The 65,090-nt window shown below is 40.7% G+C and overlaps 1 protein-coding gene across 3 annotated transcripts; it reads right to left on the bottom strand.

Annotated features, from left to right (window-relative positions):
• Window positions 1-13,820: 13,820 nt before the first annotated feature.
• Window positions 13,821-63,833, bottom strand: fgfr1.L (fibroblast growth factor receptor 1 L homeolog). 3 transcript variants are annotated; one of them, NM_001090864.1, is given in 18 exon segments: window positions 13,821-15,214; window positions 15,349-15,454; window positions 16,020-16,157; window positions 17,365-17,435; window positions 17,702-17,824; window positions 18,454-18,644; window positions 19,267-19,377; window positions 19,764-19,885; window positions 19,978-20,123; window positions 21,129-21,331; window positions 24,204-24,348; window positions 27,609-27,799; window positions 30,197-30,320; window positions 32,343-32,509; window positions 35,416-35,502; window positions 38,795-39,058; window positions 55,267-55,433; window positions 63,228-63,287. In NM_001090864.1, coding segments are annotated over 17 exon segments (2,445 nt in total). In that variant the 5' UTR covers window positions 55,358-55,433; window positions 63,228-63,287; the 3' UTR covers window positions 13,821-15,049.
• Window positions 63,834-65,090: the final 1,257 nt, after the last annotated feature.

Raw genomic sequence — 65,090 nt, 5'->3', positions numbered from 1 at the left:
GGGCAGTTGAGAGGACAATGCTGGGCATAAGGAGGAGAAATCAGAGAGGAGGTGGGATGAGAGAAAAAATGGTGAAAGGATGAGGGAGTATTTGTCAGACCTTAAAGGGATCCTGTCATCAAAACACATCAGTTAATAGTGCTACTCCAGCAGAATTCTGCACTGAAATCCATTTCTCAAAAGAGCAAACAGATTTTTTATATTCAATTTTGAAATCTGACATGGGGCTAGACATTTTGTCAATTTCCCAGCTGTCCCTGGTCATGTGACTTGTGCCTGCACTTTAGGAGAGAAATGCTTTCTAGCAGGCTGCTGTTTTTCCTTCTCAATGTAACTGAATGTGTCTCAGTGGGACATGGGTTTTTACTATTGAGTGCTGTTCTTAGATCTACCAGGCAGCTGTTATCTTGTGTTAGGGAGCTGCTATCTGGTTACCTTCCCATTGTTCTTTTGTTTGGCTGCTGGGGGGAAAAGGGAGGGGGGTGATATCACTCTAACTTGCAGTACAGCAGTAAAGAGTGATTGAAGTTTATCAGAGCTTAAATCACATGACTTGGGGCAGCTGGGAAATTGACAATATGTCTAGCCCCATGTCAGATTTCAAAATTGAATATAAAAAAATCTGTTTGCTCTTTTGAGAGTGCAGAATTCTGCTGGAGCAGCACTATTAACTGATTCATTTTGAAATTTTTTTTCCCCATGACAGTATCCCTTTAAAAATCATGGAGGATGGCGAAGGATGACATTACATGGAGAAGGGACGAGGATGTATGAGGCATCAGGGATCTGCCAGCTAAATGCAAGGATGGATGGCACACCGAAGAACTGTGGTGGGGGAGGCACAATTAGTGTTGGACTGGGTGTCCAGGCCTCACCAGGTCTGCAACCACAAGGCCTCCCCCAGACATCAAGGGCCCCCTCTCCCAACATCTGCCCTACAACTTGTCCCCTGATGTTACACCGAGCAGGATGCATACATTTTCCCTAAACTTGTGGCTGGAGGGAGCGGCAGGGGAGCTTCCACAGTGCCACAGGGAGTGGAACTGGGCTGGTGGGGCCCATGAAGACACGGGACAACCAGGTTTTTTTTGTGGTGTCCTGCCAGTCCAACCCAGGGCACAATAAAGAACTGCTAGGAAGACGTCGATTTTAGAGAGGGGAAGAGAGCAGGTGGTACTCATTTTTAGGATCACATATATGTTTTTAAAATAAAACTTTGTGCCCCAAAGCTGTGCATGCTACACTACTAATTTTTCAAGAGTCATGTGACAGAAATGACATCAATAAAATCCGATTATAACCAATGGCATCACTAAGCATTGTTTATAAGGATATAATTTACAGGATTTTCTTGGCTCTTGTGTATTATAGAGAGAGAGAGAGAGAGAATCCGCACTCATAGGTCTTTTGTGAAGAAAAAAATGGGTTTATTCAACGTTTCGGCTCTTAGACTCGAGCCGTCATCAAGGGGGGGGGGGATAATGTACCCCCTACTGTAATTTATAAAGTGAATAAAGTACCCCCTCTTGTAAAATATAAGGATATTATAAGTTACCGAGGAGTTTAATGACCATATAAAAACAAGAGGCCTAAGGCCAAGTGTTTTTATACGGGTCATGGAACTCCAAGGTAACTTCTAATATCCTTATATTTTACAAGACTGGGTACTTTATTTATTATAATACACAAATTTCAGTAAGTCATGTTTATAACTGATGACATCTGAACTCACCGTTTATAAGTACTGTATATAATTTACGAGATATTCATAGCTTTTGTGTATTATAAAGATATTAAGTCACCGAGGAGTTATGTGACCATATAAAAGCGCAAGGCCGAATTATGCATTATAATCTACATTTTGTGTGAAATGTCGGGAGGGGGGTTGGAGTCCAATTTTTGTCGCCGGTGTCCAATTTGAACGTGGCAGCGGCAAATTCGGACGCGCGCCATCAAATTCGGTATCGATGCGGCAAATTCGGTGGACATGGACCACTGTAATAAACGGCGCATTCTGCCATCAGAATGTGCCATTTATAAGGATATAATTTACAGTCTGGTCCCATAGGGAAATGACCAGACTGTAGATTTTATATATATATATATATATATATATATATATATATATATATATATATATATATATATATATATATATACATAGAGTTCTATGGAGATCTTGGCCATGTTGGGGACCACATTTGTTTTAAGAGGCTTTCAGTTGGATAGCCCTGATCTAGAGGAAGAAGATGTAAAATGTTATGAACTTCCCAAGCCTCCTCTTTTGATCTAAAATGCCTCTCAGTGTGCACTGATATTCTAGTAATACAAAAAACTGATGTGCTCACAAATAGGCATCTTCATGAGACAGTTACATGATCATATATAAAAATGTGAAATTTTTTTTTGTCCGTGAAAATATATTTTAAACCATAAGATGTACTGTGCAGGGTCCTCTTTAGACTATAGGTGGATTTTAGTATGTAGTCTAAGGGGGTGATTTATCAGTGCTAGGCATGCACCGAATCCAGGATTCGGTTCGGGATTTGGCCTTTTTCAGCAGGATTCGGATTCGGCCAAATCCTTCTGCCTGGCCAAACCAAATCCTAATTTGCATATGTAAATTACTGGCGGGGAGGGAAATCGCGTGACTTTTTGTAACAAAACATGGAAGTAAAAAATTTTATCCCCATCCCACTCCTAATTTGCATATGCAAATTATAGTTCGAATTTGGTTCGTTATGTGGCCGAATCTTTCAAGAAGGATTCAGGGGTTCGGCCGAATTCAAAATAGTGGATTCAACGCATTCCTAATCAACGCTCAAATTCAAATTTTTGCCTCATTTTTTGAATGTTTTGAGTTAACACTCCTATAGTCCAAATTATGCTTTCAAAAACTCGAATGTAAAATATTTATTAAGCACAAAAAAATTGTAAACTTGCATGTAAAAACACTTAAAGACTGCCGACTTCATGTAGTAGGCAATGGGAGCTGTCTAAGGCAAATTTAGAGTTCTTCTATTTTTCCAACCCATTGACATTATAGAGTACAAATTTCATTCATACCCAAATTTTATTCAATTGAGTGTTTTTATTTTCAGATTTTTTTTTTTAAAAAAAAGCAAACATTTGTGTGTTGTTATTTAAAACAACAAGTTTATTAGAAGTAGAAGAAGACCTCTAACGTTATACAAATTAGGAATGTGATAAATAGGCTGCTATATGTTTGATATCTGCACCCATTGATGTATGCAGCATATGTGTTGCCACTGAGTGTGCCAATCTAACGGCTATTAGATTACCAGGAAGAACAGAACCTATTGTTAGGAGATATGATGGGCAGGATTCAGGATTTTCAGGTTGAGAGGGTTTTAGTGAAGACATTTCATCTACCAAAGGGCACAGAAGGCTCAGAGGGAGACTAGTATTTATGCCAACATGTATTATATTCATTCTGCAGCACATTTAGTGATGTTTGAGTGGCCTTATTGGATTTGAGAAGAGGTATCAGATAACATTACACGGCCACCATCTTGAAAGCTTTATGGTTCCCGGAAAAAACTGAGCGCGAAGCTGAGAAAGGAGATGCTATCGTTCCTTAGCACAGACCGCCAATGCTATTAGGACTTCAGATTTCTCAGTTAAGGCAATCAATGATCTGTGATGTTGATGCGCCTCCTGGGAGCCCAGTTTAACTGCTGCACGCCAGAATCCTCCAACATTATTTATTTAGGGAACATGAAATACAGTGCAAGGCACCGGTCCATCGCTTGAGCAGGTGACTGAGTAATGAGCTCCAGTACTTTTCATAAATTAGCCAAACTGTTTGAGGGAAGAATGAACAGGCCCAGTGGAGCAGTCTGTTCATTATATCTCAATTAAGCACATTTAGCTTGAAAAGATGCTTCATTCCAGTCTGGGAACTGCTGGTTTCTCTGCTAAATCTTTGTCCAGAGCAGAGATTTCAGGCTCTTTGGCTTAAAGCGTCCCTTTTCTGAACCACAAATTGCCCCTGTAGTCCTTAAAGGGATCCTGTCATCGGAAAACATGTTTTTTTTTCAAAACGCACCAGATAATAGTGCTACTCCAGCAGAATTCTGCTCTGAAATCCATTTCTCAAAAGAGAAGAGGCAGCTGTTATCTTGTGTTAGGGAGCTGCTATCTGGTTACCTTCCCATTGTTCTTTTGTTTGGCTGCTGGGGGGAAAAGGGAGGGGGGTGATATCACTCCAACTTGCAGTACAGCAGTAAAGAGTGATTGAAGTTTATCAGAGCACAAGTCACATGACTTGGGGCAGCTGGGAAATTGACAAAATGTCTAGCCCCATGTCAGATTTCAAAATTGAATATAAAAAAATCTGTTTGCTCTTTTGAGAAATGGATTTCAGTGCAGAATTCTGCTGGAGCAGCACTATTAACTGATTCATTTTGAATTTTTTTTTTCCCATGACAGTATCTCTTAAACTAATAGCAAGGTTAGATAGAAATATGGAAACACTGGTGTAAGGATAGGTACCCACATATGTTTAAATATGCCCTTGCCTAATTTCACTCTTCCCAAGATCCGGTAACCACAGGAGAAGATGCCAACACTAAACATAGGACCAGATGGTCTTCAACTATTCTAGGTGTCCACTTCTGCTGAGACCCACAGGGCAGAAAGAAATCAGTTATGTCCTGGCATTCGGTGTGTTATCCAGTTGTCAATTACCAATACACCAGTTCTGTGACTGGAGGAGCCCCACAAGGTACCCTCTTCGGTGCCTTTCCCCTGCCTCCTGCTTCCACCAGTGCTTCTCAGGGCATGCACTTGCCGGTATTGTGGGTAAAGGGGATGTGGATGGTATTGATGTGCTGGAATCTGCGGGATCCGTTGGTTTACCTGTGGGTCGGGTGGGTTCGGGCCAGCTCCTGCACAAAATCTTCAGGTCACTGGCGGGTCGGACACAGGTCTATAAATAGAGGGGGATCGGCGTGCCGGCCAGATACGGGTTGGGAGGTGACGGGTTAGGGTCTGGTGTTGGTCGAGAATTTCCCGACACGCACACCACTAGTGGATGGGGACCCACAAATGTTATTTTGCATGGGGAACCTGGGAAGTTACCTTATTCTACTACACTATTAGTTTCTATTAATGTAAATGAGGCTCTAGGCACAAAGGACAATGTGCGGAGGCACCTGCCATAGAGCAGATGAATTAGAAAGGGCTTTGTTTGTCCATTCTGCCTGTGCACAATAAGGGGGTGATTTATCGAAGTTTGGATTCAAATTTTTGCCACGATTTGTGGTTTTTTTGCACAAAAACTCACAAATTTGAGTTATATTTACGAAAACTCGAATGTTTGGTATTTATTAAGCACAAAGAAATCGAATGTAATACTCCAGGATCTAAAAGCTGACGAGTTTGTGTACAAGTGAATGGGAGTTGTCCTAGGCAAAATTCAAGCCATTTTTGAGCTTGTAAACTTTTTTCAGCCTAGAAACTTGACAAATTCAAGGTTTTCAGTTATTCAATCAAGTTTTTTACATTAAGATTTTTTAATAAATGAGCAAACATTCAAGTTTTTTTTAAAATTGAAAAAACCCTTTAAAACCTCAGAAAATCTAATTTAGATAAATAGGCCTCACAATGTTACCTCTATGGAGAAGCCTAATTGTTTGCAGAGAACATTCCATCACTGAATATCTATACTAATAGATAAAGAGTGTGACCATAAGGAAGGAGTACCCATACTTTACTAATGTGAGATCTACTTTAATTGATGTTGTCCCATTATGATCTATATCCATAAAAGCATTGTTAGCATTCTGCTCCATGGAAAATATTACTTAAATATTGATTTATGGGGAAAATATGTTTTGCTATATTTAACAAACAACTTTTTCTTATGTAACCGTAACATAATAAATGTCTGAATGAAAAGCATAAAACAGGAGGGTGATTTAGACAAGCTGACAGTATCTTGAGATCTTCTGATCACCAGCTAAGGACAGAGACACACGTTCAGATTCGGGGAGATTAGTCGCCCGTGGACAAATCTCCTCTTCTTCGGGGCGACTAATTTCCCCAAACTGCCTTTCCGCCGCCAGCTAGAATGTAAATCGCCGGCGGGATGACACTTGGATTGCTTAGTTTTTCTGAAGTTGCCCGAAGTTGCCTGAAGTTGCCTCATGAGAAATTTCAGGGCGTATTTTGTAAAACGAAGTGTTCCAAGTGCCATCCCACCGCCAATTTATATTCAAGCCGACAGGAAGGAAGTTCGGGGAGATTAGTCGCCCCGAAGAAGAGGAGATTTGTCGCCGGGTCGACTAATCTCCCCGAATCTGAGCGTGTCTCTGCCCTAAAGGTCTACTGGTAGATCCCGATCTACCTTTTGGGCACTCCTGCCGTAGGGTTTGCTTAAGGAGAAGCTAGAACTCAGCATGAGGCCAACCATCAGAAGTTAAACCAGTCCTGATATTCTGAAACCCTACTAATCTTTCAAATAACATTATAAGTAATCCAACCCCACACCAAAGAAAAATAAATGTAAAATCGATTACATCGATTGATCAAATACCTCTGGTAACTTTAAGAGATGCATTTCCATCTTCTCAAGTGGCAGCAGCCCCTGAAATACTGCTGCATAGCCACCAATCAGATCTTTGCTTTTGTTTTCTAATTTGTAGTGATGGTTACTTTAAAGGTTGATGAAGGAAGGAAAACATTCTGATGTTGCTGTGCTCAGGAAGGAGGTGGAAAATGGCATCTGAGGCTTCGGATCTCTTTCTTGAGCTGAGCAACATCAGAACACTTCTCTGTCTTCCTTCTGAACGTATCTTTGACTGTACAGTTACAGAAACTGACCAGCAGGTGGTGCTATTGCCGCAAAATTCATTATATTGGCAACTAATAGAAGCTTAAATAGCTCTGAAACTGAAAAAAAATAACTCATGTAAATTGCAAAAGTGCTTAGAAAAGCAACATGAACAATTTAATTTTTTTTACATTTACTTATCCTTTACAGCTATAGATCTATGTACATGACAAGTTCATCACAATGCAGTGTGTTTTGTCCTAAATTGGCAACATGCTAATTATTTTTGGATTCAGTATTCAGCTGAATCTTTGGTGGTGGATTCGGTACGTGGCCATAAATCCAAAAACGATGGACAGGATGTGTCCTCAAGTTGTTAAAGATAGAATCTTCATAATCCAGAACTGACTAATTGGGTTACTATTATATTAATATATTTATATATCCAGATATCTTTGTATCCACAATCTTTTATAATGAGAGCAAAGGCCTACTCAGGTCATGAATTCCTATGTGACAAAAATGTGGGGACTTGATGAAATCATTCTTGGTGCCATCTTCGGCAGGTATAATTGCTCCTCCTATTTTTTTTTTTTCTTAAAGGGATCCTGTCATCGGAGAAAACGTTTTTTTCAAAACACATCAGTTAATAGTGCTACTCCAGCAGAATTCTGCACTGAAATCCATTTCTCAAAAGAGATTTTTTTTATATTTTTTTATATTCAATTTTGAAATGTGACATGGGACAAGACATTTTGTCAATTTCCCAGCTGCCCCTGGTCATGTGACTTGTGCCTGCACTTAAGAAGAGAAATGCTTTCTGGCAGGCTGCTGTTTTTCCTTCTCAATGTAACTGAATGTGTCTCAGTGGGACATGGGTTTTTACTATTGAGTGTTGTTCTTAGATCTACCAGGCAGCTGTTATCTGGTGTTAGGGAGCTGTTATCTGGTTACCTTCCAATTGTTCTTTTGTTTGGCTACTGGGGGGGAAAAGGGAGGGGGGTGATATCACTCCAACTTGCAGTACAGCAGTAAAGAGTGATTGAAGTTTATCAGAGCACAAGTCACATGACTTGGGGCAGCTGGGAAATTGACAAAATGTCTAGCCCCATGTCAGATTTCAAAATTGAATATAAAAAAATCTGTTTGCTCTTTTGAGAAATGGATTTCAGTGCAGGATTCTGCTGGAGCAGCACTATTAACTGATTCATTTTGAAAAAAAATTTATTTTCCCATGACAGCATTAACAGGGGGTGCCTAACATATTGGCACCCCATACTTTCTGTGTCCTTTAATATGTTTGCAGCAAAAACTAGGGATGCACCGAATCCAGGATTTGGTTTGGAATTCGGCCAGGATTCTGCCTTTTACAGCAGTATTCAGATTCGGCCAAATCCTTCTGCCCAGCCAAACCGAATCTGCATATTAAAAATTAAAGTTTAGAGCGCTCTAAGAGGAAGCCTATTCGTGGAAAGGCGTCAGCGGTGATGAAGGTGGAAGGAATTTGGCACATGCACAACCAGATCTGAGGAACGTCACGGACATCCCAACACACAGAGCGGAGTGCCCGCATACAGGGGAAAAGAACCGCGGAGATCTCAATATTGCAGGAAGCTCCGGCTCTTATGAGAGGAACATTGCGCATTGGTTTTAAAAGGGAAAATTCTGTAAGTGCAATAAATTCTTATTAAAGTATTTTAAAACGCTCCGCACATGCCACTCTTATTGTTGTCCAAAGGGAAGGACTCGAGGAGCAACTGATAATCTCGATATGTGAATTTAATTCTGATCATCTGAGTATTATCGACTTCCAGAAACGGGGTCTTAAGCCGTGTGGGTACCCACCTATTGTCTAAGAGAACTCTTTTCTTCACGTACTGGCTTAATCGCACTTTAATTTGATGGTGTTTTAATTGTGTACGAGTAACTTCACCTGAACTAATTTTAGGTCAGGTTAATACACTGAGGGGCAGATTTATCAAGGGTCAAAGTGAATTCGAGGGAATTTTCAAAGTTAAAAAATCTGAAATTCAAAGTAATTTTTTGGATACTTCGACCATCGAATAGGATACTACAACTTCGATTCGAAGTAAAATAGTTTGAATATTCGATAATCAAAGTACTGTCTCTTTAAAAAAAAAAGATTGGACTTCAATACTTCGCCAAATTAAACCTGCCGAAGTGCTATGTTAGCCTATGGCGACCTTCTAGAGCATTTTTTCTAAGAAGTAAAATCGTTTCATCAATCGCTGAAAGGATTTAGTCGTTCGATCGAACGATTTTACTCCGACCGCAGGATACCCAAATTCGATGAAAAAAACTTTGACTTCGAAATTCGAAGTCGAAGTATTTAAATTCGATGGTCGAATTTCGAAGTATTTTTAACTTCGTAATTCCACAAAGTAAAATTGTTTGAATGGTCGCTGAAAGGATTTAGTCGTTCGATCGAACGATTTTACTTCGACCGCAGGATACCCAAATTCGATGAAAAAAACTTCGACGTCGAAGTATTTCAATTCGATGGTCGAATTTCGAAGTATTTTTAACTTCGAAATTCGACACTTGATAAATCTGCCCCTGAATGTGTGAATGCCTTTACTCTGAGGCGTAATCTTATTCAAGAACGCTACACTATATATTTTTCTTCATTTTTCCTTATTTCTGAGGTGAGATCGGCAGCACTCTTTTGGAATTTTGAATCCGCATATACAAATTAGTGGTGGGGAGGGAAATCGCATGATTTTTTGTCACAAAGCAAGGAAGTAAAAAATGTTTTCCGCTTCCCACCCCTAATTTGCATTTGCTAATAAGCATTCACATTCAGCCAAATCTTTCGCGAAGGCATTCAGGGGTTCAAAAATAGTGGATTCGGTGTATCCCTAGCAAAAACAATGTATCCCTCATTCCACGCCGTTTCGAGAATGGCTGTTGGTCTTGGAGATCACTCTTATAAGAGCTACAGTGGGGGGATCAACCTTTGAGACTAATGCTTTGGTAAGGAGCGCCATCAGGGGCCCACACCCACCCATGACCCACTGCCACCCCCACCAGCACATACCTTCATATCCTTATTCAACGCTGGGGGAGGTTAGGATTAGCACACAATGTAACCGAATCAGGCAGCTGTGGGGAGCTCACTGGATTTTTCCCCAGTGTCCCAATAAATGCAACTATGAAGGGATGTGCCAGCCTATGAAAAATACGACCAGAGGTAAATAGTTAGGGCTAGTGATGGGTGAATCTGACCTGTTTCGACGAAGTCTATGGGCAACAACATTTTTTGGACAAGCGACAATTTTTTATTTGAAGAGCAACCGTTTTTTTCTCCCATGGGAGTCATTTTCACAGCAAAACTTGGCAAAAAATTTGGCTCATCAATATTAGGGACCAGTAATATTACCTTGACATGGTATGGTAGCCTAGCAATTTTAGAATCATAACCATGTCACTAAAACTTGGTTTTTAAAAATGTCTGAACTTGCACAGATACTACATCACTAAACAAGGGACCAGGTAATGCGCATTGATCAATCCCCTCTCTTTGGTGCGTTACTACATAATTATTACACAATTATATTTGTTTGACATAACCTGTCCGTCATAAAGCCACGCTGATTATCACTTATAATGGCATTCTGCAGAACATAATCATGAATGTGATCTCAAAACAAACTTCAAATAACTTCCCCATCACAGATGTCAAACTTACAAGCCTGTAATTACCAGGCTGAGATCATAATCCTTTTTTTTTTTTTTTTTAATTCTGAAATGACATACAATTACATCCTCCGATTTATTGGTACCATACCACATGAAAGAGTCTTAAAAAAAATGAAAAGACAGAAACAGAAAGAAAAAGTGGCCTGACTAAAACTGAAACTACGGTTTCTAAGTAATCAAGGGTGGATTGCATCAGGCCCCAAAAGGATGGTTACAATTTACTTTGTTACTCTATATTTAATATATATTTAAAGGGGTTTGAGTTAAATTTTAGTATAATGTAGACAGTGATATTCTGAGACAATTAGGTTTTCATTTCTTATAATTTGTGGTTTTGATTTATTTACCTTTTTATTCAGCAGCTCTCCAGTTTGCAGTTTCAGCAGTTTGGTTGCCAAATTACCCTAGCAACCATACATTGATTTGAATAAGAGACTGGAATAGGAGAGGATCTGAATAGAAAGATGAGTAATAAAAAGTAGCAATAACAATAAATGTGTAGCCTTATAGAGCATTTGTTTTTTAGACGGAGTGAATGAAAACTGGAGTCAGAAGAAGGAAAATAAATCAAAAACTTAAAAAAAAGACACAATGTTGCTTAGAATCAGCCATTCCATAAAATACTAAGGGGCAGATTCACTAAGGGTCGAATTTCGAAGTTAAAAATACTTCGAAATTCGACCCTCGAATTGAAATCCTTCGACTTCGAATATCGAAGTCGAAGGATTTAGCGCTAAACGTTCGATCGAACGATCGAAGGATTTTTCGTTCGATCGAACGATTAAATCCTTCGAATCGAACGATTCGAAGGATTTTAATCAAACGATCGAATGAATATCCTTCGATCAAAAAAAGTTTAGCAAGCCTATGGGGACCTTCCCCATAGGCTAACATTGACTTCGGTAGGTTTTATCTGCCGAAGTAGGGGGTCGAAGTTTTTTTTAAAGGGAAAGTACTTCGACTATCGAATGGTCGAATAGTCGAACGATTTTTACTTCGAATCGTTAGATTTCGTTCGAATTCGAACGAATTTAACCAATTCGATGGTCGAAGTACCCAAAAAATACTTCGAATTTTTTTCATTCGAATCCTTCACTCGAAGTTAGTGAATCTGCCCCTAAGAGTTAACTCTGGCTCCTCTGTTAAACTACAGGGTATTTAACATGTTTAATGGAGCTAAACTCTCTATCTACAGTATCTTTCTATCATCTATCTCTCTATCACCTATCTATCTTTCTCTCTATCATCTATCTCTTTTTCTCTCTCTACATACTTAAATTAATTGGGATTAGTGTTTGCAAATTAAGTTCTTCGTTTTGTCTTCTTCTTATAGTGTTTGTAGGTCCCACAAGCTGTTTGTCCTCTCTGCCCCCATTCTGTCTGTTTAACTAACATCCCAGTCTATGAATTGATGTGATGACCTTAAAATGCAAACATTTGTTTTCCTAAAAGTTTTTGTTGCATCAATACTATCACTGTTCCCCAGGACTTCTGCTACTTGCACATTTGCATTATATTCTAGATCAGGGATCCCCAATTTTTTTTTTTACCCATGAGCCACATTCAGCTCTAAAAAGAGTTGGGGAGCAACACAAGCATGAACAAGCTACATACAGGCTGTGATTGGCTATTTGGTATCTTCAATATGGACTGGCAGCCTACAGGAGTCTCTATTTGGGAGTTCAAAAATAAGCACCTGCTCTGAGGCCACTGGGAGCAACATCCAATGGGTTGGTGAGTAACATGTTGCTCATGAGCCACTGGTTGGGGATCACTGCTCTAGATGCTTAGAGACCACTAGATCCAGTGTAGTGTAATTTTCTGTTTGCACCTCCACAACCTGTATTATGACATTTTTATTCAGTTGCTTCTATTAAAATCCTGGCAATACAGTTGCTTATGTCAATATATGGGTAATTAACAACCCCCCCCCATTTTTTAGGCTTGCCCAAAACCTACTTACACAGGGGGTGTAGAACTGTATAAAATACCCAAGAGACATGAATATCCTGTAAATGATATCATCTATTGTGGAAAAACCGTCTCCCATAGACTCCATTTTAGCCAAATCAACATTTTTAAAACAGATTTCCTTTTCTCTGTAATAATAATTAAACAGTAGGTTGTACTTGATCCCAACTAAGATATAATTAACCCTTATTGGAGACAAACCCAGCCTATTGGGTTTATTTAATGTTTACATGATTTTTTTACATGAATTAAGGTATGAAGATCCAAATTATGGAAAGATTTGTTGTCCAGAAAACCCCAGGTCCCGAGCATTCTGGATAAAAGGTCCCATACCTGTACACTATAAGCATGGATAACCTATAAAACATACCCTTATAAACAATGCTAAGTGATTTCATTGGTTACAATCAGTGATTAGCGGTGTCATAGGATTCAATGAAATTTGTGGATTATAAAATGAATGTAACCCCCCTCCTACTTTCGTACAGTCCATTGCCTGTCTTTTTAGGATTTGGGTGTCAGAATGATCCAATAAATCTTATAGGGGGGCTCCCTTTCCTAGCAGATGCATTAGAGCTCGCTCAAATAACTGATTCCAGTACAAACAAAATAACACAAATTCTGCATGTAGAGAGACATGATGTCTGGTGATTTCAATTGAGTGAGCTCTAATACATCTTCTAGGCAAAATGAGCCCCCCTATAAAATATATTGGATCATTCGTCTGACACCCAACTCCTGAATGAAGACAGAATGAAGAGAAACAGATGCCGAGAGAGGAATAGTAAAGATAAACTTGATTATTTCAGAAACGGTACAGAATATTTGATTGATTGTATTTAGAAAGTTTCTTATTTCAGTATGCTGAAGCTTATATAACATTTTTTTTTTTGGGATAGTTCCCCTTTAAGAAAACAAAAGGATTCGATAGTAGAATAATAGTCTGCAGTTGCTTAAAGCAACAATGATTTAGTCAAGGACCACTGCTCATTAGTAATGTGTGTGTTGAGAATTTCCTGACCTGCCCCCTCTTGACCCAGACCCAGGTATAAAAAGGAAGCTGACATCCTAAACTCAACCTTGATGATGTCACAGATGATGGGGGGCAAACTTTGGGCAATATTAACCCACCACACATGCAGAAAGGGACGAGGGTCGCAGCATACAATTCTAACAGGTAAAAGGTGCTGTGGTGGGTTAAGTCCTTTAAACCTAAATTCTTTGTTTTTTTTGTCCTTATCCTAGATTACTCTGTATGGCATCCATTTAATAGTGAAGTAGATCTGCCTGCACCCACAGGCAACAACACTTACAAGCATACAGAAAAGTTACGTCAACTGAAGCCAATTCTCTTTATTTAGGGACTTGTACCGGGAATAAGAAAGTTTTAGAACATAATTTAAAAAAATACAAACTGAAAACATAGCAAAATATAAGATATTTTTTTATAGCAACTGTCAACTACCAGCCACTTTACTACTGACCTGGTATATATTTTGTAACTTTTTTTTTCTTAAAAAGACATGTAAATATATAATTCATATTTATACATTTTCTAGCTATATACAAAAGGAAAGCGTTATTGGATTCCCCGCCCGGCCCATTTTTTATTAGGATAAAATCTGACTATTTACCATGTTTTCTGGACAATCTAACATGGTCCTTAGGGTTGAGATAAAGCCTCAAGCTGACTTTATATGGGGCTTTCACTGAAACACATGCCTTCAGTCAAACCTCTAGTAAACACGTTGCAGGTCAACTGCCATATTGATCGTACCATTAACTGACCACAAAAATTCCTGAATAAAATCACTTTGCACAATGGCACAGTCCATATCTTGTGCCTTTATTCAGGTTCTTGCTCAATTAAGACTTATGAGAATCCACCTTGTACATAATAAACATTCAGGAAGCAGAGATGTTATGTAGCTTATAATGAGGTCTTCCTTCAGTTCAAGCAACAGCACCTCTTGCATTGGAATATGGAGAAGTATCGGCTTCTTCGGAGAAAGCAGAAAGCCTAACCTAGCTACAAGGAGTTGTAGGAAGGAGGTGTTGTCCATGAATATTTTCCACCAAAAGCTGATATTACGTCTTAAGCTCAGACAGTGCAGACAAAGCCAAAATAAAAGTGGAAAAAGTGTCTTAAAAAGGTAGTCTGGAGTGTTCGAGAAGGTTATGGACACAAGTCACGTGTTGATACTTCGATGAGGTCAAGAAAATAAAATCTCATAAAATTGAGGAATATCAAAAGAGTTGGCATCCTTTCTACTTCATAAGTTCCCATGACATTGCCAACATCACATGGCGCAGATCTTGACACTTGTTGAGTTTTAGAAAGTGCACTGGCTGCGGGTCAACGTTAGGAAGATTGGTTTTGGTTTCAACCACAACCAAAAAAAAGTACCTCCTATAAAAGGCATGTGGTAAGGAATAAGGCTGAAGATGTAGGAGTGGAATTGTACCGTGCTTCTGAGGAACTTGTGGCATTTCTGGAATGCTTGAAACAAAATGTCCTTCAAATGGAATTTATGGAGAAGAACCCCAAAAGAACCCCCAAGGTCAGCGTTTTTTTAGTCCACCATTGGAGTATTTGGGAAGGCAGGGCTCATCGGGGAGGGGGTCGTGAGAGAACACGGAGTCCTCGCCTGAAGAACACGTGGAACTTCGAGTGTCTGGGAAACATGGAGAATACTGATTGACTGGCATGGAAAGATCAAGATACTCCTGAAGAGAGAAAGAGGAGACAATTACCCTACAGAAAATTGTAAGTGACCATAACATCTGGGCAACATACAGCAGTGTTCAGTAAAATTAGAAGAATATACTATAGTATTTATTCTTGCATAGTAAAAACGTACCTGATTGGAACTCAGAGCAAGAATTCGGTCAAGATCCTCAACCAGCTGATTGAATGTTGGTCTTTGAGATGGCATGGCATGCCAACAGTCCTTCATCATCATATACCTGCAGAAAAAGAGCTTAAATTAAATTTCATTGGACACTAGAGCAACGTTGTCGGAGAACATTATAAGGAGGCACAAGCAGTGGTTATTAGGATACAAGCTAAAAAGCATTAAAGGGGTCTTTCCCCTTTGAGTTAACTTTTAGTATGAAGTAGAGAGTGATATTCTGAGACAATTTGCAATTGGTTTTCATGTTTTATTATTTGTGGCTTTTGAGTTATTTACATTTTTATTCAGCAGCTCTCCAGTTTGCAGTTTTAGCAATCTGGTTGCTAAGGGGCCAAATTACCCTAACAACCCTGCATTGATTCAAATAAAAAAAATGGAATATGAAAGGAGAGGACCCAAATAGAAAGGAGAGTAATAAAAAGTAGCAATAACAATAAATGTGTAGCCTTACAGAGGGTTTGGTTTTTAGATGGGGTCAGTGACCCTCATTTGAAAGCTGAAAAAAGAAATAATAAAAAAAATTCTAAAAGAAATATTGAAGACCAACTGAAAAATTCCTTAGAACAGGTGATTATATAACATTCTAATAGTTCACTTTAACATTAATCAGTACTTACAACTCGTTGGTGCAGTTAGTGGGTTTATCCATTCTGTGCCCTTCCTTAAGTAACTTAAAGAGCTCTTCCATAGGGACACCAGGGTACGGAGAGCCCCCAAGTGTGAAAATCTCCCACAGCAGCACGCCAAACGACCAGCTGAAATACAAAAGGCAGAGGTTAAGAGGGCACAACTGCAGTCGTCCTACCAAAACGATTAGAAGAACAAAAGCCATCTTTTTAGCTTTCTAGCTCAGGGCCATCCAACTGGGAGGCCGGCGAACCAGATGTGGTTTTTGAAAAGAATTTTATGGCCCACATACTCTGCTGACCACTTTGGATGTCACCAACATTTTATTATAAAGTGCTTCCAAACAGAGAATACTTGTCCCACTATATGAAAACAGTTTGTCAGCTCGTTACTTCCCAAAACGGGGAATATGGGGTGCCACACTAGACACGCACAAAAACGGACATCTCTGACACATTTTTGAAGGAATTAATACATTCTTCAAATCTTTTATTTACTTCAATACATTAAATGCACAGAACCAATGCCGACGTGCTTTTAACAACTACTGACGTGTTTCGTGCTCCCATTTCCTGGTACTTCCTCAGAGTATGCGGGCACGAAACGCGTCAGTAGTTGTTTAAATGCACTGTGCCAATGCGGATATACTTTTATGCATTTAAGTAAATAAAACACGTTCTTTCCTGGAAAGAACTTGCAAAGATGTTTGTTTTTGTAAGTGTGTAAAAGTATCCATTGCCAGGAGGTGGGACTAATGATCCAATCAGTGAGCTCCACACTAGCAAGGAAATAATACTGGGACCAATAATAATTGGGACCTGCCCCACAGGTTAAGAACTACCATTATATTTATAAAGGTTTGCATCACAAAAATAAAGGTTTGAAAGGCAACAGCGTATGTGGTACCACTGTGGATTGAAGTTGAAGAGCCTAAAAAACCCTTGGCTGGACACTCTCCTACAAGTACTTTGCATATTTCAATATAATTCCATCCGAGCTGTGCAATCTCTGGTGTGTGTTTTACACCAACAAATAAAATAGAGTACTCCAGCACACGTAATCTGCTCAAGGGTTATTACCCGTGTTTAATGTCAAACCAAACAGGCTTGACATTAAACACGGGTAATAACCCTTGAGCAGATTACGTGTGCTGGAGTACTCTATTTTGTTTCACTTGCTGGAGGTGCCGTCCTCCTATGCCCCATGCACCGTGAACGTTAAAAAAGGGACCAGGTGTACATCTGCACTTCGTTGACTGAATTACACCAACAAACACAATCCATTTTGGCCAATCAGTCTCAGGCACATAGAAAACACATATTTAATGATACTCACACATCACTCTGATGAGTGTAAATCCGGTCAAACAGGGCTTCCGGGGCCATCCATTTTACAGGCAGTCGACCCTAAAAGAAATTCATTGTCATCATTTGAGAAAAATCACAGTTTCTTTAAATTCCTGTCATACAGGAGCTCCTAAGTGATCCCCGGCAGGATTCAACCAGCAATTCTGCCCCCCGATCTGATTGGGTGATGCACCTCATGGTGGATACAAAAATCTGTACCTACTAGATATTGGGGACCCTAGCCACTCCCAAGGCAGCGGATAAATTCATTTGACTGCTTCTCATACCTGCACTAGGTAGGACTGTGGTTTCTGTCAAGTACTCACATTTGTGGTCTTCTTGTAATAGTCAATGTGATGGATATCACGGGCTAAGCCGAAATCGGCAATCTTCATTACGTTGTCTTCCGTTACTAAAACATTCCTTGCAGCCAGGTCTCTGTGGATGCACTGTGGGGGGGAAGGCCATTCAATAATTAGGGCTATGTTGGGGGGGATTTTCAAATTAAAACTTAAACGAGTCATAAGAAGAATGATTTTGTGAATTACTAAAATCTCTGATCTGTACAGAAATATTTTTTGAAGGTGACGAGAGGGCACCCATTGCCATTAGAAGGAAGGAGGTTGCGTCTTAATATTGGGAAGGTGTTTTTTCTACAGTGAGAGATGTGAACATGTAAAATTCTCTCCCTGAATCAGTGGTACAGGCTGATACATTAGATAGCTTTAAGAAAGAGTTGGATAGTGTTTAGCAAGTGAGGGAATACAGGGTTATGGAAGATAGCTCATAGTACTAGTTGATCCAGGGACTGGTCCCATTGCCATCTTCGAGTCAGGAAGGAATTTTTTCCCCTCTGAGGCAAATTGGAGAGGCTTCAAATGTTTTTTTTGCCTTCCTCTGGATCAACTGGCAGTTAGACAGGTTATATATAGACGTAAGAGGTTGAACTTGATGGACGTGTGTCTTTTTTCAACCTAACTTACTATGTTACAGAATAGCGAGAATAGGATGTTCATAATATTGCTGACGTTTTTATTTCAGGTCTTTAGAGAAGAGGCTACAGCAGAAGAACCAATACCTTTTTAGAGGCGAGGTATTCCATCCCACGTGCTACCTGGTAAGCACACGACACCAGATCTTTGAAGGAAAGCAGCTGATCGGGGGCACACATAGGGTTGTAGCAGTACTCCATGCCCGGCGGGCGTCTGGCCCGTAAGTACTCTCTCAGGTTCCCCTTGGAAGCATATTCGACAATTACATAGAGTGGACCTGAACAGAGACGGAGATTGTAATTAGTGAATATAATGATAATTCCTCTATAGCAATATGTACATTTAAGATTCCTAGTGAACCATGTGCAAAAAAAAAAAAAGGAAACCACCAAAACGCTTTGGATTTTTTGGGAGAATTTCTGGGAAAAAACAAGCAATATCAAATATGAGAAGTTTGCTTTAAAGGGACATAATACAATGATATAAAAGCAGGGTGAATGGACTTTTGATTATTCCATGAATGCAAAGTAAAATTTCTTAGTATAGGATATTCTGCCCAGGAATTTATATTTACCTCTGTAATGTGTTTATTTTTATAAAAGTGAGCAGCCATATTTGTAAGTATAGGTTTCATTTTATCCATAAGCGCTAATGTAAAACAGTGGCCTCTAGTGGTCAAAACAGTTAAAGTCATATAATTTGTATTAGGCTTTACCAAACTGTCATTTTTAAAGTGAACATGCCAAACACAATACTTCTCGAAAATCATAAATTGTTCAACTGGCTGATGTAGTTCAGTGTAAAACTAGTGTAATAGGTAACTGACCGTACCCTGGTAGAAGTAGTGCTCTGGGAACAGCTATTGTAATAACTAGTTTATGCAATCTGAAGGAACTCACCGTCCTGGGTGCAGGCACCAAGTAAATTAATGATATTTTTGTGTTTTCCAATCATTTTCATCATTTCCATCTCGGAAATCAGATCAGACAGGTCCTTTTCATTTGCATCAGCTAAATGGAGATAAATAACAACATTATGTAATGATAACTATACTTATCTTAAAGATTCACCATCTTAAACCCCTCAAGTCACTCCAGTCTTCTACCTCCCCATGTACTGACACAACAATCTCATCTGTACTATTCACTCCATATTGTCCCAGCCTTGCACATTGGCTTTTACTTAGCAAGACTGGTATTGGATTGGATTTATTGTCTTTTAAAAGAACACGGGAAGCCTTGAGAAGCCATTAAAGATTAAATGTGATATGCAGTCAAATTAGTACACTGGTAAAACCAATATGTATAAACAAGATTTCCAAAACAACCCCTTTTAAAAAAGTATATTAAGAAACAAATTAGTTAGCATCCGTTCACTTTTCATAAAGGCAACTCACACTTCAGCATCTTCAAGGCGACTTTTGTTACTCGGTTAGGCTTCTCCTTGTCCAGGCCTATAGCCTCCGCCATTACTACCTGCCCAAAGCAGCCTTCTCCGAGAGGTTTCCCAAGGATCAGCCTATGTAGAGACACAACATTGGTTATCAGTACTTGAGTCTTTGCTTAGATGAAGTTGGGTCTAAAACGTGACATTGTGTGCAGTCCCCTCACCTGTCCCTTGCCACTTCCCATCGTGGATCTTCCGGAAGCTCATATTCCGAGACTCCAGACAACATGGGTGTCCCACTGGAAGAAAGGCGCGAAGGCCTAACCAATATCACTCCAGAGTGCATTGATGAGTTGGAGTCCCCTGAAACCTGTTCCAGAAGTAAGAGGTGGGTTACCTTATGAACACAAACGCAGAGCAGCTTTGACTATGCTCTGAGAGGATGTATTCAGGGGGGCATCTACCTGCTGGGTGTTTAGTGGATCATTCCTCAAACTACTAAATTATCTTTAGTGAAATATCATCGGTGTGGCCATGTTTTGTGGATAAGGATGAATGCGCTCTCGTTCTGTAGTTTTGGCTTTTCAACAGTTATGTAAAAAAACAAAGAGCATTCCTTTGGCTGCCATGTTGCTTGTAATAAGCAAGGTGATCTCCATAACACATTAAGTTCATCAATGTTTGGCCACTCTTCTGGAGAACAGAAGCCACCCACCAGTCAGCTGTCACCAACAGGTGAGAATTCTGAAACGATCAGTAATTTGCACGTTTATCCAAAATCACAAGTAGCTGAAAAACAGCTGGTTCTGTGGGCACAGAACCCCCAATTTTGCCTTGTAAGCCATAAAATGAGAGGGTATAAACAATGGGTGCTGCAGATCACGTGTCTGCCAGCACTGTAGGAGGTCTAGTGTGGTCCTAGCTGATGCACAATATCAATGTTTGTGAAATTTGTCATCTGCCCCATTGTATATAGGGGAAAGATAGCAATGAAGGGAGCTAGGAGGGCATATTTACATGCCTTCATGTGCATAGGTATGCGACAAGGGCACAGCTATTAAATAGAGCCATATTATAGATATATATATTATGGATTCCAAAAAAACAAATTGTCAGATAAATGCTTTATGGCAGAGATTGTCCCTATCTTTAGCACAGATAGATCCTAACTGAAAAACACTGTTTACATCACTATGGGATTTTGAAACCCTTAATAGGATTAACCAACTGAGCAGATAAAAAATGTACAGCATGTTGTTTTATCAGAAGTGGATTTTTATTTTAGAAAAGAGAGATTAAAAAAATAAAAAAAGTTGCCAATTAACATCCTCTCTAAAACGCGCAAGTAGGAAATGGAAACCCCCTAAATACTTTCTGTTACCTGTCTGCGCAGCGGGATGCTCTTGGCGAGCTTGTGCACAGCCAGCTGGCTGTTGAAGTCCGACTTCTTCGACGGGTGCTTCATTTTAAAGATAATGATGGTGACCACCATGGCGGACACAAAGGCAGCCCCCGTGCAGTAGATGATAATCTCCAGTTGTAAAGGGGAGGCCAGAAGTGCGGGTTTATCGTCCTCAACTGCACTCGTGTACACGAGAAAGTGAAGGTTAATAAAACAATATGTACGAAGTGCAGTTATATTTTGTCATATACACATGTATGTGGCCACCAGTGCATAAGTAGTAATACACACTCACAGCATTATATACGCATGCAAATAGCTAATGCACTCGTTCATAAATCCATAATAATAGTATACACAATAATATACAACAAACGTGACTATTGGGATGCATTTGATATAAAAAGAGCAAATAAAGGCATAAAGCACACATTTAATAATCTCCTCCCTCCCAAAACTGCGAAATCCTCAGAGTCAAAATTGTTCAAAAGCTATGTTTTTGAACAGAAAAAGTTACAAATAATTGCCAAAGGTGTTTTGCCATATACACAAACACACCCCTAAATTGGCAATTATCAAGAAGACTACAGGAAAACAAATATATGGCTACAGAGAGAACATAACTTGCCATATATTTACGTTACAGTACCTACTCGCACACACACACCCACAAAAACGAAAGGTCGTGTGCAAAAAGAAAAGCCCAGATACCCCAGCAAGGAAGAAAAAAAAAAAAGAACAGATACATTTCCGGTGCTCTGGCCAAATACTGAAAGGGAAATTTTACAAGAAAAAATAAATATATATATAAAAATGTTCCCTTCAATTGGGAAATAGGAGCTGACGTTTCATATGTTGTAGAAAGTATGAACCTAAGTTATGACAAATGTTGAACTGGGGCATTATGGGAGTGCTCTGCACATTGTAGAGAAAGGCAAGCATTAAGCACAGTGAAAGCTTCAATGGAACAGATTTGGCATGAAGGAATGAGGGAACACCATGATATTCCCCAATATCCCAACAGGCCTGACAGGCCCTGCCTACTATGGAATAGTTTGATTTTTCTTTTGCTTTAGTTTCCTAGAGTTTTTATAAAGGTGTTACTGGCTCAGTGTGCAGTTGTATCCAAGTAGCCATGGTCTCACTTAATGGTTTCATTACCATAAAGCTGGCCAAAGACGCTAAGATTTGATCGTATGAGTCTCAAATGATTTTCGGGCCGTGTGTGGAGTGTCCCAACATTTTTTGTGAGATGGCGATCGGTCGTTCAGTTGATCAGTCAGGTTAGACAATTTCTGTCGGTTACCGATAATATCTCTGCATGTATTGCTGATCTGACAATATCAGTGAGAGACTGTCTCCAGCTTTTGTCGAACATAACTTTCTTACGATTGCTGTCAGGGGCAGAACATCGTCTGATCTGTTCTTTTACTACTTTATTTGATCTGAAAGGTTAGTGTCAGGTCGGGAGATGGCACCGAAAGATCCTTCGTCGGATATGAAGGTAAATCTGCACGTCTATGGCCACCTTAAGGCTACCAGATCTTCTGAAGAACCAGGCACATGTTGCTGATTGCAAATTAATTGATTCAAATGAAATGTAATCAGTGCAGTCCTAGCCAGATTTTATAGAGGTGCCCTGGATATTTCACATGGTCTGGTAACCTAGTTAGTATAAAGTTAGTATATATATGGGTATATATAAATGTATGTGAGTTTATGGAGGTGTCCGGTTGAGTGTGTATATTTATGGATGTTGGGTTTCATTTGGAGGGGTTGAACTTGATGAACTTTGGTCTTTTTTCAACCCGATTTAACTATGGAACTTTGGAACCTTACCACCCTATTTTCCACATATAAACCATTAGGAGGAGGAGAGGGACAATCTACAACATAGGAAAAGTCAACTTTGTTTTAATGAATAACCCTTTCTCAAATGAAACAACAGAGCAACCGGAAAGTCTTAACAGTACATGCATTCCACATGGACATAGTCTTCAGCCGTTAGAGCAAACCTAAGTGTGTGATGTACAAGTGGTTATAATGAAGTTCACTAAGCCCTATGGCAGAGGAAATGGCTGGTAACCTACTATGGGGTGGTTAAGCCAGTTTGGGTTTATTCTTATATTAAAATAATTAGGGCATTAGAACCTAGATTAATTTTAATTGGAATTAGACTGTAATCTCTACCAGCAAAACTAAACAAAAAGGCCATATTCTACAAAGCCTCAACAGCAAATTTAGCACATGCCCAAAAGTTTGTCTATAGACAAAACTAGTCAGCTATTAAGAATTCCCAGCATCCCTGGGGAGTTTGGGTTGTGCAAGAAGTTATTTGCCCTGTATGTACTAATATTATAAATAATCTGTGTATATTTTTGTAGCTTCCTTCAAGGTTATTGTCACTGAAACATAATTTCCTGTTTCCGCTAGGCTATTCCCGATTTGATTGAAGGTGGTATGTTAAAACAGTATGCCAACTGTGTATAATTATACTGAGATCCCAAGTGAGTGATTATACTTAAGATTCTTCTTTAATAGGAAAAGGCTCATTAAGATAGCAGGGAATTTCCTCTCTGCTTTGCTTCTGCATATTTTGTGGATTTATTATGTTTCTTAATTGTCTTCCCTTTCAAGCGTCTTAGCATTTCAGGAGCTGGGTAAATGGCAAAAATAACAGAGGATGCTCCATGTTTTCACTCTAGCCTTTAATGGGAAAATATGTTTTAGTCATTTGTGTTTAAGGTTACTCCATTTTCTGCAGAAGATACCAACCGAGTGGCAACTCAAGTTATGTACAAAATACATAACGAAGCACTCTGTATTTTACATGTGACCCTATCATCTATACCAGTATCATTTTTATTTATATTTTTTCATTAATGCCTAAGTTTGTTCTAATACCCAAACTCTAAACTGACCACTTGTGATAAAATAATTTCTCATTAGAGTGGTTATATGTGTTTGCTCTGTAGGCATCTTTTGCCTCTGAAATGCATGGAATGTTTAGAAGTATAGTCAGATAGGACAGAACAGAACCATATATACCTTCAAGAACGGTCAACCATGCAGAATGATGAGAGATCCCAATGGAGTTAGCGGCCAAGCAGGTATACTGGCCAGCATCCTCAAAAGTAACATTTCTCAGGTGGAGAACCTCCATATCCTTGTCCGAGGTGTTGACTCCTGCAGTCTACAGATAAGAGCATCGTAGAGGGAGGAAAAGCCATCAGAAACCAGAAGAGCAGAGGGCAGGTACTGCCTTGGAACCAGAGGTCCCAAGGTATAAAGAAATGAAACCATTGCAAGAAACCTGGTTAGAAGATTTACGATAGCTTCTTCCATCAAGTTTCACCTACGGAGAAGCTACCTTGGTTAAACCCGTCACCAAAAAAGAAAATCGAGACCTCCTGCCCATTGGAACATGCTAGAGAATGACAACATGGAAAAATGAGACCTGGTGGATAAGCCTGGTTTAATTTCAAGAGGAGGTGGGGAAGAAGAGAATTAGGTCAGAGAAAAGGAATCTGCTGAAGAAAAGAGTTAGCATAGAGGAAACTGTGAGGACCAGAGATGTTAAATAAAAGAACATTTAAATGGATTGGGGTAGATTACAATGAGCAGAGAAGTACCAAGGACATCTCCAGTACCCTTCATGTATGTGCTAGGTCCTATTGTAATTCCTGGTGGATAATCTATTGGAAGATATAGCAGAAGTCACTTGAAGTGGATAATTTAACCACATTTTGCAGATGCTTTGGATACACTTTATTTTTAGAGCACATCTTGTTGTCTCATGGTGTGTTTCATATAACAAATAATCCTCAAATTGAAAACAAATAGGAACTTAAAACTGAAGCCCAGACATAAGAATATAAGATATGTGTTGACTTCTATATGCATGAATTACTTCTACTGACATAGGGCTGCTCTGCTTCTCATTCATATACTAAATGAATGACGGCCCTACAGCCTTACATGGCTGCTCTGCAGTGGCCCTTCTTCTCTTTGCCTAAGACAGTTCACATTCAGTACACTTAGAGAAGTAAGGTGCTTCATGCTCATACACTGCATAAGAGCATGAGATGGATGTTGTGCTGCTGAAACGGAGATGGTAAATTAAGCTGTGTTGGGGTCATATCTCCTGTCCTACCAGTCTGCTAGCAGTGAGAAGCGGAACACTAGCCCTATGACCTAAAAGTAACTGATACAATCAAAGTTGTTTTGGTGCTTCGGTTACCCTTTAAAAAATAATCTTTTCATTATTTCTGGTCATCTCCGTTTGAAAGAAACATGACCGAAAAATCAATATCATAAGTGGTTGAGAAGGTAAGAATCCCGCAAGAGTGTAAAACAAGGAGGGAACAATAATACAGAATGAAAGAACAAGTTAGAAATAAAAGAACGAATATTAGTACGAAGCAGAAACAGAATGATGAAACTAAACTCGGCCTCACACACCAAGTATTTTTCCATGGAAATAAAAGCACATTAAAAAAGGGAAGAAATATAATTGTTTCTGTCCAAGAGTCTGGCAGAGATATTGTCCCAAAACCAGTTTTTTTTTCCAGGAGGTGCCACCGATTTTACCTTTTGTCACGGGTCTGGTGACGGTAAGCCACGCAGACTGATTGGCCTCACCAATATAATTGGACACTTTACATATGTATTCCCCACTCTCTGCCTCAGTCACATTGTAAAGGGTCAAAACTTCTGCGTCTGAGCTATTAATCCCAGAGTGCTGAAACAAACCGATAACAGGAGGGAATCAAAATGACAAAGGGAAAAGAGGAACATAACACAAACATCACATAAATGCCTCTGTGGAGATTTATTTAAGTCTATTGTGCCAAGAGTTGCCAATGCTAAAGGACAACTACAGCCCAACAAGGCACATATTGTGCACCAAATGTTCAGAGCTAGTGTAGCAACCTCTATACACAAGAACCCTCTGCAAGAAGGCTGATGCCTCCAAAGTTTGTTCCATAATGTATTAATAACTACTCTTGCTGATGAGATCAGAGCAGCTCAGAGCACACTGAGCATGTGCAGTGTCACTGACACTAGGGAGAAGGCTGATCAAAAATACAGTATATGGAACTTCAGGATGCAACTTTGGAGACATGAAGGTTTAATGAACTGTAGCAATATTTGCCCTGTGTTAGTATGAGACCAGACTCATGTATCTGCACTATGACAGGTCTGGTATATTAGGCTGTATGTACAATTGCACCATTTAAAGTCTAATTACAAAGATATATATGAATTTATCAAAACTGAAAACATTGGCAATCCTTTTGCCCTGTTCTGGCAACTCAGTCAGACAGTCTTCTTTTTAATGATTGGTCGCTAAGAACACTCTTTGACCAGGCAACAACATAATCTCTAGACACTTTGACAAACTCCAGGTAGTCAGACCTGGACCTACCAAGGTTTGTAGATGTTAACATTTGTCAAAATGCTTTGAAGCCCAATTTTATAAATCTGTTTATTGCATTAGAGTAGGCACTGGTGCCAGCTATGGCACCCCCTTTGGCTAAAATGCAGGAAAAATATTCGACATAGGTTTTTATAAAAAACAAAAAAAATTTAGGACCTGCAATCAAAGAAATCCAACCTGAAACCTGGTCACAGGTTCAGCAGCCTTTTGCCTTACTGTATACCCTTCTTTGTGCCTCCGCTCCAGAAATGGAGGAAACCTGTGGAGCACATGAAATGTCATAACTCCACCCCCTCCACACATAAAAGTGCACTTGCTCCTCTTTAGAGAAGATTCTGATTGTATAGGTGGCCATAGATGCACAGATAATATCGTATATAACAAATTTTTGTGCGATATTCGGTGCGTGTATGTTGGGAAAAGAGCTGACTGGATATGCCTTGGAAATTGGTCGGCTCTGTGATTGGGCTGGACGGAAAATTTTGATTGAGTGCCTTTGAAGTCACCCAAACATCGGCCGTTGTTAGTGCTGAATCGTCAGATACAGGTAGAATTCTAATGTTTCTATACGTATATCAGACGATTCAGCTCTTCACGTGTGTATTGATACGAACGATCTTTCTTGGAAAGATGTTTTCCAAGAAAGATAGTAATTGTTATGTCTATGGCCACCTAAAGGTATCTCTAGATACAGGGAGAGAGTCCAAAGGGAGACCAACAGCAACTATCTACCTATCCTTTGCTTGAAGATCAAAACCAGAAAGCAGCAAGGACGTGTTTGTGTCGGCGGCTATATTTAGCAGCACCCTGGTTAATAAATAATGCACTAATTGTTAATTACATTCAGGAGAGGCAGCACACTGCATCTGTTTGCAACTCTGTCCTCTCAGGGCGTCATCGATGGATTTAAAAAAAAAACAACAAAAGGAAGGGAAAATAAGCGTCACTGTAACAGAAGGAGTGTCTCACCTTCCAGGGAGGCAAACAACACATGGGACAACAGATGTATTTACCTTGAGGATCTCCACATACGGGAAGCCATCCGAGGCCACTCTACTGCCGTTAATCTCTATGTGCCTGAGCCACTGGATGTGAGGCTGGGGGTCGCTGTACACTTTGCAGGAAAACTCGGCGGTGCTTCCCACAGTAACACTTGTATTTGCTGGGAGACCGGCTTGTAGGATAGGGCGGTGTGGGGAACGCTCTGCGAAGCAAGTCATTTTTTTTTTACTAAATGTCAATGTAGCTCAACATCTCAACATTATTGTCATATGACACCCTAATTCAACATGATTTCCAGATGGAGCACTACTCTAACATTGTGTTGTTTACTTTAGCACTTACCAAACCTTGGTATGGAACACAACAACAAAACTGACAGATAGTGCTCATCTATATTATTGTGTTAGCTGTAGGACTGAAGGACTGATCAAACCTTGTCTGTATACAGAGGACAAATTCAGCACAATTTACAGATGGAGCACCACTATAACATTATGTTAACACTATTTACACCACTATAATAATATGAGAACCAAATCACCAATATTTGTAACCAGAACATTATTTTGCATCTGATGCTGTATTCAACCCCTTGTGATCACAATTTTGGAATATTAGTCGTGATTAAAAAAAAAAAAAACACACACACACAGGGTTTGTAGACCATGTCCTGGGTCTTCGCCTCAAAGAGGGGCCCCTAGGCCAAACATTTGCGTCTTAGAGCAAATCATTTTTAGTTTCCATTCTTAAACGGTTAATTACAGAAGAAAGATTTTAGTCAATAAAAGCATTGGATATAGGAAAAAGATGTTTTATCAACCAATCTCCGAGGTGAATTTCTCCCCAACTACTTCAATGGACAGATGCAGATGAATAACTCATTAGTGAAGGTTTCTCTAGGGTCTGATTTATTCACGCAAGTTTTGGGAATTTAAATCCCCCCCCATCATTTACATCCTGCCATTTCAGCGGAGTGAAGGCAAAACAGCTTCCACGCAGCTTCTAAATAATTCACGGCAATTTTATTTACTATATGAGAACAACAAATGAAATACCTTTAAGTACATGAAAAGAGTTGGCCGGTAAATCAAGAGAAAGGAAGGGTTGGCTTTCGCCATTAATTTAAATTGCTTTGTGTAGGCTTTACAGTAAAGGGGGGGGGGGAAAAAAATCTATCCTTAAAATGGCTCAGGCATCAGCTATGTAAGGTTACAATTACCTAGAGTTTCTAGGCTAAACAACCAGTATTATTGTTAGAATTAAGAAAGGCCCAGAGCTGGAAATGAATCCCAGATCAGGAAAACTGATGATGCAATGGTCTCTATTTATGGTGAATATATCTCCACGCTTAAAAGGAATAACAGACATATCAATACACCAATTACATTTTTTTTCAAGTCGGTTAAGAATGTAATGAGAGTAGCGGGGAAGAAAAGCAAGGAGACAAAATAAATAAACTCAGCACCTTAACGCAGGCCCCACGGTGCCCCGTGTACAGGAAATATTTGAAATTTAATAGGGCCTGTGAGGTGGAAATGGCAGGCTGGGGGGGGGGGAGGCAAAGAAAAGAAAATATGTAGTATAATTAAAGGCGGATGTTCATGGAGGAAATATTTGAGAGGAGAATTGGCTACTCATTTGAGGAAATGGAGGATAATTTCACGATCTGTTAGATATTGGGCAAAGAAGGGCTTGTTTTGTTTTTTCCTTTCCGGACGGAGACTTGCTGCACTTTAGCATCCGCCTGCCGTTCCTCTTCAATTAGTTTAGACATGAAAACTCTTAAGGACTTTTTGTCTCCGCAAGCTGGAGCCAGGCTTGAGTCTTACATGCGAGTTAATTGTATTGCAAATCCAACAAGGAGGCCAAGTGATGCAGGGTCAGTACTTCCAACTTTATCTTATGAAACCTTGATTAATACTATTTTTATTTTTTAGGTCCACAGTATTTTTTTTTCCCACTGAAAGTCGTAGAACAGTTTGAAGATGAAAGTCTTCAAATTGTTCTGCAACTCCCAGTAAAAAAAATATACTGAGAGTCCTCAGAATAATGAGGATCTCTGAATTGCATCATTTTTCCAAGGTCAATACAGCTAGAACTGTGGAACAATGAAGGGTTGTGCATATAATAATTCCACACTAAAACCTTATGCCTTATGTCTTATTTTTAAGACACTCAATTAAGCACCCATTTGAGGTACAACATTTGGCCAGAACTTCCCTCCTTAGCCCACAACAAAATCACAAACATTGCTTAACTGGCCGTTTAGCCATAGTTCCAAGGATTTCAAAGACATTAAAGAAGTGCTCACCCCAAATTTTGCTGTAACTTACCACCAAGAATGCTTCTAGGAGTATCTAGAAAACAAATGAGCATATCCCTAAACCTTGAACAGGCCCATCCATCAAGGCCCTGGGGAACCACTGCCTTATGCATTATGAATGGATTGTACTGGTCCCTTGGCCACAGCCCCATAACCAAGAAGCGCAGAGTAGTTTTTAGCCTGACCATTTTAGAAGCACCAGTAGAAATGGAGCTTGAATGAATTAGTGGTAGAAGGGTTCCTCCATATCACAAATAAACAAAGAACAGCACTTACCGACAACATCCAACTGGTACGTGTGGTTGAGGGTGCCATACTTGTTCTCCACAATACAAGTGTAATTTCCTTTATCAGATGGGACAACGGAATCCATAATAAGGCTCCATGTTTGAGAACGGACCTAGGAGTTTTAAAAAGAGAAACCCATTAAAAACAATTGACAGTATTATTTATTTTAGGCACTACCATCTTAAGTCCCTATTTGTCCCAGCTTTATTGACCTGAATTGGTTGCCTATCTTCCCTAACTGCAGCTTTGGTAACCCCGCTTGTTTATGCTTGAGATTGCCACCCTCTGCAATAACATCAGAAAGGACTTGCTCAGATCCCTAGCAAAGAACAAAAACATTCAAATAAAAACATAACTTTTCACACACTGACTCCATTGACTGCCATTATTACACCATATTTATGGCACACTACCCATTCCACAGAATGATAACTAAATATATCAGGTTGGTTGACAATCTGATAAATCACACTCAGCAGCAGCTTCAAACACTGGCTTTCTCACTGGTTGCTACATTTAGCCTCTAACGAGCTGCAAAGCAATCAGCAGGAGGAGTGATTAATGAGAGTCCTTTCAAATAAGAGACACCACAGCATGCTGGGCAGGCAGAAAAGGCAGTCCCACTTCATAGATCGCGCTGGCACACAAGAGGAACCCATGGCCTGGCATAACCTTGCCAGTTGAAATGTTAAAACCCAAGGCGTGTCCGTCATTCTGGCACTGATGTTCAGAGCTTCATCATTACCAGATCCTCTCATGGAGAACCAGACACAGTATCATATATAAAACTTGTACGAGAGGAACAAAGCTGGCCATAGACGCAAAGATACCATCATACCGAATGAAGGCTCATACGAATTTTGTGTGGATTGACCTGACATTTTTCGTACCGTGTCGCTCGGTCGTTCTATCAATTGGACAGGTTAAAAGATTTATATCATCTACCGATAATATCTCTGCATGTATCAGAGACCGTCGCTACTATTTGTCGGACATAAATTTCGTACGATTATGGTCGGTCACTTAATGGCCCGAGCATTGTGTGATTTGTTTGCTTTACTACTTTATTTTAATCTGAATGGTCAGTTGCAGGTCAGGAGATTGGAACACACGTTTGTTCGTCCGACATAGGCTATAATCTGCACATCTATGGCCATTTTAGGTTGACTATGACAGATGTTGTCCAACAATGCGGACTTTCATCCTTCTGTCAACCTTCCTTGTCTTCTTTCCCTCTGTTCTCCTATTGTGTTGTAGGAGAGCAATTTAAATAATGTAAACACTCTAGACACGGGGTGGTCCTTTTTCTAAAACCGTACAGCCCCCACCACTTGCCTCTATCTCAGCACAATTAGGTGAATCTTTGATCCACTACTTTACTAAGCAGAACCATCTCAGCTTATTTAAGAAAGCCTTTCATTTTCTAACAAAAGAAATTTGCATCCACTGCATCTTGTCCATTCACTTATATGGAAATGTCAGCGCTGCCTCTGGATTACAATAACATTGTGAGTGGTACGTGAAATACAGGAATGCAAAACATTTACTTAATGCAGCCTTTCACTATAACAAATGAAACATCTTATTAAATGGTAAATATACTCAGTTTATAAGAGGGTATAGCTCATCTCCATAAATACTTAAAGGTGGCCATACACGGGCAGATAAAGCTGCCGATATCGGTCGTTTGGACCGATTTGACAGCTTATCTGCCCGGCGGGTCTTCTCGATCGATATCTGGGCACGATATCGATCGGGAAGGTTGGATTTTTACCCCCGATATAGCCACGCAGTTTAGTGGCATATCGGGGAAAGATTCGCCAAACGAGCGGATCTTTGAGTCTATGGCCACCTTAAGGCACAGCTTATTATTTCCACAGAACATTCTGTTTTTGGAATAAACAGTATGCCACCATATTGTTTATATTTGCTGGGGCCTTTTCTTATGACTGCAGAAACAGCACCACCCCTGGTGGTCATCAAGATTCGGTTATAAATCTATGGAGAATACCTGTATAAATGTGGAAATACAATATAAGGATATAGAATGCTCTGTACACACAATAAATATCGATATTATATAGGCTGCCAAATAACGGCACAATTTCCCATCTGACAGAACATGGCATCATACCTTATATCCACCAATGCGCTGATCGGGTCGGAACTCCTTGCCATTCTTCAACCAGCGAAGTGCGGGCGATGGAGTGCCATTTGCCGGACACCTAAATTTCACCGTTTTTGCTGCCGGCACGGCATGAAGCTTCTTCTCCATCTTTTCTGGGTGTGACCAAAAGGGACCTGCAGAAGAAAGTGAAAATCAGTACACTGATCTGCAAATACACCGGTGACATGTTAAAGGAGCACTATACAGTGATATTTCTCTACGAAATAGTGATTGATACTAGGGGTATAAAATCATGAGTTTATGGTATATTTCTGTACATGTTAAAATAAAAATCTGTTTAGCTGAGCCACTTCCTTCCTCTCCCCATCTCTTTGGGAAGACTTCCTTTATTTATGGCTGTATATTTATCATATGGCTGTATATTTATCATGGAGGCTAAACATATCAGTGGTTATCGCTGAAGGAATTCAGTGCCTAGGTCTTGACACTACATGGGATTTTCTCTTGCTTTTGGGTTCTGCTGATGACAATTTGGATCTCCTTGATTTAAGAATGAACAATCCCTTACAGGCGAAGACTGCATTCTAGAGCTGTTTCTACATGGGATTGCTCCTCAGCCAATACCTGTTGATGCCATTTTGGGAGTTGTATTTTGGAAACTGATAATGATGGGATTCACTAAGCAGCAGGACCCCAGTAAAAATACATTTCCTAGTATACAGATTACCAAGTTAAATGTTTTAAAGTTGTTACGTAGCACATCAATAAAAAGGTCTATGTGGGACCTAAAAAAAAAAAAAAATCACCCTAGGTTAGTGAAACTCCTATCCGGATTAGTTGCATGCATAGTCAATGGATAGGAAAATTCTAAGTAATCGGATTCTAAGTAAGCCCCCCATCTTCCCGTGTCCTCAGTTTACACCACTTTCTAGATTTTCCTGTATCCTCAGGCTATGCTACATGATACGTAGCCATGTAATCCCACTGTGTTTCATTCTAGATTTCTCTATGTCCTCAAATTCACCTGCTGCTATTAAAAAACCCATGTATCCCCAGACACAAGTGCTGTATTCAGAGGGTTAAAGAGAACCCAGTCAGAGTGCTGAGCCTTTCTTTTGGAGATAAAACCCTAACTACGCTCTTGCCTGAACTCATCACTAAGCCCAGATAATTGGGCAGCCAATTGAAACTGGAACATAACAAGATCACACACTATCCAGTGTCACATTGTTCCCTGCACACAATTGTGTCTTTTGTGAAGGTGAAAGCGGTAAACTTTTTTTTGTATTAGCGGGTCTTAAACCACCCAGCCACCTTTAAATTTTTTTTTTAAAGAAATGAATGATTTCCGTAGTGTAAAATATATTGAGATGGGATTTCATTGTATTGTATGGTTCCTGTACCTGCCCTGCCTTTACTCTGGGGCATATGTTAATGTATAACCTAAACAACAGAAGCCACCGGAAAAGTCTCCCCTTCCACAGCCTCACTCAATACCATTCCAATACCATTCAAAGTGTAATAGCCAGAGCCAAGGCCAGAGTTTTAAAGAAAACGTAGTAGTGAGGGCAATAAGGCATTTCTCACAAGGGTATGAGCTGTATTTCAATATCAATGGGCTCTCCTGAGCATTAAGATGGAACAGCCGTGTCATAGCTAGATTTTACTGGGTCCCATAGCAAATAATTTTTCAGCCCTCCAAACTGTCTATTGAGGTTGATCTGTTTTACCAATAATTATTGAAACTGTATATGAATTAGGGCCTCATGGGCCCCCTATACTTCTTGGGCCCTTATGCAGCCACAGAGTCTGCTTCATCTGTAATTAAGCCCATTCAGCAGATTCAGTACAAGAGACTCTACCCATTCAGGGAACCTTCCCATCGGCCCCTTTTTATTCCCAACATAAGCTCATATAGATTTAGCAGTATCTCAATCCAATTGTTGTGAGAGCAGGCCCTGACTAGCAGGTTCTATGGAGCACCCTAGGGGGCCAGTTCACCTTTGGGAACAGTAACCACAGAAAGAATAGAACAGAACTCAGTAAGGAAAGAAAGCCTGTCTTTGGGAATATGAAGACTAGATGAATCACTGACCACAAAAACATAGGGACATTCCATCAGACCACAATAGAATAGAACAATCAATTTATGGCCGCAGTCATAAGTAGTCATTTGGCTATTCAGCAGTCAGCCCAGTGCTGGGGAAAACATTTACGTTGCTTCATTTTCCCAATGGCGCCCAAATTTGCCTCGAGGAAATTTTGGGCTATTCCAGTGGGAAAGCATTGTTGCACTGAACAAGAAAGAGGGGCTTTGTTTAGATAAAACATAAAAGATGGTTGAACACAGCGGAGTTGATAAACACCCTGTTTAACACCTATAGGTTAGAAAGAAATCATGTCAAAGTAAACACTAGTTTTCCATTTTTGGTTTACTTGTCCTTTAATGATGCCATGCCATGATGGGGGCGCCATGATAGACACATCCCCTCCTGTCAATCTGAAACGATTCAGGAAAATATATGGCCCAATACATTTTTAATATTCTTTAAGTCAATTCGGGGGATTTGTCACAGTTTCAGATTAATTAAATATTTCTCATCAAAACTTTTCCAGGCAATAGATTCACAGCAATCTCATATTCTCCTGTCATAAATTGTACATTTTCATATTCATGCTTGTGTTTCTGCCAAAACCATATAACTTCTTATTGTGAATTTACAGCATAATAAAAAAAAAAAGACAAAAATGGTAAACAATTCGTAATATTTAAGAGAACTGAACAATGATATGTTATTTCCTTCACTGAGGATACCAGCAAGATCCAATTTTAGCAGAAATAAAAATTGAAAATTCTTCTTGAAGAGAATAGTTTAACTCTCATGTAACTTAATTCTTTCTAGCTTTGGATATTTTTCACCAAGTAAATCCTTAAGCCTAAGAACTTTACTCTCCCAGTCTACAATCTTGTTAAGAAGCCAATGTTCTAAAGCCCAACTCTTTGTGATGTAAAGATCTGCAGAGGGGGCAACGGGACATCTTGGTCCCAAAGAAGGGGAAAGGAGGCTATTGTACTTACGGTTCGGTTTGGAGTTCTCCGAAGCTTTCTCCTCAGAGGATGAATTGTCATCATCATCATCGTCGTCCTCGGCCGAAGGCTGCGCATCTGTGGAAAGGCAATTAGAAAGGTATAAATACATATAAATAACTATACCTAGAACCTGATGGGCTGTGTGTGCATGTATGTCACAAGAACATTATACACATTAAAGTGAACCATATTTAGATGCTGGTTCAACTATTTGAACATACTGTACAGTGGAGTTCACCATCGCAGTTGCTTTTGACTGGCAAAAATAATCTCGAAAGTAAATCACTGCAATAGTTAACTGCATGTGAATAAAGATGGTTCAAATTAGCAGCCCATCCCAGAGCTGCCAGCAGAATGGCTACCTCATGTCAGCGAGACAATTATGAGATTTTGGTGGGAATACGTGCTCCCTATTTCCAGTCCCTGTTTTACGAGCGCACTGAACTGTTAAAGAATCCTTCATGTCCACATTGTCACAGTCTATAGCATTCTTGGGGCACATACTAGCATCTTGGGTTTGAGGGCACTGTTCTTTCGAGTTTGCTCTGGTTTCCTCCCAATTTACTGGTAGATTAATTGGTTTCTGGAGATGATGGTCCTTATAAGAACTTCTTGGTCTGAAAGTTGGGAGTCTACTATACCTTAAAACTAACCTATCCCTCCTTGGACCTCTGTTTCAGCACCCTGCTCACAATGAATTACATGTAGACACATTGCATCAGGCACCTATATGTGGATTCCTCTGTATACCAGAAAAACATGGAGCTTGGGGCATTGGTCCAATGGATGTGACCACATCTCCACAGACTGAACCTCAACCACAATACCTCACAGTGGGAGTCAAACTGTTTTCACTTCCACTGTAAATGGTAGAAATCTCCAGCTTTGAGGAGCACAACATAGTAAGCCCAAGCTTTGATAAACACAAACAGCATATGCACACCAATGTTGCTCAGATCAAGTGTAAGGCTCAGAGCAACGAGTCAAAAAAATTTTTGTGGTCCCTCACTCCATACGTTTCAGGGTGTCCTCAACAGAGTAGTGGCCCCATCAAGCCACAACACTTCCAAATCAACGAACTCTGGAGATCCACGGTAATTTCAGTGTGCTTTATTTCACAACATCAGAGCAACGAGAACCACAGCAGAAGGAAAAAACATTTACATGAGGGATCCACGATTTGGAATGATCTAGATTTTCTGAATTCAAATTCCCAGTAAACTCATCCAACCTCCACATACAGGACCTTCTAATAGATAGCTGCTATAGACATTTACTCAGGTTTCCATCAACCCTAAAGCATTCAAGCAGTGCTAACTTCCCTGGTGAGTCCTCTGTCCACTGAGTATGGAGGCAAAGCTGCTTATGTGCTTTGTAACACAGACATCACCTACACTTATTAGGCCCTTGGGCTATTCTTCGTTATTCGGCAACAAAATATTATAAATCTGTTTACCATCAAATTCATAATTTACTGCACAATTAAAATTGGCCGTTTAGAACTTCACTTATAATAATGATGTCAGTTTAGATTTTGTGCGCCACAAACAAAAATTGCTTAAAAGCCCACAATTCCCAGAAAGACTGCATCATGCTTTCCAGAATCCTATAACCAATAATGCTCTACAGTGATGCAGACACAATTTCAGAACCCTAATGCAATTCAAGACACCGGCATAAATGACAATTTCTAAAGATTAGTTGGCAAGAAAAATGGACGCCCACTGGCAGAAATAATTGAAGATAAAATGAGATTAGCCCAGTACAGCAAGTATTCCCCACAGAATCAAACAGTTAAAGCATTACGGATTATATACCATGCTATGCCTAATTTAAACACACAAAAAAAAGTCTTAAAGGAAAAGTCTCTCCTGAATACTCGATGCCATGCTTTGCATAATTTACATACAAAAAATGTCCTACCTCTGCAGGATTTTGATCATTTTGTCTGATAGGGACAGTGCGCAGACTGCAAGCTGTGGGGCACTCGGTGACAGCTATGACCACACACAAACTCTGAATGCACTCTACCATTTGTCCACTTTAAACAGATTTAATTAATTTCAAAGGTTGCTAACCAAATGGTTTGGCGGGGGTTAGTTACACATGAAATCCACTTAACACCCCAAGTTCAAGTCTGTCACACACACTAAACTGCCCTTAATTTCATCAGGCAGGCTGTTTTGGGAGGTGAGATATACAAACAGAAGAAGCAATAAAGGGAGGGCTCGGTCATGTCACACCTTAACTCCTGGCTGGTAAAGGCTTCCATATTTAGCAGTCTGGAAGTCATTCTTTGATCTAATGCAGAAGCTACAAAACAACAACAACAAAAAAGCAATTTGTATGCCATCCTGCCTGTGATTCGTATTCTTGCCGGCGGGAAGGCTATTCGGGGAGATTAGTCACCCGCAGTAGAGAAGATTTGTCCCTGGGTGACTAATCTCCCTATCTGCCTTCAGTGTAGTACCAGTGTCAACAACCTGATTTTTCTAAGGGACAAAGGGAAGTGGTCAGGGTTTGGTGATATATTTATCAATAGAACAGGGAAACAGACACCACAGAGCAGTGATCCCCAACCACTGGCTCATGATCAACATGTTGCTCTCCACTCCCATTGATGTTGCTCCCAGTGGCCTCATAATAAGTGCCCAATTTGAAATTCCTGTCTTAAATTAATGTTTTGGGGGCCTGTACACTAGAAGTCCACATGGGGCTTCCAGATAGCCAATGACAGCCCTTATTTGGCATCCCCAAGGAATTTTGTCTTGCTTGTGTGGCTCCCCAACAGTTTTTACATTTGAGTGTGGCCCACGGGTAAAAAAGATTGGGGACCCCTGCCATAGAGTATTATAGAATGATAGAGCACCCAGGATATCTACGGACTACTGTCAGATACAAGACAGAGCTTGAAGCCTCAAAAGATTAAGGTATCTAACCCAAGGTAGTGAATGTTCTCTACATCCCATTCCAGGAATATCATTCCCTACTTTGATATTACCTATATATAACCATGCAGATAGGGTTGCCACCTTTTCTAGAAAAAAATACCGGCCTTCCTATATATTTATCTTTTTTTCCCTATTAATAACATTGGGATCAACCATCGTTTTTACCGGCCAGGTGGCAACCCTACATCCAGACCATTAAAGGAACATGCCATTCTATTTCATTGGTTTGACATTCAGTATAGACTTGTTATAGAACGTGCAGGCAGTAACGTACAACTACCAAGACAACACAACAGGAAAGGGACAAGACAGCAAGACATAAATTAAAGGGCAGACAGGGTGGACAGCTATACACATGCCACAATACTGAAAGAGGGACGGGGGTTGACTTATGACACAACACACAAGCTACAAACCTGATACATTAATGGAGAATAATACTGTATATGTTCCAGAAGGCCCGATAGTAACACAGGCATACAGCCCATTGTCCTCCGGCCCTGCGTTGGAAATTTGGATCTCCTCCCCTGTTATGCGCGTGCGGTTAGTCTCCAAAAGCTGAACTCCATTTTTCACCCAGCTGATGCTCTGAACATCTTCTCGAAGCCTGCACTGCAAAGTTACTGTGTCTCCTGGCCGAGCTGAATATGGCTCCACTTCCGTTTTGGTTTTAGGGGCGACTGAGGGTTGGAAAAAAACCCAAATTAAAAAAAAAAGTTCATATAGGGGCAACTTTGAGATAGCCAAGGTTTGTATTTGAGTATACTGGTAATTTCAGATAGATAGACCCTGAAAATCAGAGTGTATCCTAGTAAAAAAAAGTCAAGGGTAACAACTAAATATATAAAAGGGACCTTATTTCTAAGTAGGGTTTGTCTTTAGTATGAGGTTATAATTTACAGACATTTTCCTTGTGTGCCTCTTTATTTTTAGTGGAGGCAGCCATATTGTTTTTCATAAGTTATATTAAAACTCCATCATTACTTGTAGCTGTTGTATTAGTGTCCAGAACAAAACAAGAAATATAAACAGCTACTATACCTATGTACAGGCCTATATATGTATATACAGTATAGAAGGAATGTTCCAGCTGGAAATGTTGCCTAAAATTCAAGGAAAATTTTCATTTGGGAAGAAATCCATCTAAAACTTGTGTAGGCAGCAGGCGTTTGATGGATGAAGAACAAGTTGGACTGTCTAGACTGGTAGCCAGAGCAGAGAGAATTAGTGGCACGGAAGCACAAGCAATGGCGGGGGGCAGTCCCCCATAAACCAGAATACCCCCACTGCAACTGACTTGCCTAGCAACCAAGCTTCTTTTTCCTCAAATGAATGAGAAAAGGCATGACTTTTTCAGTTCAAGCATTACTCCGAGATCCAACATTTTGCTAGGCCATGGGTATATAATGTCACAGATATCAAAAATGTACTCTTTCAGCCCAAATTCCATCAATATAGAGCAAAAATAATAATAGTGTTCACTCAAATCTAACCATAATCACCCTTCACATTTTGCTTCCAGTAGTAAGTAGAACATACAATATAGTCAGTCTTGGACTCTCCTGGGCTCTCCCCAAAGGGTGGGGCGTAGTCCCACAGTTTGGGAGCCACTTTCCTATGGTGTGCTTATCATTAATATGAAAACACCAATACTGTATATGCCACAATGCAGTACAGCCTTACCTAGATCTATTTGTTGGTCAGTTAGACTGTATATATATGTAGCCATGTATTAAGATCATTTAATTTGGTCTTTTGCATCATGACCAAACTTTAGAAATAAAAGATAATAGTTAATGACAAACTTATTTCACTACTGCAATAAACCAACCTCCTATCAATAAATTCCCCAAAATACATTACTGGGCAGGCTAAATCCCTTTAAAATTAAAATATATCCTCCTTATGGAGGCTGCTCACTAGCATGCAAAGAACACTGCTTTTCTGCATTCTATTTGTATTAAATATGGGAGAATAGTGCCATAAAAGAAACACAAAGGAAAACTGGGCCAAACAAGCTTCTGAGCAATACAGATTAATTAAGCGGATACCTTCACATATATTTGCATGATACATCTACATTTCTGTACATGTGAGCATTCGTTTTTTTTATGCTCTAATAAACACATCTCTGCACACTTGATTGACAGAAGAAACAAAGCTCTTCTGAAATGCAGCTTTTATTAACTAATAAGACGGATGTGGCAGTTGCACCTCTTTAGAGGCAAAATGGTGACAATATGCGCAGACATTCTAGATGGAAACCCAGGTAGCTAAAGCTTTAGATTTTCTAAAGCATTCTATCGAAAAAAAAAAACCAATTCTTATTTTTCTGATTCTCTTTTCTCTATAGTGTTTCCGTAATCTTAAAGAACGATGTTCCAAATTACATAAAGTTCCATAAACACTCCGAATAACAGATACCATACCTGTACCTAGACTAAGTATGTATTGTCTAAAATTAGGTATAAATAGAACAAACTGTTTAGGATTTGGTCAAATACCAAAGTTTTCACCAAATCAACAGTTCCCATAGTCACATGATTTTAAGGGTTTGGATTCGGTTCTGCCAAGTACTTTGGTTCGGCAGAATCCAAATCCTTTAAAAAATGCTTTGATTTGTCCAAACCCTGAATTAAATGTATTCCGATCTAAAATTCAATACCAGAAGTAAGAATTCTTTAGCCCCGCTAAATCTAGGGTCACGGGTAGAGCCAGGCCAAGGGAGCTTTGCCCACCACCAATATGGTACTTGCAGGTGAATCTACTGGGTGCAATGTATGTAGGAAATCGAAGGAGTGGTTTTGAGACCGTCAATACAGTAGTTCTGAAGTTGTGAGGCACTGTAAAGGATACATAATTGGATAAGGGCCCATTAAAACCCAATCTACAGTTTCTGAAACTTTGGGGAGAATTACAACAATCAAAAAATCATCCTCTACTGGACGCCACTTTTGTTTTTCACATGAGAGTCAGTGTTCTTTGGTGATACCAACTAGTGTCAGGGAACATAGGGTCAAGGGGACCCCCCCGGCAAATTTGCTGTGCATCTGGTTAATGCAAATAGCCCCCCCATCACCCGTCTGCCTTTGCTTGCCCCTTGTGTTCCAGCGACATGAAAAAGAAAAAATGTGCCCCTTAGACTAGCCATAGGAATGTATAGGCAGCCTACTGTTTATATTGGTGCTGCAAGACAAGACGGTACATTTAGAAATGTAGCATAGCCTTAACGATAAGCCCAATAAACAAAAATCCATCAAAGGAGAAGTAGAATGTGACAGAAATTGGCAGATGAATAAAAAAGGAAGATAGCAGCTCAAGGCTTCCAAGTGAAATCAAAGGTAACCAAGAGATTAGAACAAAAACATAGGGCTCCCTTTAAAAACAAGCTGCTCGCATTACTCCTCATTATTTTCTTAGCACACCCACAGTAGAACTGTATAAAGTTTGTTTAGTCCCCGTACGACTCCCAGTCTAACTGTGCCAACAGACAGGCCTAACATCACACAGACAAGCCCACTCACAACCGGAACATAAAGACGTCTTGACTTTGCCACCAAAAACAAGGACTAAGTGAGATTATGGAATCTATTCAGGTCCCTGTAAGACACAGGCATTAAACTTCCTTGTAATAAGGTCTAGCATCCAATCTGCCCCAATGCACCAAACATATATAGGCATAAACTTGTTCAGACTGGGGAAGAAAACAGATTAAATGTTTATATATTAACCTGCTATCCTCTAATGCAGGAATCTTCATTTGAAGTTGCTAAACTACTACTCCCATCATCCTGCAATGTACAATATCCTTTATTTTAAGGTTGCCCTAATAACCCATATGTATGAGTCCAGCGGGGAGGGGTTTCTATAGATAAATGTACCACCATCTTCAGGATGATTCCGGTTCTAAGAAAAAACAGTCCTTTGAACAACTTTTGTAACTTTGTATCAGGAGGCAGCCCAGCAATCCACAAAATAGCACAGAGTGTTCCGTGACAAGGCAAAGTGCAATAGAGAAGATAAACGGAGCAATAAATTTGTAATTGCAAAATCCTTAAAGTTACCACGACACGAGGCTGCCATTTATTACAGCAGGAACATGGCAGGAATTGACAAAATGACACTGGCGTTTCTTCCTCTAAAGCTGGTGGCACGAAGGCAGACAGGGCATCAACTTATTGTTAACTCCGTCACAATCTGAAAACTTATTTTAAAGGGCATAAAGTGCTTTTAGAGAGTTTGTGGAGCTCCCAATATCCTTATTTTTGATTGAAGGTCTACATTATTTCTTATAATAGGCAAGCTTTAGTGAGTCATGTGACATGGGCAGTACTATATTCCCTAGTGCATAATAAATTAACATAGAATAGGTCAACATATCATTCCATAACCTCAGGCATGGTACTCCAAATTGAGTTAAGCATAATATATAACTCATATAAGTGATATGTCATTTAAATGACATCACTAAGCACCTATGATAAATGATGACATCATTAAACATAGGTCTGTTATTATAAGGACATTCACAGCAAACGTTAAGTTGACCCACAATAATGTAGTAGTAGTATTTCCATATACCTGTGGTGGTGTGTCCCCAGTACTTTAACACACATTGTAATTTAGACACTATGTTAAACCAGGCTCTTACAAGCTGTACTTATTTCTGTGTCTCCCTCTATAAGCCTATTTAACAGGCACCTTTCACAACATTCCTTCCAAGAATGTTATAAATGTTCCAACATGTACCATGAAAATGAACGGCGACATTGGTTTTAAAGAGACCCTGCACTTTAATAATGTGTTCCTTCTGAATAGTGCGGAGTACACTGGGAATGCACAATTCTCTCTATACAGACTATGAAAGATCTTAGAGTAGTTTTTTTCTAATGTGAAGCCCAAAGCAGCACCGGGCTTGGCCTGAGAGTCAGTTAGATTTGGGGTGAACAATTCTTTTCTGTCCTAGATATTTTATATATAGCTCAAAAAGAAAAATAACCTAGTTCAAAGCCAAGCACAAAAAATCTGAAGAACTGTCTTAGGCGGTTGCGCCTGTTGCTGTTCTCTTTGAATGTTGGACCTGTCTTTGGTCTTTTGGAGGTCCAACAAATATTGAACCTCAATATACAATAAAGGCTGAGGAACAATTTCTTAGGAGGGTTACTGAAGTTACGGCTCTCTATGGTCTTTTGGAGGGTCACCTAAACATCAGCGTTGCATATATACAAATATGGCCTAATATGAACTCTAACAAGTCTGTTCCTTAAGAAGATTGGAATACAGAACTTTACTAGAGCATCTGAGCATTTTATCTTTATTCTTCTCATTGCAACAAATGAAGCCAATGATAATTACCAAACAGGAACAGCCTTCCTACCAACCTTCCTACCAACCATTGCATCGCTCTGAATTTGCTTTGTGACGGGGAGAGTTGCCAGTTAAATTAACTTAAATGCTCAAATTTGTGCTTGCGGCGACGGGACTGAATGATGATGCTCAGGTGGCAAGACGACAGACACCGGGAGAAATTTCATTTCTTTCCTGCCCCCTGGCTTTTGAAATCAAAACAGAGGCATTTATTTTAAAAATCAACGTGCAATGTGTAACCATCCTGCCTGAACATGGGGTTTTGACTACTGTTTTTTTTTTCCTGGGGCCAACCATAGGGTCAAAACACCACAAGTGACTTGCTACTGTATCCCACTGAAGTCAACGGAAACAACAGATATTATGTTATCAATAATGATCACTGGGAAATGCCCATGGGGAAATTTTGATGCACGTCCATAGACTTGGGAACGAGAGACAATGGCACACAGGCTTCCATGTACTGATTACAGATTAACCAAGAAAAAAGCGAGAGCGTCAATACTTCAAATATGTTCCATAATGCCTTAGGAACTTCTCATGGAGGGTTGCAGTCTAGGTACAGTAGTAGCACCAAAGGTTCCCCATCACTGAAAAACTACCATACAGGTGTTCCTGATGCAATTCACTTAGACTTGACAGAGAAACCATGGAACAAATAGTGTGTCATGTTGATTAAGAACAAAATGTGGTCAATGGCGTCAATACACCATATAGTGTATATCCCTTAATATCTTAGGCGCAGTTTATGGAGGGCTGTGGTCTTTCAAAAGCAGTAGCACCAAAGGTTGCCTATGTGGGCTTCTAAAACAACTCCCATGAACTTGATTGTCATGAAAAGGAACACCAGTTGCCTCATTAACTGCACAAAACTTGCCACAGGCGTTTTAAGGCAACTCATTAGATGTGAATGAGAGACCATGGCACACGATTTGAGTCATATGGTGTATTGACCACCATGTTTTTTTAGTTCTTAATCAACATACGGTATGTCCCTTAATCCCTTTTCGATGCTCCTTACCGAGAGTTGTGGTTGAGCAACAGCACAGCAGTAGCACCAATCTTGCCTAATCTTGCTTCACACTGTACGAACTGTAACTAAGAGGTGTACACAAAGGTAGAGATAAATGGATACACACAAGCAACATTATGGAAGCTTCCAGCACACAGTTGCCACGATTCAGCTTAATTAGCCTAAGGCGGCCATTTACCAGTGGGAAAGGACTACTTTGCAGGAAGCTGCACACCTGATCCCAGCAACACTTTTGTTTAGGTGTCACATGAAGCCTTTTGTTGCTGTTGTCTTACATTAAAAAAATTTAAAAAAAAGCTTCCACCCAGGCGGTTTGTAACTGTAATCCATTTGTCAGGCGGTATCAGATTATAGGACTCAGTGTCCTCTTCCACAGCACTGATCATTTAAAGGTAAACATGTTTTTGTATGAATATCCATATGATATTGTTACAGGAAATATGTATGATATGAAAGCTATATAGGGCATTACTTGCCAAATAAAGTTTTCAACATTTTTCCCTAATGCCTTGTTTGCACTGTCCTCCATGTGGGGGAGCACTCACCATAAGCACAACAACCTCACAGACCTTCATTTAAAGTTAATTGTAAAAGCAATTGCAATTGAAAGTATTATTTATTTATCCCTTTGTAAGGGACTGCTTCTTGAAACAATGTAGCTGAATACCGCTATTCTCCAGTCAAAAGACCACACGTCCCTTCTGCTACATTGTTATAAGAGTCAGAACCAACAATGCAGAGAACAGAAAGGGACAGACCGATACTGCTTTCAATAGCAATTACAAATACATTTTAAAGAAAACTGAATATTTGTAAACAATGCATATGTAAAAAGTTGCTAAGAATTTCAATTGCTTTCATTATATAAAAAAAAAAATGCGGGTTTTTTTTCCCGGTGGCGCTCTCCTAGATAACAGATAGAAAGCAGAACATGCATAAGTGCCTAATCATCTTTCCTGATTAAGAAGAGGATTTCTGTATCACTAAACACCGGAATACTTCATTAACTCAGATTATACATCACAAGAATTTGTGAGCCATTACCTTTCGCACCCTGGTTAATGAATAAGCCATTTTTGTAGCTCAATGAACAAAGTAAAAGGAGCTGAGCTGCTTATAGCAGAAAGGCAGGCATAAATTCTGTGGTAGCTCAGATTATATTTGTAGTACATTAAGGGCAGAGACACACAGTCAGATTCAGGGAGATTAGCTACCTGGTGACAAATCACATCTTTTTCGGGGCGACTAATCTCCCCAAACTGCCTTCCTGCTAGAATGTGAATTGCTGGCGGGATCGCACTCGGAGCTCTTTGTTTTCCGAAGTCGCCCGAAGTTTCCTAATGAGGCAACTTCGAAAAACAAATCGCTCCGAGTGCTATCCCGTCTGCGATTTTGATTCTAGCCGGCAGGAAGGCAGTTCGGGGAGATTAGTCGCCCCGAAAAAGAGGAGATTTGTCGTGAGGCAACTAATCTCCCCGAATCTGAGCGTGTCTCTGCCCTTAAGGAGAAGGAAAGGTCTTTTTTACTTGGGGGTGCCAAAAGTTAGGCACCCCCAAGTGATCGCATGTACTTACCTAAAACCCCGGGCTGGTGCACCTATTGGGAGAAAAGAGCCCGGGGTTCTTCCAGCGAGCACCATGGAGTGATCGTCTTCAGGCCTCTTCTTTCTTTAAATTTCCCGGTGCAGATGCATGCGCAGTAGAACAAAATAGCAGGATTTTTCATTAAAAGTTCAGCTTTTCGCCCTAATATTCGAGCGCAGCCGCGAGTGAAATGAAGAACCCCAGGCTGATCGCTGTGATGCTCACTGGAAGAACCCCAGGCCGGTGCAATTTTCTTCTGATCATCATCACTTGGGGGTGCCTAACTTTTGGCACCTCCAAGTAAAAAGACCTTTCCTTCTCCTTTGAGTTTCCTACACAAAGGCAGAAAAAAATACCCTCATGGTGCTGAATATAATCTGCCCCATTAAATATGGCTCGTTGCAGGGGTATATTCAGTTACAGAGAGGGAATTTGGTGTGAGGAGAGAGAACAATACATCATATTACATTTATAATACCAATAACAACTAGAGGCATGCGAATACCTTGGATAACTGAAGAGCCACAGTTTAAGAAAAAAAAATATGTTGCAGTCACCATCTTGCCATATCCATTTTCTCCTACTGATCCCATCTTGCCCTACAATACTTGCTGTCCTTTCAATCACCTCACAATGAAACAAGGCGAGGGAGGCATCACAAAAAAAATAAAATAAAAAAAAGTCAGCAACTGTCACGGTCTCCTTTCAATCTGTGGAAACGAGCGTCTATAAAAAATAAAAAAAATTGGGAGTGGAAAATGTGGCCCCCAATTTATTACCATGCCTCACGCTCCATTTTGTCTTTACTTTCGTCTCTATGGTGCCATTACCTCAGAGGGGGAAATCAACCATATTACCAGCTTGGGGGGAGGGGGGCATGTCTTTTTGGGCTGAGAAATGAAGTTCAACAGCTGCTTAGAGTCTAGGCAGGGTTTTCAAAAGAACTACAGAAAGTGAAGGGAAAATATTTTTCGGAGTGAATCTTAACAAAATAAACATGTAGAGGAAGTTGCTGAAACATGTCTGAGGGAAGGGGAAAGAGAAGGCTTCTGCTGAGGGGGAAAACAAAACATGTCTGCTTTCAAATGCAAATGGAGCAAAAGGCACGGGGATGCAAAACTCTCGTTAAGCTGATGCTGATGGGGACTTTGCCATAAAGGCCCTACACAAAGCCTATTCCAGACAAAAGGGATTGAATGGTTCAGAGCAGCAGGAGCTGGCTGGTTTCCACGGAAACGTCAACGGGGCCTAGTTACATTTTCCCCCCTCTACTTCCTGAAGCATACAAATAGGCCCGCGGGTACCCTAATCTCAAAACCTAATAGGTGGAGTGGGGGTTTTAAGGATTCCCACATATATGTAGGCGCAGGCAATAAAGCAAAAGCACTCAGCCAGACTTCTTTTAATCCTTATTCAGGGGAAGCTGAAGCGGAGTTAAGACTTCCCAGCACAAAAAGGGTTACTAAAAGAGCAAAGGAATGACTATTGCTTGGCCAGAGCTTTCAGTCAATGGAGAATGGCCAACAGTAAACAAACCACCTATACTGCGGCCACATACACATTCAGGCTACAAAATGAAATATTAGATCATTTATCACACAGAAGAAAAAAAAAAAATGTACTTGCCCCCTCCCATCCCCAGTGGTTATCATGATAGTCTTTTGCCAACGCTTCCTATAAAGGAGAATGTCTCAGCAGTATGGAAGCTCCCACTCTATGTATAAACCATTCCTCCCAACATTTTGGAAATTGAAAGATACAAAAAGATTTGCCGCCCGTAGCTTGGGGACATTTTTTTGACTACGCCCATTTTTGTGACCATACCCCCTAACTACCATGTTTATTTGTCAAAATTTGCCAGTTTATGAAAGTCTGAACAAAATTTCTGTTATTACAGTTTTGCTAATGAAGGTGAATAGCCATTTAAGCTGCAAGTCACAGTTTCCCCAAGAGACCTGCTTATCTTAATCGCTTATTTGCTTATCTTGAATTGTTACAAAAGTATCAAACTGCACCTGATGGCTGTTCTGGGCTCTCTGCCAAAAACCAATTAAATTTTTTTTAAAAAAATTCATTAGTATACATCAATAAAAAAAAGACAAATGAAACTTTAAAATTGCAAAGTCTTTATTAAGAAATAAGTGATCGGGCAATCCATTGTGCGGTGGTCAATTTCTCCTCCCTGCCTTCCTTATAGGAGATAGCCAGGGAAGAGAAATCGAGTGCTGCACGATGGATCGTCTGAAGAGAAGCAGACTTTCGGTAAGTTATTTCTTAATAAAGGCTTTGCAATTTTAAAGTTTAATTTGTCTTTGTGTTTTTTTTTCTTGATGTATACTTACGAATTTTTAATTTTTTTGATGTTACTGGTCCTTAAAGTTATAAACTTTGTATCTTTTTCTGGCTGTTCAGTGCAGGAGATCAAAGCAGAGAAAGTCGGGACATTACAGTAACAATCCGGGACTTCGTGTTGAGATGTCAAAATCGTGACTGTCACGCGGCAAACGGGACAGTTGGGAGGTATGCATAAACAGAGACACAGGTACCCATTTACAAAGGGATAAGAACAAGTTCAATATGGGCCACAAATTTGCAGCCCTTTGAGCTCTAATTTGCACCTATTGCCCCCCAGCTCCCCCTGGACTGCTCATCATAAATCAAAGCGATTGCAAATAACATCATTAGAACTTTCAAGAATAACCAACCTGACCTAAGACACTTATAAACACAACTGGCAGCATCTATGTAACTGGGAATGACAATTTATGCAGAATATGCAATCCCCATGGGGGGGGGGGGGGGAGTTATGAATACAGTCCCGAGGCTGTTTCTTGTTAAACTTTAAGTACAACGTTGAGAGTGATATTCTGAGACAACTTGCAATTGGATTTCATTTTTCATTATTTGGCTTTGTATTCAGCAACTCTCCCATTTACAATTTCAGCAATCTGGTTGCTAGAGTCCAAATTACCCTAGCAACCATATATTGATTTGAATAAGAGACTGGCATATTAATAGGTGTGGGCCTGAATAGAAAGGAGTAATAGAAACTAGCAATAACAATAAAATGTATAGCCTTAAAGAGCGTTTATTTATTTTTTTTAAATCGGGTCAGTGATCAACCAGACAAAGCAAACTGCCATTTGGATGCCATGTACCAAATAACCTAGTTTGTTTACCAAGTAAAGGCTAAGTTAACCCATACTGTGTATGTCAATTTTACCTTGCATCTTATTTAAGGTATTGCCTACATATTTTCAATGCCATGCTCTCAGGTTACAATACTCATTAATTTTCCTAAATTGTTTTTTTTTGGCACCTTCCTTGTGCGGTTAATTGGCTCCCTCCTCTAAAAAGATAAAGATAAAAATGTGTGTTTTCTTATCAAACACTTGAAACCCCCAGGCCATGCTGACCCAGGAAACAGCCCCAGGACAAGCAAATACCTTTTGTCTCTAGTGAAAAGTGGTAGGAAAGGCTGAAAAGTTCAGTAGGAGGCCCCCCCTCTACACATCCAATTAATCCTGATCCGTAACAGGACAGGCTGCTTATGTAAGGCCCTGATTGCATCTAATAGAAAAAAAATATTGAATGGATGCTAAAGTCTACCAGGTCTATCAAAAAAGGGCCATAACTCTATCTTAAAAAGTAAATTTTTAAGTAGTGACTTTTGGCGCATGCGCAGTAGATCGTACCGGCGAAATGCTCCTACTGCGCATGCGCCGGTCAAAGCAGGAAGAAGATCGCGTGGAAGAAGATGGTGCCTGTGAACTCCGTGGACTGGACCTGCGCAGAAGGGTAAGTAACAAGTTAGGGGCATTTGCCCAGCGGGACAGGTAGGCCAGGGGGGAGGGTTTTTGCGCCGACTAGGTTTCCTTCTCCTTTAAATGTCTATTGTCTTGAGAATGTCTTTCATTCAGCACAAGTCAATAGTGATAATTACAATTTAGTAATTTTGTCCATGAACATTCTATGGGAATAAAGGGCATTGGCGCTCTACTGTATAGAGCTACTCGTCATCATTATACAGAGCAGCCTGGTCATTCTCAGTGTATAGAGATACTCAGCATCATTATACAGAGCAGCCTGGTCATTCTCAGTGTATAGAGATACTCAGCATCATTATACAGAGCAGCCTGGTCATTATCAGTGTATAGAGATACTCAGCATCATTATACACAGCAGCCTGGTCATTATCAGTGTATAGAGATACTCAGCATCATTATACACAGCAGCCTGGTCATCATCAGTGTATAGAGATACTCAGCATCATTATACACAGCAGCCTGGTCATTATGAGTGTATAGAGATACTCAGCATCATTATACACAGCAGCCTGGTCATTATCAGTGTATAGAGATACTCAGCATCATTATACAGAGCAGCCTGGTCATTATCAGTGTATAGAGATACTCGGTATCATTATACACAGCAGCCTGGTCATTATCAGTGTATAGAGATACTCAGCATAATTATCAGCATATAGAGATACTCATCATCAGTATACAGCACAGCCTGTCCATAAGTGTAGATTGATAATCTCTATAGCAAACAATGGAGTCTGATCATTATCAGTTGGGCATTTCCCAGCACCCTGTAAGCACATACATATTATCAGCTCTGTAATTTCCAGCTTCCACAGACAGAAGAGAAACTATCTAATGTTGATCTGCTGTGCAGGTTCTGTTTGCTGGGAAATAATTGGCCTGGGAGGGCCAGGAAGGTGCTGCATGGTTGAGCGCTTTATATTTGCAGCTTTTTAACCCTCTCCCAGAATGGGGATTAAGTCCTAAAAAAAAAAAAGGGAAAGAAAACACAAGGCCCCAGCTGTTCCAGTTGGCCTCTGACCTTCTGCTTTTCCAAAGTGTGATTTTCACCCCTCACCCCATAAGAAAAAGACCCTCGGCCGCCCCTCCCCCTTGCTTACAAGGTCAGACACAAAAGCTTCCTCAGTCCCTCTTGATTGATGCAGCACAAAGTTTAGTGGCCCCTTTGGTTAATGAATTGTATGGGTCAAAGTGACTGCTTATGTATGGAAATCCCTTTAGATGCAGCAACCCCCCACCCCCGCCATCCAATCAGCTGCCCTATAGGCTTTTAGTCGCATCCGGCAGGGAAGCACCAGTGGGAGGGGGCAAATTGGGGGGATAATGATTCAAATGAGCAATGCCATATTTTTTTTTTATTACAAGTTTTATTTATTAGGTGCCTGGAAAAATAAAGAGAATGCCCACTTTTCTTCAGCTTGCACAGTAGACATGATCCTCATCTCAGCATTCCTAGTATGACCCATGTGCCACAGGCCTATTGCTCCGACAGATCGGAATTCTGCACTGACACTTTTGGCCTATGGCACACACTGTAGTTCTGGATGAGTTGCCAATCTCCCCCAAGATTCCCACTGGTAGCAATGGGATGATTTGGGATGTGAAGCAAAAATGGGAACCCTCCTGCATTACCTGGACCCTATAAGCCATGGGTCACTTTTGATCTGTGTAATGGACAAAATAAATGACCTTCCCAATTTATATTTTATCTGGATTGGCTGGAATATGGATCAGGCAGGATGGAGAATCCTCCCAGCCAGGTACCAGAGTCTAGATGGGACAACCATGTACTTATAATCTGAACTGGTTGTTGGCCTTATGGACCAAATAATCAGATTCTACAGCATGGCTCACAAATTAGGCAAATATTAAGGTTTCTCTCAAAGAGAGTACTTCTTGGCCCTGCCTTCAAAAACCCTTGTCTGGGCAAATTGTCTAGAAAACCCTCTTTAAAAACCACCAGGGTCATAGTCTATGAAATGGAAATCCCCAGAGCTATTTTTGCTTCCAGGAAGTCCTTCTACCAACAAGGTTCAAGTGCACCAGACTGTAGCAAAGGCTACCCTAATAAAGGGATGCCCACGCTATTTCTGCACTTGTCTTTTAGTTATGCTGCCGGTAGGAATAAGAGGAGGCATAAGGAATTGGGCACCTTATGGCCACTACATTCCTCAGTGTGTGGTGTAACTTGCAAGGGTCCTACCATAGGATAACAGGTCTTGGAGATACACTAGAACACAGAAGCAGACTTGGACTGACAATCTGGATGTTCTGACAAATGCCAGAGGGGCTGCTGTATCAGTGCTTAAACTGCAAGCCTTTGTGTGCTTAAAATGGCATGCACAAGGGCCCCGATATATCACTTTAAGGATCTGGCCACACAGGCAGATTCGGGAGATTAGTCGCCAGGCGACAGCAGCTCTATATCATAATACTAATAAACCACCTGTGTTCAAACACATTTACTTACCCATTAGATGCTATGTAGTATAAGTGAATCATGGAATTCATAACACAATGGTGATGGGAGTAGCATCTTGGATAAACTACTTTTTTGAATACAAATTCCTAACCTTCCTGCAGTTGCCAAACTACAACTGCCAGCATCCTCTTACAGCAGGGGTGCTGAATATTAGCTTGACACCTTTAGGGTAAGGACACACTGGACGATTTGTCGCCAAAGTTTTAAAAAAGTAAATCGCGGCGACAAGACGATCGTCTTTTTTGAACAGACGATTCACAGCGACTATTGGCACAGAGCGATTTGTATCCCATTACTCTGTGCGGTACGTGCTCCACCCAAACCGGAAACGGTTTGTGCTTCCCGCTGTAACCTGGCATCTTTACGTTCTTGCGTCATTGCGTTCGCATTGTAATTTGAATACAATTGCTGCTACTTATCTGTATGTGTGTGCGTGTCTAGGAGATTTCAGTGCTTTTCTAAGTACATGCTATTTCTGATAAATCGCTCGGAAAAGGGTCTCAGTGCGTTTTGGAGCTACAGGCGATTCACAAACGCGCTGTGGGCACAGGAGCTGGCGTCTTTCATTTGGTTTTGTTCAGAGACAAAACGAGCAATACGTCGCCGTGATTTGCCTTTTAAAAACGTTCGCGACAAATCGTCCAGTGTGTCCTTACCCTTATGTCAAGCAAACCATTTACTCAGCAGAATTTAATAGCAGGGATGAACACCTGGCTCAGGGCTCAATTACAAATGGCTCTTATCATATATGCTGTATGGCTGGGAAAAACAGTGAATTCAAGCCCCGGGGAGTTTGTCAGGCAGCAACTACCCTTCTCTGTGCAGGACACCGTATATGTTTAGGTGTATATTTCCTGAGAAGTAGCCCGGGGCGATATTGTGCTGCCTGTGCCAGAGAGGTATGCAGCCTGTTTACCTAGAAGATGAGTGCAGACACCCTACAGCTATGGAAAGTAATGTGAGGCCTTTATCAAGACAAAAGGCACAGCAGGAAGTCTGAGCCAGATTATGTACTAGCCCCCGGGTAGAAAAACTGCTCATCAGACTGTCAGCAGCTGGGAACACCTTGTGTTAAAGGAGAAGGAAACCCCCAGGGCGCTAAACCCCTCCCCCCCTCCCCTGTGCTGCCCCCCCTCCCTCCTCCCCCCTGGCCTACCTGTCCCCCTGGGCAAATGCCCCTAACTTTTACTCACCCCTCTGCACAGGTCCTGTCCACGGAGTACGCAGTCGCCATCTTCTCCCACGCGCGTCTTCTTCCTGCTCTGATCGGCGTTTTCTGGCGCATGCGCAGTAGGAACAGGTACCGGTACGGCTCTACTGCGCATGCGCCGAATGTCACGAAGTGAAATCGGAAAACTTCGTGACATTCGGCGCATGCGCAGTAGAGCCGTACCGGTACCTGTTCCTACTGCGCATGCGCCAGAAAACGCCGATCAGAGCAGGAAGAAGACGCGCGTGGGAGAAGATGGCGACTGCGTACTCCGTGGACAGGACCTGCGCAGAGGGGTGAGTAAAAAGTTAGGGGCATTTGCCCAGGGGGACAGGTAGGCCAGGGGGGAGGAGGGAGGGGGGGCAGCACAGGGGAGGGGGGGAGGGGTTTAGCGCCCTGGGGGTTTCCTTCTCCTTTAAAGGGGACCCGTCACCCAGAAAAATAATTCCAAATCCTATTGTATCACCTAAGTCAAACTAAATTAACTTTAATTACATTGTATAAATTATTTGAATCTTGTTTCCATCAGTCTGGGAATTCATAATTATAGCAAGCAGGCAGGAGCCATTTTGTAGCAAGCCTTGCATCATCTCAAAATCTTGTTTGTGCACCAGAATGGGGGACCTGATGTCCATCCCCATGTCCTGGTTACACAATTAAATGGTGAAGAGAACTGGGGGAATGTGGGGAGAGCAGTGACATCTAGGAAGTGCTGAATGGAAAGTGAAAGTAATTGCCTGCCCCGCCTTTATGCCTAAGGCAAAGAGGAGGGGCAGACAATATTTGATTGACAGCTGAGATTTTTAAATGAATTTACAACAGCTATGAACGCTGTTCATTTTTAATTTGAAAAGGACTTTTATTACACAGCTTTTTATGTCTGGGTGACAGGTCCACTTTAAGCTGGGCATACATATGGAAAACCGAGGTTGCCAAACGAGGGAATCTCTCCCAGATATGTCCACCTTGAAGTGGGCAATATTGGGCTGATCCAATCGCGGGCCCTACGATTGGATCATAACGGGCAGTCGGATCGAGGACGAATCAGTTTGAGGGGGTTTTTAAGCCTGGCTGATAGACATCAGGCTGACTTTTGGCAAGATATAGATCGGGAAAGCCCATCTGAGGGTCCCATTCACTGAGCAATAAGCTGCCGACTTAATTTGCCGGCTTGTCTATATTTCACTATTTGGGAAAGAGTAAGGCAAATGCATAGGGTAAAGTCAGCCACTGATGATTAGGCACCACCAAGAAACGCCACCCGCATGAATCACTACATGTCTCATAGGCCGTTATTATTACTATCCTTTATTTATATAGCACAGACTTTTAATAATAATAGGCCCAAAACCAGATTTTTTGAGAAATTTAAAAAGAAAAACATACCTTCATCAGGGAGGGTGGAAGGGGGCCGGGCAACTGATAAAGCAGCGCCAAGCAGGACACCCCAAAGGAGGAGGGACCTTCCGGAGAACATCCCAAGTTGGCTAGTGCACACTGCCCGAATCCATGAGACCTCCAGTGTCAGGCACGAGACAAGCTTTGCACGGCTCCTGAGGAAGGCAGACAGGGAGGCACCAATTAGTAGAGAACATGAAGAATTAGTGGCAAAATGATAGTCTGATATTTTCTTTTGTATTGGACAAAATTTGCACTTCATTTTGGAATAAGAATACAATTAATAGCTAAGGGCTAGTCCACACGAGGAGATTCGGGGAGATTTTGTCGCCTCCCTGAGGCAACTTTGTGCGACTATAGAAAACGCATCGCTGCGTGTGCATTAGCGCAGGCGACTTTTCATTGTAGCCTATGGGGAAAAACGCGGAGGCAGTTCCGGGAGATAGTCGCTCAAAAGACGCGGCAATTAGTCGCCAGGTGACAAAATCTCCCCGAATCTCCTGGCGTGGCCTTACCCTTAGTTCTAAACAATTTCTTTCATTGATCAAAACCTGGTGGCTATTGCCTTTAAACGTGAAACAAAGACTGCAACTACACAGGATGGATAGAGTATTAGGTGCTTCTAATTTCTGTTAATCAATAGCCGAAGACCCTTGGAGAGGATTCTTTCCAGTATTCTGAACCCCATTTGTCTAGTACTCCCAAACTATGTGCAAATATTGGTACAGACTGGAAGGTTCCACAGCACAGGCATGGGGGGGCAGTGCTGTATTTACTTAGGAAACAGGCAAACTAATACAAATCAAATGCCCCCCCCTTCTATATTGGTTGACAGTGTATATTATGTGTTTAACAGATGTCAGCCTCTTTATAATGTTCTCCGCATCACTAGCCACATGTCCAGTAGGAAAGCACATATAGATGTGACAGTGAAGTTGCAGTTACTTAGATAAATGTAACATTAATAATTACCATCTCTCCCTACTATACCTGCTATCCCACAGTCACACTCCCTTCCCAGAGACTATTATCCACTGTTACTATAGGCACCATCTCTCCCTACTATACCTGCTATCCCACAGTCACACTCCCTTCCCAGAGACTATTATCCACTGTTACTATAGACACCATCTCTACCTACTATACCTGCTATCCCACAGTCACACTCCCTTCCCAGAGACTATTATCCACTGCTACTATAGGCACCATCTCTCCCTACTATACCTGCTATCCCACAGTCACACTCCCTTCCCAGAGACTATTATCCACTGCTACTATAGGCACCATCTCTCCCTACTATACCTGCTATCCCACAGTCACACTCCCTTCCCAGAGACTATTATCCACTGCTACTATAGGCACCATCTCTCCCTACTATACCTGCTATCCCACAGTCACACTCCCTTCCCAGAGACTATTATCCACTGCTACTATAGGCACCATCTCTCCCTACTATACCTGCTATCCCACAGTCACACTCCCTTCCCAGAGACTATTATCCACTGTTACTATAGACACCATCTCTCCCTACTATACCTGCTATCCCACAGTCACACTCCCTTCCCAGAGACTATTATCCACTGTTACTATAGGCACCATCTCTCCCTACTATACCTGCTATCCCACAGTCACACTCCCTTCCCAGAGACTATTATCTACTGTTACTATAGACACCATCTCTCCCTACTATACCTGCTATCCCACAGTCACACTCCCTTCCCAGAGACTATTATCCACTGTTACTATAGACACCATCTCTCCCTACTATACCTGCTATCCCACAGTCACACTCCCTTCCCAGAGACAATTATCCACTGTTACTATAGACACCATCTCTCCCTACTATACCTGCTATCCCACAGTCCCTTCCCAGAGACTATTATCCCACTGTTACTATAGGGAACACATCCCCTTCTACAACCATTATCCCACAGACATATTCCCTTTAGAGGTGCTATTATCCTTACTGCTTTGCCTTTACAGTAGTCTCACACAATCTTCCTATTTATAATTGTTACTCTGTGATATTACTAGGACCTCATGCCAGCCCCTCACTTGCATATAAAAAGCTACAGCCATACACACAGAAAAGGATTGCTGGCAATGCTTACATGTGCCTGAGAGAGCCTGAAAAATCATCAGTAGTCTAACTACATTGATTATTCCCAGGGGAGCCTTCTGTTTAATAAATGTCTCACTCATGTACACAGGCACAGATTAAACATTACATTCAGCACTAACCCACAAAGGTAATAAATAATATCACAGCACAGAATGAATTATTAATGGCAATCGCTAACAGTACCCCAGCAAGGCAGATTTTGGTTATTTGCCATATATAAGGATGGAACAAATGTTAATGACAAAACCATCTGGTAGCTACAAAGCTTGATATAGGAACATTAATCAAATGAAGGATGGAGAAAACAAAGGGATCAGGATAAGTTAGAAGCAGGTTTGGGTTTGAGTGACGTCAACTCGAGGTGACTAATTACAAGTAACTCTTGTTTTCCAAGAACACTTGGTGCACACAGAAACGGCTTAACTGTATTGATAGTGTGCCCAGAGCTTTCTTTTTGTTTTTTTTACTTTGCACCAAAAGACTGTGCCTGTATTGCTGGTTTGTCCAAATCCTTCCTAGTGTCACCCGCCTGTATGGCTGGTTCAAAGACTGCCACCTCAGGACCTTGCTCCTGAAATTGCCCTTTAAGCAAAAAGTTACAGTTTCCATGCTTATCTTAAATAGTTACAATTGTTTCTTTGCTTATCTTGAATTGTAACATATGTATCTAAGTGCAGCTGCCGAGTATTCTGAGCTCTTTGTCAAAAGCCAATTAAAAGCCAAAAAACTTCCTAAGGATAAGTGGTGCTGCAACGGTCTATCCTACTGCTTGGGTTTAACCAAATAATAGCCATATAATTATCCCTAGCATAACAGGGGCCCACGTTCAATCAAGTATATGGAACAACTGATTAATTTGGTTAATTCTTAGACATATCTACCCATTCAGCGCATCTTAGACTTAAAGTCATTTATGAGTTTCCAATACAGATACTGGATTCAAAAAATGAACAGACTATGCCACAGGAGCTGGAAACCGTACGACAATATGGCTAAAAATTCTGGTAGTGTGCGGCCATCTTGAATCAGTTGACAGCATGACTTTAAGCTATGACATCATAGATCTGTGCATTAATCCCTGGAGAACATAAAATTTGTATCAAGAAAGCCTTCCAAGAATCATTTAGAACTCCTTGGTTTGATTCTGCTGCGGAGTACAGGAATATTTAGTCCTTGGAGGAAACGCGTTGGGTAAAAATCAGTAGCTCAGAGTCCGGTACATCATTCACCTTCAATCTCATCTTGTCATCATGTGCATTAATGAGTGAAAACCAATCCTTTGTCCCGAAATTGCCCTCCAGTGCCTCCACTTCCCTCCAATTAACTCTCTTCCCTCTCCTACTACTTACTATTCCAAATTAATGAGTATTATGCAAATGGACAGGCTGCATTCAAAGGTGCATGGTTACCAAGCTGATTTACCCATAGAAATTTTAAAAAGGGGGCCTGGAGTTCTTCAGGAGTCTCACAAGCTATTCAATAACTAAAGCAGAAAAACAGCATGTCCATCAAGTTTTGCCATTCCAATTAGATCAGTTGGAGGGGCAAGTGGCACCTGAGAACCCAACTACAATACTGCCCAAAAGATCATTGGAGATGCTGGGGTCTGTAGTTTAACCAAAGCTACTAGGCTTCAGATGGCTCCAGCTCGGGGTAAGACATGATTTCAGCCAATTGGAAGAATTGTTTTTCTCCAAATTATGTCATTGTTTCATTATAAAATATCAACATTGTGTTACAGTTAGGGGATACAGTTTGCAGGGGTGTCCATCGGCAGTCTATCATGTCAACAACTAGGGTCGCAGATTGAACACTGCTGATCTGTCCCTCTAACGCCCAGTTGTTTAAGTGAATTTCAATTCCAGCTATAAAAAAAAATGTGATGTGTGAGCACAAACACGAAAACAGTAAAGGGCTGTTTCAAGGATGAGTGCTTTTACTGTCTGTTTTCCCTGACTTCATCTGGAAATCCAATATTTCCAGAGGGGGGACATCAGACCACCTGTAAAAACAATTTAATGTTTATATCATGCGGCTTAGAGTTTCTCGACACCTAACCTTCTGTTGCTCTCTACTGGGGAGAACTTCAAACAGTCGCTAAAGCAGATGGCCCCTGGAGAACCCAAGCTGGACTGTCCTTCAAACCATGGGGGGGGGGGGGGCGACCAAATTAACTAAAATAATCTGCCAGTTAGGTATAACCCCTCCCCCATTCTGCACCTTTATTGAGGCCAGTTGTTAGGAGTAAACATCTACAAGGATTCAAATGCAACAACCAACCGACAAAAGAATACTACAGACCTACACAAACTAGAAAAATGGCCCACCATTTGCAAAAACGATTAATGATTAATACTTATTAATAAGTAGAACACGGAATTAGGTTAGTAAGAACTGAGCATTGCTGCAAACAATGCCCTGAGCTGAAGATCATGAGGAAACCTACTTATAGCTGGCAGGGTTCTCTGTACCCAAACTGCGAGAGATATTGTCTATGTATTGACTCATACAATTACGTCTGGCAATTTTAGACACGTCAACTGTAACACCAACACCACGGTCAACAAAAGACCTATTTGCTTATTAAATCTCGTCAGGCAAAGATGTGCCACGTTGGACAAGCTCGGAGGGGAAGAGAAAGTTGGACTGTAGAAGCATAGGTACAGATATACTGTTGAAGGACACTATGAAGGAAAAAAAATAAAACAGAACACTGGCACTAAATAAGGTTATAGTGAGAAGACAGGTTGGTCGGATTCATTTGCTGTACAGGCAAAGCTCTAAACAGGACGAGGGTAGAGGAACATTGAAAGGATGAGTAAGGATGGACAGAAAGAGGCTATAATGAGGGAACCATGATGATGGATCTGCATGGGGAACTTAGCAGGGTGACACAATGCACTTAAGGTCCCCATAGACGCAACGATTCTTCTTGCCGAACGACCGATTTTAGGGAAGTCCGACCAATCCTTCGAAATTATCGTGCGGTTAGTGGGATTCGAACGATCGTACATCTTACGATTTTTCGCCCGACATCTCTCAGGAAATTGATCGGCCAGGTCAAAAAATCTTTGTCGGTCCCAGTGCAATCTATCTATGTTTGCAGGGCCAAGCAGGCAGCTCCCCTTTGTTTTCCTGGCAAATTGGTCTTTTTAGTTGATGGTAAATTCATACGATCGTACGATCGTTCTGAGAAGATCGTGGTCTCACGATCAGGATCTGATCTTTTAAAAATCTCAACATCTATGGCCAGCTTTAGAAACCTGGGACAGATTCCTACGTCCGATCTTGGTGACCCTGGCCAAGGCAATTTGTTTTTCCTGTGCCTAAGCACCACAATGACCGCACGTCCTATGGAGCGGGGCAAATAAAGGCAACCTGCAGTGCTTCAAGCTTCACTAGTGAAAAGACGCTGCACTAGTTCTAGTTTTGCTACTTAAACGGTCAGTGGCTGTTAGGAGTAGGGAAGTAGCAACCAGGGGAATTCCAGACCAGGAACCTTAATATTAACGGTCAATATTCATGGAATCTAGAGATTCTGATTGTGTCGTTAATGAGAACAGCAAGGCAAAAAGTAGGTTCTATTATTTTTTAACACTAGTATGATAGTATACTAGCACGGTGGCTTTGCAGCCTCTCAGCCCTGGGTTCAAGTCCAGCCAAGACTCTCTCTGCTGTGAGTGAATTCTCTTCCTGTGCTCCAGTTTTCTTCAAGGATCTGAATACGTATTAACATTGTAGCTTCCTGGACCCTACTCAAGAAATGTGTCCTTATGTGCTCCTCTAGGTCTGAGCTCAGCAGTGTACCCTACAGCGAGCAAGTGAGGGCATCTGTACCCTACAGCGAGCGAGTGAGGGCATCTGTACCCTACAGCGAGCGAGTGAGGGCATCTGTACCCTACAGCGAGCGAGTGAGGGCATCTGTACCCTACAGCGAGCGAGTGAGGGCATCTGTACCCTACAGCGAGCGAGTAAGGGCATCTGTACCCTACAGCGTGCGAGTGAGGGCATCTGTATCCTACAGCGAGCGAGGGCATCTGTACCCTACAGCGAGCAAGTGAGGGCATCTGTACCCTACAGTGAAAGAGTGAGGGTATCTGTACCCTACAGCGAGCAAGTGGAGGCATCTGTACCCTACATCGAGCGAGTTTGGGCATCTGTACCCTACAGTGAGTGAATGAGGGCATCTATACCCTACAGAATCAAAACAAAAGCCACAAGCTTGATATCTGCTCTGAACTGTCTGCCCCTCTAGGAGCAGGAGCTAGGCTACATTTCCTAAATGGAGTAGGCAAACAGAAGATATTTGCACAGATTATCAATGCAGGAAGGGTAACCTATCTTAATTTGACTATAATTATACAATGCAGTCATGTGTTAAACAATAACCATATTTACAAAGGAAATAAAAATAAAAAGCATGCACTTTTATGGTCCAAACTCTGTCCTGGAAACAAATACCCTCATTGTTTGCAACGTCCTGTGTGCCAAGTAGTATATGCCAACTGGGGAAGGTAGGTCAAAGGACTCAGGATGGCATTATAGGCAGAGGCATTACTTAAAAGCCATGGATTTAATAGAAGAAGGGGATGTCTATAACTTGAACACGGAGCACACATACTGGAAACAAAAACTTGTTTGGGGGAATTCAAAAACCATAAAAACCCTTTTGGGGGGAAATTCCAGCCCAAAAAGACTGATAAAATAAGTCAAACTGCCCAACAACTTTTTAACCTTTAACTCCACAAATGTTGTTAAACTGCAACTCCCAGAATCTCCTGACAGCTAAAGTAGTTAAACAATAACACTCAAATCCCTGGTTTATTTCATCTTGCACTATAGTCACGGGCGAGCAAAAGCCCTCACCCACAGAACACCCTCCGAGTGGCAGCCATATACAATGTTTATTCAATGTGTACCTCCAAAACAAAGTACAGCATGATCACCCTGCCATTGGCCACAGCAGTTAAGCAACAGTGGCCATATTTAAATACCCAATTGGCCTTAACCCTAATTTGGCAGAGGGGGTCCTACGTTAAAATCTCAACTTTGATCTTATTGTAGTAGTGTCTCATCAATAAGACTAAAACAGGTCCAGTTAAACACTTTAAGAATTTTTGAAAAATACATTTTACGCACACAAAAAAATTGGTTTTCAGTTCACTTAAACAAAGATCCCCTGTAATAGTCAATATTTGTATTTGTATGGCTGATGTATAAAATTGTACAGCGCTATGGAATATGTTAGCAAATACATTTGTCCTAATAAGAATATATATATATATATATATATATATATATATATATATATATATATATATATATATATATATATATATATATATATATATATATGGGATCTGTTATTTCGGAAACCCATTATCCAAAAAAATCCGAATTACAGAAAGGCCGTCTCCCATAGACTCCATTACAGTCAAATAATCCAAATTTTTAAAAATTATTTCTTTTCTCTCTCTAATAATGTTAGTTGATCCCAACAAAGATATAATTAATCCTTATTGGAAACAGAACCAGCCTTTTGGGTTTATTTAATCTTTACAGGATTTTCTAGTAGACTTAAGGGATGAGGATCCAAATTATGGAAAGATCCATTATCCGAAAAGCTCCAGGTCCTGAACATTCTATATTTATTTTATGTAAACACCATATAACTGTCCTAGGCACAGACAAGGGTTTCTCATACCAGATATTTAAAATACTAAATGGGAGGTAAAAATTAAAGCCCCTCCAAATAGAGCTACTAAACAGACAGGAATGAAAGAAAGCAAAGCAACAACACAGGAAAACATGCAGTTCTGTTCCTTACCTGTTTCCAGGTTTTTTTTTCTTGATCTCTTTTTGTCTCCGCACGTCCAACTTATATTCCTTATATTAGTAGGGTAAAAAAAAAAAAAAAAATCTTTAAAAAAGACTCACTAAAATCTTTAAAAAAAAAAAAAAAAGGCTTAATGTTTTTCAAAAGAAAATCCTCTTCCAGAAACTTTCATAACTTTAAAAATTCTCCCAGGAATCCAATGATTGTAGAAAGGAACTAAGATAAAAAAATAAATTAAAAAAAAGTGTTTTAAGTTAAAAACAGCAGTAATTTAAACCATCTGTCCCTTTAGGAAATGTGCAGCTTTTGAAGACACCTTGAGAGAATTCCAGCAAGAGGGAAAAGTTGTGGGATCCGCACAATTCCAGGAGTTGGAGCAGCAGGACTGAGCTCAGAGATGAAGTTGCTTTTTTTAAGAGCAGCAATGAAGGACTTGTGCAATTTCTATGAAATGATTTTTATAAAGCAAAAGAAAGAAAGTGCAGAAAGGATGAGCTGCTATTTGCCCTGCACGTCTCCTGGATTTCTTGGGCATGGAGAAGTGAGTCAGTTCTTATTGAGACTTAACAATACACTCCACTCCCCATCCCCCATACAAGAATTTGCAGCCCCTCCCTGGCAGAAGTTCATTTGCACAAGCCCCGCCTACCCGCTCAGATTTCTCCCTGTGCAGCCTGGGGCTTGTAGTTTTCTTTTTTTTTTTTAAGAAGCTGCTGCTGCTGCTGCTGTTTGTGACTGATCTAGGTCTTTGCAATGAGGGGAAGTCAATGAGATGGAGGAGGGCAGTGCTGATGCTTATGTTAATCTTCTGCTCTCCTTCTCTGTGCATGTGAATGGAGGGCACTTATTTGAATTTAGACAGAGGGGGAAGGAATGCAACAAGGTGGCTGGACATTACTTTCAAGTCTGTTTTTTTTTTTAGAAGTGGCAGGTCAAAATGTGGATGTTTATAGCTGTAGTTGGTCTATAACTCCACCAAGTGAATGTGGATGACAGTCGCTCCTGTGGCTGCAGGAGGAGAGAATAGGAGTGTAGACGAATGATAAGACGACTCAAAGCATAAAACAGGACAAGGGTTCCAAAGAATTAATTTACCCAGGAACATTTAAAGGGATACTGTCATGGGAAAGAAAAATGTTTCAAAATGAATCAGTTAATAGTGCGGCTCCAGCAGAATTCTGCACTGAAATTCATTTCTCAAAAGAGCAAACAGATTTTTTTATATTCAATTTTGAAATCTGACATGGGGCTAGACATATTGTCAGTTTCCCAGCTGCCCCAGGTCATGTGACTTGTGCTCAGATAAACTTCAATCACTCTTTACTGCTGTACTGCAATTTGGAGTGATATCACCCCCCTCCCATTCCCTCCCCAGCAGCCAAACAAAAAAACAATGGGAAGCTAACTGAGACACATTCAGTTACATTGAGATGGAAAAACAGCAGCCTGCCAGAAAGCATTTCCCTCCTAAAGTGCAGGCACAAGTCACATGACCAGGGGCAGCTGGGAAATTGACAAAATGTCTAGCCCCATGTCAGATTTCAAAATTGAATATAAAAAAATCTGTTTACTCTTTTGAGAAATAGATTTCAGTGCAGAATTCTGCTGGAGTAGCACTATTAACTGATGTGTTTTGAAATAAACATGTTTTCCGATGACAGGATCCCTTTAAGGATGAAGCTCATCCAATTTGGGTGCGATGGCGTCAAATTCGACGCACCATGTTCATTATTTGGCGGCCCAGTTCACGACTGTCCGAGGCCCGGTTCTGGGCCGCAGGCCGGTGGTTGGGGACCCTTGCCCTAGGGCACTACAGATTTTCTTTACATTCCAACTGCATAGAACTGATACTCT

Source organism: Xenopus laevis, chromosome 3L, assembly GCF_017654675.1.
Source record: "Xenopus laevis strain J_2021 chromosome 3L, Xenopus_laevis_v10.1, whole genome shotgun sequence".
Lineage (NCBI taxonomy): Eukaryota > Metazoa > Chordata > Amphibia > Anura > Pipidae > Xenopus > Xenopus laevis.
Note: the sequence above shows the minus strand (reverse complement) of the source record. Positions and strands in the feature narration are given on the sequence as shown.

What these genes read in the sequence shown, in the direction of transcription:
- fgfr1.L (XM_018250858.2), bottom strand. Translation starts at nt 55,357, where the DNA reads ATGTTCTCCGGAAGGTCCCTCCTCCTTTGGGGTGTCCTGCTTGGCGCT. An exon ending in ATTCTCCATTAATGTATCAG is followed by an intron (nt 35,503 to 38,794) that starts GTTTGTAGCTTG and finishes GCCTTTCCACAG; the next exon opens with ATGCGCAGCCTTCGGCCGAG. An exon ending in CGTATGTGGAGATCCTCAAG is followed by an intron (nt 24,349 to 27,608) that starts GTAAATACATCT and finishes TCTTATCTGTAG; the next exon opens with ACTGCAGGAGTCAACACCTC.